The 70866-nt window shown below is 47.3% G+C and overlaps 1 protein-coding gene across 2 annotated transcripts; it reads left to right on the forward strand.

Annotated features, from left to right (window-relative positions):
* The first annotated feature begins 990 nt into the window (after nucleotides 1–990).
* On the forward strand, nucleotides 991–52374 carry LOC102531066 (BOS complex subunit NOMO1). 2 transcript variants are annotated; one of them, XM_031687562.2, is made up of 31 exons: nucleotides 991–1307; nucleotides 5012–5101; nucleotides 6633–6678; nucleotides 9812–9912; nucleotides 10582–10688; nucleotides 12512–12584; nucleotides 14047–14199; nucleotides 14699–14836; nucleotides 15166–15255; nucleotides 17726–17831; nucleotides 18024–18174; nucleotides 22385–22559; nucleotides 24215–24356; nucleotides 25329–25460; nucleotides 26503–26639; nucleotides 28170–28257; nucleotides 30892–30955; nucleotides 31530–31625; nucleotides 34705–34923; nucleotides 35013–35095; nucleotides 35977–36136; nucleotides 36282–36408; nucleotides 37942–38055; nucleotides 38929–39056; nucleotides 39964–40105; nucleotides 43879–43962; nucleotides 45008–45118; nucleotides 46869–46970; nucleotides 48607–48726; nucleotides 51280–51372; nucleotides 51740–52374. In XM_031687562.2, the coding sequence occupies exons 1-31, from the start codon at nucleotides 1143–1145 to the stop codon at nucleotides 51869–51871; spliced, it is 3669 nt and encodes a 1222-aa protein (XP_031543422.2). In that variant the 5' UTR covers nucleotides 991–1142; the 3' UTR covers nucleotides 51872–52374. The 2 variants fall into 2 exon arrangements, with proteins under 2 accessions (XP_031543422.2, XP_072798772.1); XM_072942671.1 differs by lacking the exons at nucleotides 991–1307; nucleotides 5012–5101; nucleotides 6633–6678 and adding an exon at nucleotides 8273–8367 and having other exon boundaries at nucleotides 9733–9912.
* The last annotated feature ends 18492 nt before the right edge of the window (nucleotides 52375–70866 follow it).

Below are 70866 nucleotides of genomic sequence, written 5' to 3' on the forward strand. Positions count from 1 at the left end.
TCTTTTTAATTCAGTTATAAATAATGAACCTCACAAAATAAAACAATTAAATAGTTTCTCTTTATAACTGAACAGTTGAGAGTATCACTGTATTTGGAGTGAGAAGGCAGCGTGAGAAACTGAAATCAGATGCACTCCTTACTGAGATCCTGGAAAATATCATTCATTGTATCATTTCATTGTAGCCAGCATAAAGGTTTTGACCATTGTGTAGTATATAAGTCATTGTGGTTCATAGTTGCACATTGTGTATTGCTTAAGTCTTAGCCACAATGATTCCAGCTGGGAAATCTTCTCTTACCTCACCATTTAGAAACAAAGTATAACGACTATCAAAATAAAGCACTTGATTTTTCTTTTTTTAGGAATAAAGTGTGAGAATTTCAAATATCAGGTTAGAAAAACAGTTTTGTCTATTTTGATGTGGTGACTTGTAGTCATCTACATTATTATTCAATCTTGGGACAAAATATAACATGCTGATATTTTAACGTATTTTCAGACAAATCATACATCATCTCACAGAGCTAATTCAAAGTAAGTCAAATTGTGTGCATCTCTTGCTTACGGGGAAAAACCCCCAAAATTTGTTTCTGTGCAAATATTATTATAGCTGGGATTAAATAAAATTTAAATACCTTTGGAAAAGATTATGCTGGACTTAAATGACTTACGTTTTGCTTAAAAAAAACCCTGATTATTTATCATGGAAAAAAGCACTGATTTACACAAATCTCTAAAAGGGGTTTGAGATTATACATCACTTGTGAAATTTAGGTCAAAAAGATTTCGGGAAAGTTTCTGGACACTTCGGTCAACAGACACTCGTCAGTTTCAGTGCTACTGAATTCCAAAGCGGGATTCACCTACACACGCACCTTGCAACTGTACCTGCCAGACCGCGCGCGGGGTCCTCCAGGCCCCCAGAGGGCGCAAATGGTCCCGTTTTTGTTGCTGAGCATGCGCTGTAGATATCTCGTTTGGGGGAGTGGGCGTGGGGCCGGAGCGCGCATGCGCAGTGGCGGCGGGAGGGGCGGGGCCTGGGCTGTCAGCCGCCCGCAGAGGAGGAAGCCTTGGACAGCGCGCGGTGTAAGGGGCGGGACCGGGAGGCCTGCTGAGGGTCGGGCGGCAGAGGCCGGGCCATGTGGGAGTGCTGGGCCGTGAGGCCGCCGGGGCCGGTGGTGGTGGCCGCCACCGTGGTGCTGCTGCTGAGCGGCGTGGGCCCGGCGCGCGGCTCCGAGGACATCGTGGTGGGCTGCGGAGGCTTCGTCAAGTCGGACGTGGAGATCAACTACTCGCTCATCGAGGTGAGCGCCCGCCCCGCGGCCCGGAGCTCGCTGTGTCACCCCGGGCCAATCGCTCAACCTCTCTGAGCCGCGGTGGCCTCGCCTCTGACGCCAGGCAGTTGCCACCAGTCCCCCATTCCAAGAGTCCTTTCCTCTTTAAAGGCGCCACTTTCCGCGGGCTCTCCACTATCTCCTGCCCAGTCGTGCTGCAGTGAAGGTTCTTATCTTGCGGTCAGCTACAGAGGGGGAACGGGGGCGGGAGCCTGAAAGTACGTGATCAGGGGTGTAAGGGACATTTTTGGTGACGATGATGGTGGTTCATAACTTTTATCAGGCCACGCAAAACTAAGGATCCCCCAAGTCAAGACCTCGGGTTCTTCAAAACCCAACTCTAGATCCGCGGGATCCAGGCCCCAGATCTCTTAAAACCCAGTCTCAGCAGGACCCAGACCCCTGGGGACCCAGACTTCAGATCTCCCAGATCCTCAAAAGCCCTGGAACCCAGACCCCCTGAAACTGATTTCAGAACCAAAAGACCCCAAGTTTTACCCTCACAACACAGAATACCCCCCAATACTGAAGTTCTAATCCACTGCTTCTCCAACCCCCTGGGAAGCTTTTAAAGGGCATGGATTCCCATCCCAGAGATCCTGACCCGGTTTCTCTCTGTTGGCATCTCTGGGCTGGGAAACTGTGTTTTTAACCTCCCTGATTTCCCCCATAGGACTGCTTTTCTTCTGAAAATGGAGAGTTGTCAGCTCCCCTGATTGCCTTACTGGGTAGTTACACTAGAGATTTGTGCAGAAGTCTTATTAAATTGCAGAGCCCTATTCAGTTAGATTATTATTAGCCCAGTGGAATGATGACCCAGAAAGCTTTTGTGAGGAGGAAGGGGGATAGGTGGAGCTAGGGGTAGATGGTCACTTGCAGGACAGATGGGAAGGGATCTGAGGGAGGGCTGGCCTCTATTTGAGGAGGGTATTGAAGGTGAGGCAGGAGAAGGGGATTCGAGAGAGGAAAAAGGAAGAGGCTGGGAGATGCCAAAGAGAAGGGGCTGAGGACTGAGACCCCAGGGGCTGTTGGTCTGAAAGCACATTGAGCTGCTCCAGTGCTGGTAACTGGAGGGCTGTGGTGAAGGGTTGAACTGGTGTGTTCTACAGAGCAGGTCACTGAGGATTGGGGGAGGGGTAGGAAGTAGATTCCACATCCCACTAGCTCTTTGGCCTCGCTCCAAGTCCCACAGTTTTTGTTCCTGTAGAATGGTGTTGGGAGAGAAGCAGCAGAACCCAGCACCATGTATTTTCTAAAGCAGTTCATCAGTTATCACCTTCAAGACCTCTCTATCTTCTCCACCATTTTTGGTCTTAAGAAGTCAGGTATTTAGTGAATCTATGCATTGGCAGTGGCAGGGCTCCTAGGATCTCTGGGTGCCCATACCACCTCCTGGGTTGTGGGCACAGGGCATTTCAGCAGCTGCCTTGAAAGCCTTTTTGCAGCTTGTTTCCTGGGGCTTCAGGAGGAAAGTGAAGGCAGGTCTCCCACCCTGAATACTGATAATGACCTTAACAGTAGAGAGCAGGTTTTGTGATCTAGTATGAAATGTGTTCCTTCCCTCCCACACTGTTGGTGGGAATGTATTTGGTGCAGCCACTATGGAAAACAGTATGGAGATTCCTTAAAAAACTAAAAATAGACTTACTGTATGATCCTGCATTCCCAGTCGTGGGCATAGATCCAAAAAAGATGAATACTCTAATTCAAAAAGATAAGTGCACCCCAGTGTTACTAGCAGCACTATTTACAATAGCTAAGATGTGGAAGCGAACTACATTTCCACCGACAGATGATTGGGTAAAGAAGTTGTGGTATAAATATAAAATGGAATACTGCTCAGCCACAAAAAAGACTAAAATAATGCCATTTGCTGCAATATGAATGGGCCTAGAGATTATCATACTAAGTAAAGTAAGCCTGAAAGAGAAAGAGAAATATCATATGATGTCACTTGTATGTGGAATCTATTAAAAAAAAAAGACACAAATGAACTTATTTACAAAACAGAAACAGACACACAGACATAGGAAACAAACAGGGTTACTGGGGGGAAAGGGGGGTGGCGAGGGATAAATTGGGAGTTCAGGATTTGCAGATACAAAATACTGTATATGAAATTGATGAACAACAAAGTTCTACAGCGTAGCAGAGAACTATATTCAGTATCTTATAATAGCTTATAATGGTAATGAGTGGGAGAAAGAACATATGTATAACTGAATCACTATGCTGTACACCAGAAAGTAACACAACATTGTAAATTGACTATACTTCAACTAAAAAAAAAAAAGTGTTCCTTGAGCCCTAAGACTACCTGTCCAGATGATCTGAAACACTCATGGTTTCTTAATTTCTGATTATGAAATCAAATGTTTCATATATGTGGTGTATGTTGCCATCTTGCATCCTGATCTATGCTTTATGAAAGACATGTAAGTAAGTTATTTCACAGTCATTCTTTTTTTAAAAAAATTTTTTTTGGGGAAAGTAATAAGGTTTGTTTGTTTGTTTATTTATTTATTTATTTATTTATTTATTTTTTAATGGAGGTACTGGGGATTGAACCTAGGACCTCATACATGCTAAGTATGGGCTCTACCCACTGTCCCTCAACCGCCCAGTCATTTCTGGATTGTTTTCCTATGTTCCAGTAAAACTACCTTCACTCTTCTCCAGTTTTGTTCCCTTCTAGGTGTTTTTCCATCATATTTATCCAGTCAGTAACTACTGAGTGAGCCCCTGCACGTGCCTGGTGGGGATAAAGCAGTTCAGTGACAAAAATCCCTACAAAAGAAAAACCATATTGGTTGCTGCTACTTTAATAGTCAGGCGATTTCACATTAAAAACTGCATTCCTGATGTCTCTGGAAAACCAGCTGATCTTTGGGCTGTGGGTTAAGTAGCAATCTGTCTCTCTTTAGAAGAATGCCCGCTGACAGTACTTCCCTTGCCCCTCTGGACAGGGGGGTTTCAGCCCCTGCTTTAAGTGCATGCCTCTGAATTTCTTTGCGGCCTGTGAACAAGCTTGGGTATTTATTGAGTACCTACACTAAATAAGACACTGTCCTAGGCGCCATAAACTGTGATCACTGCGCATGAAAAGCCTGTGGTCTGTACGTAATTTCCCTCTGTTCCTTTCCTAAATGTGCACATTGTGAGTTTGCTGTTTTATACATCTTAGCCAGTATGACCCAGTTCTGTTATTTCCGTATCATAGTTACAGATGATTAACATTAAGAGATTCTGGATGCGTGTTATTCCAAGTACTGGGACTCTTCGGGGTTAGTAATGCAGGTCCCTGACCCTTGCCTGACACCTTCCAGTTTAGACATAGAAGTGAGGCTCAGGGATTGCATTTTAACAAGCACCTAACTGACAGCCGAATTCGAAAATTTCTTTTAGACCCAGAAACAGCATCGAGACAGCCACTAAAATAAGCTGAAAAGCACTGAAAAATGTGACTTCTGGCAGTAGTTTCTAACTTGAAAAATATAGAATCACATTATTTTGGGATTATTTTGTGTCATTTCCCTCTGTCCAAAATGCCCAGTGTTAACAGCTGCACACGTCGGGTCCTCAGCAAATGCCTTGTGATTGGATGCGTTCAGGTGCATTCTGTGTAGCCAGTTCTCAGAGGTGATAACTATGACTTCTCTTTCCTTCCTTTCTAGATAAAGTTGTACACCAAACACGGGACTTTGAAGTACCAGACAGACTGTGCCCCTAACAATGGTTACTTTATGATCCCCTTGTATGATAAGGTAAGAGGAGAGAGTACTTTAGTCTTTTACGATGGGAAGTTGTTACAGTGACCCACGGAGCTGCGCTTGCCAGGAGAACGGCTTTCCCGCGTGAGAAAATACTCATCTGCTTTGTAAATTATAAATGGAATATGACAATTCTGAAGGCCAGATTCCAAGGGAGACAGCTTCTGAACTGGTTGGATTGAGTATAGTGATTCTCAATGTCTCCAGGGACATGTGGCAACGTCTAGAGACATTTTTGGTTGTTACAACTGAGAGGGAGGGAGAATGCTCCAGTTACCTCGTGAGCAGAGACCAGGAATGGAGCTAAACATGATGGGATGCTGTACGGAACAGGCCAAGTGTCTACAGTGCCAAGGCTGAGAAACCCTGATTTAACAGAACCCTCTCCTACAAGCACCTTAAAATATAGTTAAAAAGAATTATACAAACAATATGTGAATTTATGAGCTTTGTGGGAAAAAAAATTAAGGGTTTTAGAAACATCTGGAGCAAATTTTATCTTTTATCCCCCAAATCCCCCTCTGTAGTGATAACCTCTGATAAAAATTTTGGTGTGTATCTTAGCAGACTGCTTTCTCTGTACTTAGAGTTACACAGGTATCCAGGAATACACATGCACACATGTATGTAGATACACAAACATGTATGCACACAGATGGGTATCCATGCACACCTGTACTCCCACACCTCACCCTCCCCACATTTCAAGTTTTTATTTGGAAATATAGATTCATAGAAAGTTGTAAAAATAGTTAATAATGCTACATAGTTTTGCTTTTGTTAAAAAAATACAAGTGGAATCAAACACTGTTCTGCAGTGTGATTCTGCCCCTCCCCCCATGGTGATATCTTGGCACATTTAGACATCAGTAGTAGGTGTGTGGACCTACTACTGTCCTTTTAATGGCTACACAGCGTGTCAAGAGTCACATCAAACTTATTTTACTGCTTCTCTATAGACATAGAGGCTTTTCCCAATTTTTAAAATTGTTATTACTAACAACATAGCAATAAATATTCTTGAACTTAACAACTTTATGCACAATACATAAGATTGCTTTCTAGAGGTAGACTAGTTGGGTCTTGAAATCCGATTTATCTTTTTTGTTTTTTAATTATTGAAACATTCTCAAGGAGCCCTTTACTCAAGAGTGTATGAGTAAAATCGAGTTTTTTAAGAAATGGCTTTAGTTCCTGAAGATGCGTCTGATCCTGGCAACCTCAGGCATATGAGGTGCTAACCGGCGACTGGGTTAATAGTACATTTTCACATCAGACCAAGAGTGGCTGAATATAGTGTCTTCAGAACTCTTTGGTGGCTTAAAAGGGAGCTTCTGGAGTTGAGCTTGCTGCGCCTGAGGGAAATCAAGAGCCCACTACCACTTAACAAGTACAAAGTTGACGCCTGGAATTCCATTTCAGGTGTGGACATTCTATATTATGTGATAGCGCTGAACTAAATTAAACTAGTTGAAGAGTTATCACTTCTCAGTCCTTGACATTGATTTTATTTTTCCCCTCGTAGGGAGATTTCATTCTGAAGATTGAGCCTCCCCTAGGGTGGAGTTTTGGTAAGTTAACAAGTAACAAGTAAGGTATACTCTGTAAAGGAGTAGGTTATGTGCTGAATATTAATTTAAATTAATGAGTGCATAGATTGTTAAAATATTAAGGGTTCATTTCTAGTGTGGAAGAGGGTATTTTTTTTCACCTCCTCCTTATTACTTTAGACTAGGTTGGATTTACCTTAGACTTACCTTAAGGATTTTCTGTCATCTTTTTAAAAATAGGCGTCATTTCTCGAACCTCTCAGAAAACTCTGCTTTTGCAGTTTCATTCACTAAATGCTAGTAGAGCTTAATGAATATGGAGGTCAGGAGTGGGGACTTCGTTCCTGTCCCAGGATGACTTCTGTCTTAGCCCCCTCAGTGTTTCTTGTTTTGTTTTTAAAACTTGTTTTTAGTGAATTAGTAGCAACATTAAACATTGTAAGATTTGACATAAACATCCAGATCTACTTGTCTTAAGAGATCAAAAATCTGGCAGCCTTAGGCCTGACCAGCCCTCTGATAACCTTGGACAAGTTACTTCCGCTGGGTGGGCATCCATCTCCTCACTGGGGGCTCGGGAGAGTGGTGGTGCCAGACTCACAGGCTCTGTGGGGGAGTCATGGGCCGGTGTACTTCTGTGTTCAGAATGGCTGGCACATAACTGGCAATCAATTAGTAAACACTTAGAAGAAGTCCTTCCACACATGCTAACAAAAGCTCCAAACTTTCCAGAGGTGACTGCTTTTTAGCAAAGTTGGAGAGGTGGGAGTGGGGTTGAGATTAGAAGAAAGGGTCTTGGGGGATGGATAAATCAGGAGTTTGTGATTTGCAGATACAAACTACTGTATATAAAATAGATAAACAACAGGGTCCCACTGTGTAGCGCAGGGAACTATATTCAATGTCTTATAATAACCTATAATGTTAAAGAATTTGAAAAAGAGTGTATAAATATATATATATATATGTAACTGAATCACTATGCTATACACCAGAAACTAACACAACAGTGTAAATCAACTGTACATCAATTAAAAAAAAAAAAAGAAGAAGAAGAAAGGGTTCGCTTTGTCACAGCTGACGTTTTTGGAGAGCAGAGCCGTCACAGTTCAGTAGAGGGCTGTGTGTGACCCAGTTCCTACCGGGCCGGCCTGTGAATTAGAGGAGGAAGAACTGAGCCCCTGTTGTCACAGAGGCAGCTACGGCTAGTTTGCTCTGGGAGACTAGTTGTTTCCCAGTTCACAGGCCGGGGCACCTGGCTGGTGCAGCCCCCAAAATGCGGGGGAATCAAACCCAGCTCACAGCCAGAGAGGTCACAGACCAGTGGCTGGTGAGAGTGTTCTGTTTGAATCCTCTTCTCTTCTTGTCAATTCTTTTGATAAGCTTCTTAAGATTAAATTATAGTGTACTTGCAGAAAATTGTACTCACAATAAGGTTATTGCGTGGTGACTTTTCACAAAGTGAACACCTCATGTAACCACTGCCTGGATAACAAGATAGAACCTTGACCCGGGCCCGGAAGTGCCGTATGCCAGGCACTTACTAACTGCCCCACCCCTCCCCACAGGTGACCACCGCCCAACCTCAAATTATAGATTATTGTGTCTGTCTTGAAATTCATATAAATGGAATCATACAAGGTACATTTTGTGCCTGGTTTCTTTCTCTCGACATTGTTCACGGGATTCATCCTCATCTGTGCAGCTCTGGTTAGTTCGTTCGATTGCTGTATGAAAATAAAGCTATTTACCCTCCTACTGTTGGTGGATATTGGGTCGCTTCCCGATTTTGGCCACTAAGAACAGTGCTCCTGTGAACATCCTTTTGGTACATACATACCTTTTGGTACCTAGGCATTTGCGTTTCTGTTAAGTACATACCAGGGGCGAAATTGCTGGGCGATAGAATTTTCATGTGTCCAGCTCTAGTGGATATTGCCAGACAGCTGAAGCAGATGTTGCAGATTTTCGCTCTACCAGCCATGTGTAAGGGTTGGGTCCTCCACATCCTCACCAGCCCTGGCTCTGTCAGTCTCTTCCATCCTAGCCGTCCTGGTGGTGATGTGCTGGCATCTCATTGTGGTTTTGATTTGCATTTCCTGATGTTCCATGAGACCGAACACTTTTTCATGTGTTTACTGGCCATTTGGATGTTCTGTTTTGTGAGGAGCCCGTTCAAGGGTCTGTCCATTTTTCAATGGCATCTTTCCCTGTGTGTGTGTGTGTGTGTGTGTGTATGTGTGTGTGTGTGAAATTCTCTTCATTTTCTTTCATTTTTTCTCTACTTGTCACTCCACATTCTTCCTAATTTTTAAAAAACTCAGCTTTAACCCTTATTGTAATGAACTCTTAAACTTTTTAAATTGAATTAGTTGCTAATATTGAAAACTCCAGATTTCCACACACAATCCAGATTTCCAGTTTTTCTCGAGAGGTTGGAAGCTCTGGCAGCACTGGGCCACACGGCAGCAGTTGGCAGAAGCGGGGTCGCGGCTGCCCATTTTTCCATTTGCCGTTCTCCCCACTTGGCCTGTCTGCTTCCTTCTAACCCCCCAGCTCCTGTGGGCATTGGAGTTTATGGTGCTGGTGTGACAGACGTGGCTGAACTCATGTCCTTGGTCAGGAGACAGATCTGGAGCCAGACTTTTTGGGGTTGAACTTGGGCTCTGTCACTCACAAGCTCTGTGATTTTAGGAGATCCTTTCACTGTTCTGTGCCTCAGCTTACCCCTCAGTCAGCTGCAGACATTGCTACCTACATGTCTCAGGTAGTCATGAGGATTAAATGCACTTAGCTCAGTGCCTGGTCTGTAGTGAGCGCTCAGTAAATACAGCTCTTTGGCGCTCACTGCATTTCCCCTGGGACTCTGAGACACAACTCGCTTGCAAGACTGTTATAAGAGTATATTATACTCTAAACCCGGTTCCCTCTGGAGTAGGGGAGCGGGTGTCCAGGGCATGGGAATGGGAGGGAGACTTTTCCCTGCATAATTCCTGTGCCTTTGGATCTTGGACCACGTGAGTGGCTCAGAAATGAATAAAATGAAGGTTAACCAGTAAAATGTGTTTTACCCAGATGGTTTCATCTTATCCCAGAACTGAGCTCCCTCTCGTGTCCTCTGCCCCGTTCCCTCCCCTTCCGTCTCGTTGCTCAGAGCCGACCACCGTGGAGCTCTACGTGGATGGCGTCAGCGACATCTGCACGAAGGGTGGGGACATCAACTTTGTGTTCACAGGCTTCTCTGTGAATGGAAAGGTTTGGCATTTGTCATGTCTGCTCTGTGGTACAGACCGAGTCTTCTCTTACCTTTAAAAAATAAGACATTTCAAACTGGGGGCTTTGAGCCCACAAGGGACCCACATAAGCTTCAAGAGGGTCTGGAGACTCCATGAAATTGCGTGTAAAATGTAGCGGGTATATTTTGGGGTCGGGTCTAGGTTGCTGGTCACTCCCCTGTCCGGGTATAGATGCCAGGATGGACTTTTAGAGGCTCAGGAGCTCAGGGGGAGTTGTTCCTCCCTGCATCCAGTGCCAGGGTTGAGATGGGCCTGTCTCCTTGCCTTCCCTTTGTTCGTGGCGGGTTTGTTCTTTCCCTCCACCCTGAGAGTGAGGGCGTTTGGCCCCGGCTCTATGTGTGGGCTTCTTGTTAGAGGTGAGGGGCATGGGTATTTATTATTTCTCAGTAGTGTGTAAAATAATTGTGCATCCTTACCTGGTGGTATCTTAGAGTGTCACTTTACTGTTGCCTGTCCCAGCCCCCAAGCCTCCCCGGGAAGGGCACCCATGACCTCTGCCATCTTTTCCAAGGACTTTCGACCCAGAGAAGGTTGTGGGCCCCGAGTGGGGAGCGGGGTGGACAGTGCTGCTGGGAGGAGCATGCTGCTGCTGGGTGGCTCCCAACCTCCTCCTCCTTCTCCCTGGCAGGTTCTCAGCAAAGGGCAGCCCCTGGGGCCCGCAGGAGTTCAGGTGTCTCTGAGAAACACGGGCACCGAAGCCAAGATCCAGTCCACGGTCACACAGCCTGGCGGAAAGTGAGTCATGCATGTGCTGTCCTGCCCGGCAGCTGGAGGGGGGCTGTGATAGGAGACAGCAGGGAGCTGTGGAGTTAGGGAGACCTGGGTTCAAATCCTGATTCAGCCTCTTAACTTAGGACAGGTTCATGCCCCTCAGGGCCTCACGTGCCTCATCTGTAAGTTGGAAGTCATTTGACCCATGACCTCTGATAGGATGATTAAGTATGAGATAAATAACGCACCTGCTGCGGGGCCTGGCACAGGGCAGGCCTTCACGGAGTCGGGACTGGGTCTTGGGTCAGAATCCTAGTTCCCCCATTTACTAGCTGTCTGCCCCGGGGCAAATTACTTAATGCCTCTGTGCCTTAGTTTCCTCATTTATAAATGATGATAATCATGGAACCTACCTCCTAAGGTTACTGAGAAGATTAAATTATAATACTACTGTTTCAAACTGTGTGGCATAGACTGTGTGCTTAATAACTTAGCTCAGTACAGATTAGCTCAATTATGACTTTTAAACATTTTATCACTATTACATCACAATCATTTTGTAGTTGAGACTGATGATTATTTAATTAGCCTTGTTGAGTCAGATTTAAAGCATTTATTTAACGGATTTATATCGTTAAGTTGTAAATGTTAATAGATGTGCCAAAATTAATATCAGAATAGTTCCAGCTCATAATTTTGAAATCATACAAATCACTGCTGACTTCAGTACACAAATCTGACTAAACTGCAGAACAGAAGTCCGTCAGTACATCATCTGATTTTTAAATGATCATTGTTGAAATTATTTTTCAGTTTTGGAAAATACTGATTGATGCCTCTCCATCCCCCACCCTGGTCTGTAGAAGGAACTTGAAACTTTCATTTTCTCTAGTTTCTCAGTCATGGGCTGTTGACCTTGCTGGGAAAAGTGACTTGAACATTCTGAAACTCTTTCATGCGCACTAACTAAACCGACAGCAACTCGCAGAACTCGGATGCTCTGAACATAAAGTAGAGGGTAGATCTTACCGAGACCAAAATTCAGTGGCCGTGTCAACTTTGTTGTAGCGAAGTGATTTCCAAGCCCCATGCAGTTATATTAGGCAATATTTGATGTAGTAAAATGCCACAGAAGAAGAAGCTGAATTAAATTTCTGTAGCTCATGTCACTGGAATTAGCCCTGAAAATCTAAAGGGTTGAATGTGTCAGAATCCTAGGGGTAGCGTTTCCAGCCTCAGTTCAGCCCACTCTGGTCTCGGTTTTGCCCATCACTACTAGAGTGATCTTCATTGGCTTCTGGTTTCATCATAATTGCTTTGTGCAAGAGCAGAGAATGGCTTGATTTGTTTCTGATAACAGATCTAAACTTTCTGGGGTAGGAGTCGAAGCTCACGATCATTTGCTCTCCCCTGACCCTTAAGTGTCATCTTGTGTGAGCGTCTGTCCCAACCTATGGGGTCCGTCCTCTGTTCCCTACCCACCCCTCCTCCCTTCCCACGTCTCCTCGCCTATCCTCGCCTCTCACTCTCAACACACACTTGACTGATCCCTGGTAAATCACAGTGACTAGTTTTTAGGCCAGAAGTCCCTGGGGCTCAGGGAAGCATCGACCTTCCTTCCTATTGGCACGTGGAACACCTGTCCTTGGCACACACAAGTACTCAGTACATGCTGCCTGATGAGGATTTGTACAGCAAATGTTGAATTTCATTTATGCTCATTTAACTGGCTAATGGCAAGTTTGTGATCTTTTAGACATTATTTTCTTGTGCTTCCAATAGTAGTCGTAAAATTAGAAATACTTACGATGTTGGGAGAAAGTGAAGTGGTACTTTGTATTTCTTAGGTTTGCATTTTTTAAAGTTCTTCCCGGAGATTACGAAATCCTTGCAACGCATCCGACCTGGGCGCTGAAAGAGGTGAGCATTGATTTCAGTTCTGTGGATAAGCCGTGCCAATAGTGTACTGGTTTGGGGACAAATGTAGAGGTTTTTAGTTCAAGATATGAAATGAGGTTATGGTTTTTCTAGAAGTAGATGAAAAAACAATGGTGCTGCTGATGAGTTTGGTGGTATTTATCCATGATAGCAGATGTTGCTTATGTCGGTTTCAGTTTTAGGTGACAATATTGTCTTCCTGCTGTGAAATAGGTTTGTTATTAACTGTAGCTATTTTGAGCCAAAATCAACACCAGAAGGACCTGATGAGTCCTTTTTCAGTCTGTAACAACAATCTTAAGTAAGATTCTAGGAACTCTTGTACATGTGCCCAAGGAGAATGTCTAAGAATAGTTATTACAGCTTTGTTTGTAATAGCAGAATGTTGTAAACAACCAAAATATCCATTAAGAGGAGAACGGATTGTGGTTTCATCACACAATTGAATTCTGTTCGTCAGCAATAATGAATATGCTTTTTTAAACTTTTACACTTTTCCACCTTCCAAATTTTCCATCTCCACTCCTTTATGCTCTTCTGTTTTGTACGTTCCAACTTTTTTTTAATGAGCATGCTTTATTTTTTTCCATGTTTAAAGATATGATGGCATATATTTTAACACTCTCTGTTAATGTACAATTCACATAGAGAAGAGTGCACTTAGTCTCCGTGTCCAGCGCAGTGATTTCCCCAAGCTAAACACACCACGCCCCCAGTTAACCAGACACAGAACAGAACCAGCACCCCAGGAGCCCCCTCATGCTCATTCCTAGTCACTACTTCCCCAAAGGGTGACATTATCCTGACCTTTAACAGCAGCTCTACTTAAAAACACAAATTTACATAAGCTCAAATTCCTTTAAGCATACACTTAACAAACAATGCAAACCTTAAAATGTATTCTATTTGTAATGTGTAAGCTATTGTCTCTTCACAGGTACTACAGAAATTCACTTAGTAGGTTTCCTCCTTTTGCGATCTTTTATTATAAGATATTTCAGCCAAACAGAAAGATATAAGGATATACTAAAGAACAAGCTCCAAACAGCTGAAGAATAAGAGAGAAAAAATACAATTCCAGACCCTTGCAGACCCCCACATCCCCTCCTCCCTCTGCAGATCAGTATCATAGTGAATATGGCATTGGCCATTCTCATTTAGTCTGTATGATTTTTCTGCATATGAATATATCTGTAGTGGTGCTATCATAAGTGGTTTAAATTACTGTATAAACAGTATCATATCTCCTCATCTCCATTTTGCCACATTTCCCTTCACTTCATTTTATGCATTAAAGATAGTTGTGATCATCCTACACACGCAATGTTATATGTTGCTTCCCCCCCTCCCCCGCCCAGTTAGTATGTTAGCGTAGGCATGTCCTCATGTTGTTAAACGCTTTGTGAGTGTTTGTTCTTTTGGAGGTTAAAGTCTTCTTTTGCAGGCAAGCACCACTGTGCGAGTCACCAACTCGAATGCCAACGCCGCCGGGCCCCTCATCGTGGCTGGCTACAACGTGTCTGGCTCTGTCCGCAGTGACGGCGAACCCATGAAAGGCGTGAAGTTTCTTCTCTTCTCTTCTCTAGTAAGCAGAGAGGTGAGCAAAGAAGAGTGAACAGGAGAGACTGTGGGCAGTGGGTGGAGGAGATGGGGGATCGCAGACTAAAAATACATGGTTTAAGACGCAGGTCAAGGTTGACTTATAGTCTCAACATTTAAGAACCTTGTGCTTCTCTGTTGACTCACAAGAAACTGAATGTCTACCCTGGGGGGCAGTGGACTTCGGTGGAAAGTGCACCGGCTTTGAAATCAAATAGATCCAGGTTCAGACAAAGCCCAGCTCTGCCTCTGACCATCTGTATGAGCCATTGTCGGCAGAAGGGGGGCAGTCAGGTGGTTTTTTCCAAGGAGATGGTGCCATTTTTAACTTTTCAACTTGAATGTAAAGATTTTTGTTCTTTTTATCTCTGCTATGCCCTAGGTTTCATAAATATATATTTTGTGAAATAAAACCTATACAATTTTTTTTTTATAGTGTGGATGTTTGATGTAAGTGGAGAAGGAAGTCATTTTGGCTTTTTTTTCCCCTGGCGTAGGATGTTCTGGGCTGCAACATCTCCCCAGTGCCCGGGTTCCAGCCGCAGGACGAGAGTCTGGTGTATTTGTGCCACACGGTTTCCAAAGAAGACGGCTCCTTCTCTTTCTATTCCTTGCCAAGCGGGGGCTATACTGTGGTGAGTGAAGCAGACTTCCGTTCTGTTCATGTTTGGGGCTCTGATGGCACAGTAAGAGTCAGTGCTGTTTGGGTATCACAGGACTGAATGGTTGGGCTGCAGTTGCAGGAACATTTTATTTAGCAGTTACTTAAGATGAGATGCTGACCCCTCAGTAACAGCTGCAGAAAGTGCAAGCCTGTCTCTTTTAAATCTGCAGCCGTTATGATTAATAGTGTCTCCTTGCCTGCCCCGAACCCCTCATCACTTGTGGCTGCTGGATCGAGTATTCCTATTGATGGTTGAAACATGTTATTGGCTCCTGGTGATTAACAGACTCTTCCTTCCAGATTCCATTCTATAGAGGGGAGAGGATTACCTTTGACGTTGCTCCTTCCAGACTTGACTTTACGGTGGAACATGACAGCCTGAAAATTGAGGTAAGACCTCCCTGCCTTCTGGAAGGACAGGTGTTAGAGTTCCCATCCCTGGGCACGGGTGTTGCAAAGGTGTCTAAAAAAAAATCAATGTTTTATCTAGAAGTGCCATTGGAAAAAATGGAATCTTCTCCTCTGTCCCAGTTTATTCTGGGATCCTCTAGATTCTTCACCTTGCTCACATAATGTCTTTATCTTAGAGAATTGGAGCCCTAGTTATAGCTACTGCATTCAGTGAAATGTATTTATTGAGTGTCAGTGACATATTTCAGATACTATTCTAGGGATGGGGAAATAGCAGTGACCAAAAGAGGAAGAAATTCTTATTTTTGTGGAATTCATATTCTAATGGCAAAAAGAGACAATGTACATAAATTAGCATGTTAGAAGGTGTTGTGTTCTTTAGAAAAATAGAGGGGATCATACAGTTTCAGGATTAAAATGGATTATGGTCTTATAGGTTGTTCTTGGGAAGTCCTCACGCTGAAGGTGACTTATGAGTAACAACCTCAAGGGGAAGAGGCAGTGAATTGTACTGTGGGAAGAGTATTTAAGACCGGGAACGGCAGGTGCAAAGGTCCTGAGGCAGGAGTGTGCCTAGAAGGTTTAGGGGTCCCCAAAGAGGTTAGGGTGGCTGGAATGGAGGAAGAGAGGAAGGGAAGAAGAAGAGAGTCAGATGATGGGGTAGGTCGTGGAGGTCCTGTAGGCCATTCCAGATGACAGCTGCACCACTGAAAGCTTCTGAACAGAAGAGAGGTTGCCGTATTGAGAAGAGTCTGCAGGGGACAAGGTGGCAGTGAGGGACCAGTAGGAGGCTGTGGCAGGAGACCAGGTGAGAGCTGACAGAGCTTGGACCACGGTGGGATGATCGGTGGGGTGGTAGGTGGCCTTTCCAACTCCCTGGACCCTAAAATAGATGGTAAATGTGTTTTTCATCATATTTCTATCTTTAATTACAGAAATAGAAAATGGTTATTGTAGAAAATTTGCTAGATCAAGCAAATCCCAAAAGAAAACAGCAGCCTTTCCTAAGTGGACCACCCAGTGTTACAGTTATTAAAAAAATTAGATTTTAATCGTTTTCTTTTAATGTTACATTAGAAAGTATAGCATTAAAGTAGCTTAAACCGGTGGGAGCTGGCTTTTAGGTCCCATGCTCAGTGGGGTTCTGACTCTGCCTTTTAAGATTCAGTAGAGCATTTGACTGTTCTGCTGTGCGCTGGAGGTGGGGATGGAAGGGAGAAGGTGAAGCCCTTGGTTGCTTCACAGGGCTTGCAGAGAAGGATGAGGACAGGTGAGCCGGGAAAGACGTCCCCAGATCACAGCCAAATACATGTTTTTAAACAGACTTGAATGGAATTTCAGGGAACAGCCTGTAAGCTGTATGAGGTCAGAACCCGTTGAGTCTTATTCTTTATTGTGTTGCTCATATGTGATTTAGTGTCAGGCACATGTTAGGGGCCTAATAAATGTGATTGTTGAGTGAATATATGATTTAATAAGTGAGTAGACCATGTCTTTATAGGAGGCTCAAGAAGAGCTAGCTGACTAAAAAGGAAGCCATTTTATTTTATTTTTTAAATCTCTCTCAAATGCTGTTGCATGGAAGCGTGTGTCCATCCATCCACTCATTCATTCAGGAGTCTTTTATTGTGTGCTTACTGTGTACCAGGTGACTAAGACAGAAAAGGTCCCTATCTTCATGGAGCTTACATTCTAGTGGGAGGTAGACAAACTATAAGAAATCAAAGGACATACCTGATATTGGAAGTTTTTGGATGGAGCCTATAAAGTAGGTTGGTGTGATGGACAGTGACTGGCTGGGGCGAGAGGCAGGGGCTCCTGAGAGAGGATAGTCAGGGAGGGCTTCTTGGAGGTGGTGACAGTTTGAGCTGAACCTGAAGGAGGAGAAGGAGCTGCTTCCTCTTGGATCTCCTCCAGGTCGGGGAGGAGATCCAGGCTGAGGGAGCAGCTGGCTTAAAGGCCCCATGTGGGGAAAGCATGTAGGAACCCAAGGTCAGGGTGCTGGGACCCAGCAACTGCAGAGAGCCAAGGCCTGGCCCTCACAAGAAGGAGGGCACAGGTGGGTCCACCAAGTGTAGAGGATGTTCAGCAGTGGAGGTTCAGTGGGGGGGTATAGGCGGAGTTAGTGAGACTTGAATTCCCAGTTATGGTGGGAAGACGGGAGAAGGGCACCTGAGACCTCGCAGAGGTGGAATCCACAGGCCTGATTGTTGTTGGCGTGTGGGCAGCAGGATGCAAGGTGATGCTGGGGTCCAAGCTTGGGAGACTGGAGGATGGCGTGGCCCACAGGACCGGGGCGGAGGCAGGAAGGGGCAAGGGCTGGAGGCTCTCGTGTCTGACTCAGTGATTTTTAACTGGGGAAGGGTTAGGGTTAGGTGGCATCGTGGCATCAGGGAGGCTTTTGTGGCCCAAGCATATGGGAACTTTCTTTCTGTTCCTCATCTTCCAGCCTGTGTTCCACGTCATGGGATTCTCTGTCACCGGGAGGGTCTTGAACGGACCTGAAGGAGAGGGCGTTCCAGACGCAGTGGTCACCCTGAACAACCAGATCAAAGGTGGGCTGACACGTCGGGCCCTGGGCTGCCTGCCGGGGCTAAGTTTGGATTACAGAGAGAAATGGAAAGGAAACAAAACCTCAGTGACTCTGTGAAAACAGGCCAGCTTTTTGTCTCAAGTATCCTCACGCAGATGAGGGATTTGCAGTTGTTCTGGGCTTATCTCGTGTTGGCGTGTTTTTTGTTTTACAGTCAAAACAAAAGCTGATGGCTCATTCCGTCTGGAGAACATAACAACTGGGACATACACCATCCACGCGCAGAAAGAGCACCTCTTCTTTGAAACCGTCACCATCAAAATCGCACCCAACACGCCTCAGCTGGCTGACATCATCGCCACAGGGTAAGATGGTCGTGTGTGGGTCTGGAGGGGCTGGGGCTTGCGTTGGCAGCCAGGGGAGAACGAGACTGCCTTCCATCTGGCTGTGCATTTCTGCCAAGGACCCCCATGCAGTCTCAGGCACCTGCTGGGATCCAGGCTGGCTTCTTTAGAAAGATCAGTGCTGAATCTTAAAACTGAAGATACCCGATGGATGCTCAAAGGAAATTGCCATGCTTCAGAGTTAAAGTGTGTTTAAGTTAGAAAAAGATCTTTTGTGTCTGACTTCACATCTGTGGAGCCTTCCTCGGCTTAACAGGAAGGTGGTATAGCTGGTTGAGAAAGTTTGTAAGTTGCTCTGTAAGAGTTTCTGCTGCTTTGTTGTCCTCGTTTACTATGACTTGTCGGGGGACATCCTGGGGTGGGGTTTCTATAGATTTATCATGTAGTGACTCCATCTAATGCAGAGAACCCCGGCCTTGGAGTCAGAGCTTGGATCTCTCGCTGGTATGTCACCTGTGGATGGGGGAGGCTGCCGTCTCTCTCCCAGACAGCACCAGGTTCTTGCTAGACAGAACCTCAACAGGGGCGGGGCAGGATCTGCTTGGAGAGAGGCGTCTCCGAGCAGCACGATGTGGGTGGGAGCGCAGTGCTTGGTGCTGTTGGAGCATAAAGTACTGGGCGGACAAAGAGGGCGGATCTCAGAGAACCTCTTCACACCCCATCAGAAGGCGGGGTCTTTCTCCTCCAAGGAGAAAAGTCAAGGGGCCAGTGAACTGTCGTGTACATGGAGGTAACATGATTAGATTTTTGTCTTCAGTGAGCCACTCTGGTGGTCTGGTGGAGGGAGACCTTGGGAGAGACAAGACAGAGGCTCAGGAGACCCAAAAATAGAGTTGATGAGAGCCTGTCTTATGGGGAAGTCAAGGACACATTGGAAAAGTATCTCGGTTCCCAGCCTGCGGGGCTTTGACTGGGAGAGGAGCCAGTTAAGGACGAGGGTTCAGTTTTGGCTGCAGGGGTCTGTAGGCCCGCTAGGTGGCGCTCTCCAACAGGTTTGAGGATCGGTTGTAAACCTGCAGGTTTGGCAGCAGGCGGCAGCCAGAATCCTGAACATGTAAGAGCAGGTGGAATTAGATCAGTAGACTAGAAGTAGAATGTCAGCCTTCGAGGGGTGACCTCAGGAGAACCTGGGGCGGTGGGTTTTAGGAATGACCTCCCAACGGTCAGGCAGGTCCAGGAGCTGAGCCCTGAAAACATGCTTTATGTACTTGGTCAATGAGGAGGCCGTGGTGACCATTTTCTGTAGGCAGGTGGCAGGGTCCAGGTCAGGGGTTCAGTGTCGAAAGGGAGGTGAGGAAGCAGATCATCCATGGAATTTGGTACTGAGTCTGTCGTGGTGGAGCCTCAGACAGGAATTCCTGGACTTAAATGTTTCCTCCTCCTTTTCATAAACTGAGCAGCTACTCCCGGTAAGGCACTATGATAGATGCCGAGTGTACAAAGTGAACCAAACTAACATTACAAAGGCGGGGCTGTCCTCTTATGGGGGAGACAGACTTGAGACGAGACATTTGTGATTGTAAATTATGGGGTATGCAGGGAAGAGATCAAGGTCTCTGAGGGGACTTCATTTAGAGTGGGAGCCGTGCAAGGCCTTTCTGGGTGGCTGAGACCTCCGGGAGGGCCAGAAGGTAGCTGAGTGAAGGACCTCAAGGGCAGTGGGAGGAGTGTGCTCCAGGTCCTGGAGGGGACAAGGATGCTCTGTGGGGGACAGCCAGCATGGCTGGGGGCGTCCGTGGGGCTGGAGAGCTCCGTGACCTTGTAGCCATCTGGTGGAGAAGGGCTTTTCCCAAATGCAGTGGGAAACCATTGAAGAGTTATCAGCAAGGGAGCCATGAGGATCTGGGCATTTAAGGAATTTTTTTTCTTTTTTTTCTCCTGACTGCTGTGTGAAGAATGGATCTGAGGGAAGCCAAATGAAGGGAGTAGATGGGAGGTGTGACAGTTGTCTGAAGGAGATGTGGTGACTGCTGGGACCTGGGACTAGGGTGCTGATGGGGGAGGGAGCACGGAGGAGAGGTAGGTGGATTTGATTGGTAATACAGAGCTAGAATTCACAGGCCTCATGCTGTCAGAGCCCAGGTTTTTTATTTGAGCATCTGGGTAGATGGAGGAGGTACTAATCACAGAGATGGGGACATGTAGTTTAATTTTATATTGATTTTCTTCTTTAAAGTGGATTGTTTGTGTCAAAGAAAGAAAAACCACATTTGTTGAGCATCTTTGGAAAACTTTTTCATTTTCCTTCTGGCATACATAGCACATGTGCCTTTTAATTCATTGGTATTTCTTACTTTTTCTTTTTTTCCTTTTGGAAAAATTATTTCTTAATTTGTTTGAAAAACAAACTCTGACTGACGTCCAAATGGCAAGGAGAATATAGTTGTCTCACTATGCAGCAAAATTACTAATTTCTCTCTCTCCATAAGTGTAGTAAATCCTGATGAAAGAATTATTGATACCAGTCAGTTTTCAGGCTTCAATGTATTAAAACACTCTCCTACCAGCTTTTTAGTTCTTTTTCTAAACTAAGGCAATATACATTTGAGGTCTAGGGTAACTGACCACTTCTCTTTAGTTGAGAATATGAGCTAAAAGAGATCATATGATTAAAATATTTAAAATTCAGGCAAAGAGGCTCAACTTGGAAGAAATAAGGGACATCCCCCCGATGTATATACAAATCAAGAGACTGTGGAAGGTCCTTGAGAATAACTTCATCGGTATGCGCATCCTGTCCATCTTCTCTGAAAGTGCACAGTAGGGAACCAAAAGGCGTACCTCTGAGTCTAGATCAGGGGCTGGCACACTTTTTCTGTCAAGGGCCAGAGAATAAATATTTCAAACTTCATGGGTCCAAACGGTCTCTGGGAAAACCCAGCACAGTTCGTAAATGAGTGGGCGTGGCTGTGTTCCAGGGGGACTCAGCGCACACTGACGTTTGAATCTTGCATCTTTTTTATATGTCACTGAATAGCCGCCTTTTGATTTTTTTTTCCTTTTAATACTTTAAAAGTGTGAAGATAAAGGTGTGAAAACCATTCTAAGCTCATGGCCCCTCCCACAGCAGGTGGCAGGTGTGACCTGGTCTGCGGGCAATGTCATCTTGCCCCCTGCGGTCCAGCGTGAGCCCCCGTGGCTGGGCTGGTCCCTGCCCTCTAGAGAGAAGCGCCTGTGCTTCCATCACCCCCGGATCTCACACACGGCCTTCCGCCGCTTTGCGATTCCCTCCACGGTCTTTCCTTTGCAGCAGAGAGGGTGTGCCATCACTAGTGCACCCCGTAATTATCCAACATTGAATCCAACATTTCTTCTTCTCCTTCTGTCAGAAATAACAACTGATTTTTATCTAAAGTGATTCCCTTTAAGATTAGAAAATATAACCTTTAGGCAGTTGAAGAAACAATTGTGGCCTCTAGCTGTGGTACCTTATTACACTTTAACACATCAGCTGACTAACAATGAAGACACCGGCCTTTGTTGGTTTTTATCAGTGAATGGATGCGCCTTTCATGTGCTCCTCAAGGTGCGCCTTGTAGCCCTTTACACTCTGCTCATTTGCAGTCTCCCATCTGAGTCATTACCTTAATAGGGCTTTTCAATTATAAGTTCCTTCTGTGGCTCCTAGCTCCTAAGGAGTTCAATTTTAGCTTCGCATTTTTTTTAACTTAATTACCTTTCCTATTCAGATCTCTCAGATTGCTTTTATCCATGCATTATATATAATCTCAGGCGAGGAAGGCGTCTTTGATAACCCTGCCTTGTTTTATCGCCTGGGTAATACCACGGTTTCTTAGGCAACTTACAGCTCTTGCTTTTAAGGACTAGTCCACGTTCTCAGTTCGAGGCTGCTGCATCGTCAGTGATCCAATTGCCTGAAACATTTTTATCATCCGCAGATTGTCTGAGAATCGCTTCTGCAGTGGGGAATGGCCAGCTGTCACCCAGAACACACAAACAGCCCCGCCCTGGGCCCTCGCTCTGCCTTTCCCATTCTTTCCGAAGGTTGCTTTGAAAACTGGGGTCATTTGGGCTACCTTTCCGTCTCTTCATTAGGGTCAAACTCGTCTCAGGGACGAGGGCTGGGAGAGGGATGTGCAGTTCTGGTTGCTAAGCGCCTTTCCTGTGATGGCTGAGTTCTCACGCTGGCATGAACGGTCCCTCGTTGCAGGTTCAGCGTCTGTGGCCAGATATCAATCATCCGCTTCCCTGACACTGTCAAGCAGATGAGTAAATACAAAGTTGTCCTGTCCTCTCAAGACAAGGACAAGTCTTTGGTCGCCGTGGAGACAGATGCTCAGGGATCATTTTGTTTCAAAGCGAAACCAGGGACCTACAAAGTCCAGGTATGACGAGTTTTGTTCTGTTTAAGATATTTGAAAAAAAAAAAGCAAATATTTATAAAGGGTTAAATGGGGTCAGAGAAGGTGCATTTCCATTTCCAGCTTGTTGCTGTGAAATCTTTACCTTTCTGCACGTCACAGTTAGTAGAGCAGACAGCAGCCGGTTTAGAAACGACGCAACAGGCCTTCCTCTTCTCCAGTCCCGATGCTTATGAGCGCTCAGTGTCAGGCTGCCGGTCACGCCTCCACCTTCTCAGGTTCTGGCTGCTGTGGGACATCCTTGGGTCCCCAGAAGAGATCAGAGTGAACTCTTCCTTCACGGCAGCTCAGAAACTTCCACAGTGCAGGGCTTCTGGGCCCTGAAGCCACAGTGGAGTGTCCTTTTTCCTAATTGAAGATACTGGGCAGGCACTACCTGATTTCTCCACCCAGGCAGCTGGAGAAGCTGGAGACTCTGGACTGTCGTGTCACTGCCAGGGTGAAGGCCTGAGCATGGGGTTGGGGGCAACAGGTAAGAGACCAGACAGGAGCAGATGTCGGTCCACTGGCCCCACGCCGAGACCATGTCTCAGTGGCTCTCAGGCTCTCATCTAGCAAGTCAGCCTCTGCTCCTCCCTGGGGAAGAGCAGGGTTAGGGGGCGGGGGTTGCCAGAAGGGTCCTTCTAAGACAGCGCTTTCCTCTAGGGCCGCCTGGATCTGCTCCGGGGAGATGGGGTGGGGGCACAACCTTCTCCCTGCTTCCACAGACAGCATGCTGTGTAGGATGCCAGCTCCTTGTGACGGCCACATGGACAAGCCTTTGGAGGCCCTTTCAGAAGCATAATAAGGGTCTTTTCCAAGGAAGGGCAATTCTGGAGGGTAATCTCTACTAGGGGTGAAGAAGGTGACCACTGCCTCCTCTCCCAGTCTTTCCTGGGAGCCTGAGGAGGGCATGCAGAAGAGGGAAGAAGAAATGGTCCAGTTCCATGTTGGTTATCCATGTCACATCCACAAGTTAATAGCTTATGTCACCAGTGACCTCCCTTCCTGCTAAAATCTGGAACAAGACAAGGATGCCCGCTCTCACTGTTTCTGTTCAATATAGTATTGGAAGGCCTAGCCATAACAGTCAGACAAGAAAAAGAAATCAAAGGGATCCAAATTGGAAAAGAAGAGGTAAAGATGTCACTATATGTGGAAGACATGATACTATATATAGAAAACCCTACAGACTTCACCCAAAAATTACTAGAGCTGATTAAAGAATTCGGCAAGATAGCAGGATACAAGACTAACATACAGAAATCAGTTGCATTTCTTTACACTAACAATGAAATATCAGAAAAGGAAAGTAAAGAAACCAGTGACCTCAAGCCAGGAACAGGTCCTGGGACCTAGTATGGTTTCCACCAGGGTACACATGGTCTGTGACAGCTTCGTGTGCCCCGCTGTGCTTTTGTGTACACGCTGCCACTGCTGAAGGCTGGTGTTTCATGGCTGATTAGAAGCATGTTTTCTTCACACAGGCTGTTTGCAGATTTGTTGTGATTATAAAACTTGGCTTAGGAGTGAACATTTGTCCTTCAAAATCTGTTGAGCCTTAGGCTCAGGTGGTGCCCCAGAGGCCCGGGAGTGGCAGTCCTGATGCAGCCCCTGACCTTTTCCCACGTGTCCCACAGGTGATGGTTCCTGAGGCGGAGACCAGAGCCGGGCTGACGTTGAAACCCCAGACGCTGCTTCTGGCGGTGACTGACAGGCCTGTGATGGATGTGGCCTTTGTGCAGTTTTTGGCATCGGTTTCTGGGAAAGTTTCTTGTTTGGGTAAGATGTCAATAGAAAGCAAGAACAAGAGTTTCAGAGCAGTCGGCGGGCAGAGGTGGGATTTCGGTGAGCTTTTCCTCGTCAAAGGGGAGAGTGGAAGCTGCTCCCGGGGAGTGGTGTCTGAGAGTCCATGTTGTGTACAGTTCTTCCTGAATAATCGCCACCATCACCAGAAACATTTCTTTTGGAGTATTTCTGCTTTGGCTCCCAAAAGAACATGTGGGTTTCTTTTTTTTCCCTCTGACTCTGAAGACGGGATTAGGTCCAGGTTTAGTCCCAGCTCTGCCGCTGACCAGTGTGAGACTAAGCATTAACTTGCCAGCCTCAATTTTTCTCCTGTAAAATGGGACTGTTACTGCCCTCAGAAGGTTTTAATGATGCTTACATACAGTCATGTCATGAGGCAGTGTAGCACAGTGGTTACATTCACAGACTCTGGAACCAGACTACATGGGTTTGAACCTTTGCTGTGTGATATGGGGTAAGTTGCTTAACCACTCTGTGCTTTGAGTCCCTGTTCTGTAACACAGAGATGTTAATAGTACCTGCCTCACAGGGTTGTTGTGAGGATCAAGTAAGTTAATGTATGTATAGCTGTTAGAAGTACCTGGAACACAGCAAGAGCCATATAAATCTAGTAAAATTACTGTGTAAAATTATGATGATGATGCTAAAGGGCCTAGTTCTGTACCTGGTTTGAAGCGGGCATTCAGTCATGTTTCATCACCTTATCTTCCTCTGGCTCCTGTTGGTGCTCCATACATATTACTTCCCCTCGTTTGGTACGGATGACCTGCATGGGGAGAAACTCCTTAGAAGCAAGCAGATGCACATTAGCTTTGAAGGAACGCTCCTGGCGCTGCCCCTCGGGAGCTGAGCGGTGGCAGGCAGCAGGCGGGGGGGGGGGAGGGTTCGAATGGGTGCTGGGGCTCGAGAGGCAGTCGGATGAGGCCCCGTGTCTCTTCTCTGCAGACACCTGCGGTGACCTGCTGGTGACCCTGCAGTCCCTGAGCCGCCAGGGCGAGAAGCGGAGCCTGCAGCTCTCCGGCACCGTCAACTCCATGACTTTCACGTTTGACAACGTGCTGCCTGGAAAATACAAAAGTAAGAGCCAAAGGCGGCCTCTTGTGGCCTCACGCCTCCCGTCTTTCTAAACTTTCTGAAACCCGGCCCTCTAACTGTACCCCAGCTGCACAGCTTTACCCGGTTAACTCTCGTTTGCCCCTCGACCCTGAACGTGCATCGTTCAGCTTTGGGCAGTAACCCCGGAGTCGGGGCTCTGTGAACTGACTGCCACCTCATCAGGACGCCCCACACACTGCGCCTCATGCCATTTCATTTCTTTCTTTCTGACGGAAAAGAGCGTGAAATAATTCCACTCGTGTGTTCTGCCACCTGGCAGCTGGGTGAGCGTGGCAGGTTACTTGATTTCCTGAGAGTCAGTTTCTTCTTCTAGAACAGGCGCAATAGAACCTTCCTGCAGAATGTAGGGCTAATGGGATCCGGGTTGTCAAGCCCCTCGCGTGACGCCTGGGAGGCAGCAGTGCTGGCCAACTCCGGTGCTCTTCCCCCTGCCCTTCTCCAGAAGCTGCCTGTTGCATGTATTTCTGCCCTGTCAGAGTTCAGCTTGGAGCTGCTGGCAGTGAATAGCTTATAAAGTGGGCCCATTTTGCCGGGGAATTATATTTTCTGTTTTGTCAGGTGTTGGCAAACTGCGGCCCGAGGGCAACTGCCTGTTTTTATAAAGTTTTATTGGAACACAGCCACGCCCATTCGTTTATGTGTTGTCTGCAGCTGCTTGTGTGCTGCAGAGGCAGAGTTGATAGTTGAGACCACGAGGCCCATGACGTTGAAAATATTTACTCTCTGGTCCCTTACTGAAAAAGTTTGCCAACCCCTGAATAGCTTACTTGTAGCCTGGTCTTTAGGATCAGCTGAGTTTCTTTCTTGGTGATTTTAATGGCCATTGGTTTCAGTTTTTCTTTAGCAGTTACTTATGCTCAGCACAGCTGAGACACTCGCACATGTGTTGATATGTATGTGTATATGCTCACACACGTAATTCACTGTCACTGTGTTTTCCGGGGTACCTGGGGAGGTGGCGTGCTCTGCACCCATCTGTGTGTCTGCGTTGCATCCTTTCCAGTAAGCATCATGCATGAAGATTGGTGCTGGAAGAACAAGAGTCTGGAGGTGGAAGTTCTGGAGGACGACGTGTCCGCGATTGAGTTCCGGCAGACGGGCTACATGCTGAGATGTTCCCTTTCTCATGCCATCACTCTGGTATGTGTGGCTTGTGAGGAATCTTCTGTTTGGAAGGGCACTCGCCTTTTGGAGAGCAGGCAGGACTAGGGTGCTGAGAGTGTTATCAGCACAGTCAAGTTGGATTTCCTCTTCTGCCCCTCGACCTACCCACCTGCTGTGGAGAGAATCATCAGGAAGCATTTAAAGCCACTTAGTGCAAAGATGCCTTTATTAGGGAGAGGTCCTTGTCCTGGGTCCACATTAAATTCTAGCTTTGACTAGTGATCGGGGGAAGCCGCTGATGTATTGCAAAGCACGTGGGCTCCATAGCCTTGGGCAAGTTCAGTGAATGTTTCTGAGCCTCAGTTTTCTCGTCTAAAATTGAGATCATAATCCTCACTCCCCAGGGCTGTAGTGAGGTTTAAGTAAACCTCTTCCATGTCTGAGGTTTTCCTGGCATGCACTGTTAATGATGAACTGTGCGACTGAGGACAGAGCTATTAGACAGGGTCTTATTCTCTTATGGACACTGCGGCTGGGTTGGCCGTGTACCTGGTGGGTTTCAGGAAGGGGAACACCTGTGTAGGCCCAGTCATGAACTTTATATGATTTTTTGACTTTAAGCAATGGCGGATGTCACTGTCAGGTCCCAGTGGAGGAACGGAGGCAAATGGCAATTAAGTGACTGCTTATGTGAGACACTAGAGGAACTGAAACCGGTGTCTCCAGTGCCAGTTGGATGCTGTAACTGCTCAACTACAGATGTTCAACAGACAGCTTTGTTACAGGAGATGGGTCCATTGGTATCCAGTTGAGAATAAGTAATGGACATTTAGGAAATCATTCCTTCCCTTAATTCCGCTAGTGGGTTTCCATGTCCCCTAGACTAAGATCCATATTCGTTGACGATGGCCAGTAGTCCCTTCATTAACTCGCACCTTACCTCCTCCCACCCTCCACCTTGCTCACTGGGCCCCTGCACACCAGCTGCCTCCAGTTCCACACCAGGCTCGTTCCCTCCTCTGGGCCTCTGCACGTGCTCTTCTCTCTGCCTGGGAGGCTGCGTCTTCTCCAGAACTGAGCGTAGTTGCTCTTTCTCATCATTCAGGTGGCAGCCCCACTGCTACCTGCTCAGGAGGGGCCTGCCCTGAGGCCAAGCTGAAGAAGCCCCTGCAGTGGAAGCCCCTCTCTGTTCTGCTCCCTGTTTATTTCCCTCTAAGCTCTGTTTCTTCCTGGCTGAACTCTGCCGATTTCGTTGTTGACTACATGGATTTTCTCTCTTCCCATGTTAGAATGTAAGCCCTCCCTGGAAACAGGAGCTGTGTCAGCAACCAAGGCCCAGCCGTGGGTCTGCTGCATAGCAGGTGCTCAATAAATGTTAGCTGATTGAATGAAAAAAAGCACATTTTTGTTGGAAGTTTTGGAAGGTTTTTAATTTTCCTGTGGCACCCAGCTGTTCAAATGATTAATGGGCAAAACAGATGACTGGTTCAGAAACACAAATATTATTAATCATCTGGGTGTCTACATCTCCCCTAGTAAGTCATTGTATTGGCTTTGGTCCCTTAGGAATTTTATCAGGATGGAAATGGACCTGAGAACGTGGGGATTTATAACCTCTCCAAAGGAGTCAACCGATTCTGCCTGTCCAAGCCTGGTGAGTCTGGGAGGATTGATGTGCTACGAGTTAGAGAAATGGAAAGGTACCAGAGGGTGGTTTTAAAGGCGGCTTTTCCTACCTCAGTTCAATTTGCATCAAGCTATCAATTTTGGTTGTGGTTAGCATACTCTTGTTTCCTTTTTCTTTCCTCTGGAGGGAGCCGCGTTTTTACCCAAAGAATTAGAGCTGGGGGTTGGCATGGGTTCCCCATCTCTTGGGTTTGAGTTGGGTCCAGACCACTGGGCCCTTTCACTTCTAAAAATATTACACCATCAGCCCATGACCTCTCCTGATGAATGATCTTTTTAGCATAACGATTGGATCATCTCCCATCTTGCTTAAAATCTTTCAGTGGCTTCTCTCTCTGTTAACAACTTTATTGAGATGCAATTTGCAGACCATAAAATTCACCCACTTAAAATGAAAAATACAATGATTTTTAGTAAATATACCACATTGTACAGCCATCATTATAATCTAGTTTAGAACATTTTCATCACCCGAGTAATAACGTTCATGCATGTTTACAGTTAATCTCCATACCTAGCTCCAGGCAGCCACTATTCCATTTTTTGTCTCTATGGGTTTGCCTTTTTTCAGACATTTCATATAATGAGATTATATAGTACTGGTATTTCTTCAGGCTCCTTTTACTTAGTATAGTATTTTTGATGTTCATCCAGGTTGTAGCAGTTATTAATAATTTTTTCCTTTTTATTGGTGAATAGTATTCCACTGCATGGATATGTAACTTAGTATATCCATTCACCAAGTTGATAGGTATTTGACTTGTTTCCAGTTTGAGGCTATTACGAATAACATTGTTATAAACATTTGTGTATAAGTCTTTGTGTGGACATCTGTTGGGTAGATATCTAGAAAGAGAATCATATAATAAATATGTTTAATTTTTAAAGAAACTGCTAAATTATTATCTAAAGAGGCTATATTTGCCATTTGTTATTCCTATCAGCCATGTCCAAGGGTTTCTGTTTTTCCACATCTTTACCGATATTTGTGACTGTCTTTTTTTTAGCCATCCTGGTGGGTGTAAAGTAGTATCTCATTGTAGTTTTATTTTGCATTTTCCTAATGAATAATTCAGTGACTTCTCTTGGTTCTCAAGATAGAATACAGTTGTCCCCACTTAACCATGGTTTCACTTTCCACAGTTTGTTGCCTGTGGTCAACTGTGGTCCAAAAATATTAAATGGGAAATTCCAGAAATAAACAGTTCATAAGTTTTAAATGGCGTGGTTCTGAGTAGTGTGATGAAATCTCTCACCATCCTGCTCCTGTCCAGCCCAGGAACATGAATCATCCCTTTGTCTGGCATATCCATGCTGTGTACGTTACCTACCCATTAGTGTAGATAAAAACAAAACATATGGAGGGTTCGGTACTGTCTGCAGTTTCAGACATCCACTGGGGGTCTTGGAATGTATATTTTGAGGATGTGGGGGACTACTATACAAAACCCTTAGTCAGACCTTGAGCTTCTGTATAATCTAGCTCTATCTGTTACTCTCTGCTCCAGCCACTCTGTCCTGTGTTTTATTAGGATGCCTTTGGCTGCAAGTAACAAAATCTGTACAAAAGAACCATCAACAAGTAGGGGTTAATTTGGCTCAGTAACAGAGTCAGGTGGCACATGGCTTCAGGCATGGGTCCAGCAGCTGGTAGATGTTAGTTTAGGGTTGGTGTCTCTGTGATTCTTTTAGTCCTGTCCCTTGTATGTTCTGCCCCTGTGTTTTCAGGGTGCCTACTGTTGTCCCAGGAAACCGGTTATGTTTAAGGCAGGAAGACGAGGAGAAGGGGCAGGCAAACATTTTTTGTGCCCCACTCTCCACGCAGCTCTGCTGCCTGCCCATCACTTCTTCGTTCAGCTATTACTCCCGCAGGGATGCTGGACCTCCAGTGTCATTAGGATCTCCCCGCTGTGCTCTTGCCATGTGGCTGTCAAACACTTCTCTCTCTCTCTGTAGATGTGAGGCCCCATCTGTTTTGTTCCCACTGTGTCCCCGCACCTGGCACAATACGTGGCCCAAGCAGGTGCTGGTGCTCTGTCAATATTTGTCGAATTAAGAACAAACAAAATGAATGGAGAAACCTCATCATTTTTTTCTATTAGTAACTGTACTGGGGCTTGATCCATGTGACAGAAACAGCAGAGGTGATTTGAACTAATTTCATGTTTCAGTCGGTCACACAGCCAAAGTGTCAGCTAATGCACATTTGGGAGAATTCATTGTTACACTTTGCTCCTTTCTGAAACTGTGCTCTTCTGGCAAATGGCATCATATGCCCTTAATCTGAGTGTTACCCTGCATGAGCTCATGGTGTAAAAAGTGTTTTCTGCAATCATTTCACAATTTTTGGGCCTTCCCCTGCCCCATGCCCCCTTTGAGGAGTATTTATAGGAAGGGACTTCATGAGCGGGCCTTTACGTGGATTGGGTCATCAGGAAGCCATCGTGGGCCACGGAAAAGGCATCTCTGACACCATATTGCACATCTGTGATATGTTGTGAGTCTTCAAGTGAGAGGAACCGCCTTTGGATTTCAAATGTTGGAACTGCTCGGTGTAACTGATGCCCTTCTCTGAAAATGACTTTTGATTTCCTGGCTGCAGGCGTGTACAAGGTGACCCCTCGCTCCTGCCACCGGTTCGAGCAAGCATTCTACACCTATGACACGTAAGCTGGGTGCTGACCACACTGTGGGGCGTGTGTGCCTCCTGTGGAGGAGAGTCAGTGCCATTCTCCTCTTCAGTCATTTCTGAAAACAAAGGAATTTTTTATGTCTTTTCTGGAAGTGGCAAGTTTAGGCACTGAAGAGAATTTCTAGATAAGGACTTGAAGGCACTTGGGTCAATTACAGAGGAAACGAAGATAGGATCTCTTTCCCGAGAATTTTGTAAACCCAGGAGGGAAGGCTGTGGTTCTGAAGTGGTTTGAATATCATGTGTGTTGAGTCCTCCAGCCCTTGCTGATGGGAATTCCTCAAGCTCAAGTCTAACCCTTTTTCAATTTTGACAAATGCTGGTGGGTTTTACTGGAAATTGGAGGTGTGAAGGTTTGGAGTGGAGAATCAGTTTACCCTCTAAGGCACTTGTGTGTATTCCAAGTGTTATTTCGTGCCGCACTAACAGCAATTTCAGGTAGTGTATTTCAAGGTCAGGAAGGTCGCCCATAAAGGGCGTTGCTTGTGATCCTTTGAGGACCATGAAGTAATGCTGCAGTGTTTTCTCTCCACTTCTCTGATTTATAGGTCTTCACCCAGTATCTTGACGTTGACAGCCATTCGCCACCACGTCCTTGGAACTATCACCACTGACAAGATGATGGATGTCACCGTGACCATCAAGTAAGGCTAGTGTTCCACGGTGGGACGTGGTGGGAGGGTGATGGCCCCGGGCCGGGGGACTCCTGTCATACATGCTCTGAAAACCGTTTTTGATTTGTTATCTTTGGGTGTGTACACAACTGGCCCTCCCTCTTACACTTATATGACACAGCCGTAAATTCACAACAGCCTTGATCCTTTCCTTTTATGATTCAGGAGTTAACTGTGGATGAGGAAGAGCCTTCTGATGGCTTGTTTCAGTGTCTTAAATTTCTGTTTGGCCTCTTTACACTTCCTGTCTTTGCTAAGGAAAAAAAAAATCTCTGGTTTGTTCACTGTATTTCAAGTATTTTAGCAAATTCTAAAGAATTGCCTATTTTTCTTCAGATCCTTTCTCAGGATCTTTACATGAGATCCTGCCACCTTGTATGAGAAGGGTCACAAGTGAGTATGTGAAAGGCAGTCACTCACGGAAGGTTGGGTTCATGTGAATGCCACCTTTGCGAGGAATTTTTACATTGTGGTGGGTGCACCTGACACTCTAATTTTCTCAAGAAATGAAAGAAAGCATTTTGACAACATGATAGTCTTTGTCAAAGAGAATGAAAATCTGAGTAACTTTCTCCCAGCCTGCCTTACTTGAAGTTGCCTTTCCAGCTATGTCTCCATCTTTCTGTCCACCTCCTTGTCACCCGTCCACCCATGCAGAATATATTTATGGAGATTCCTCAGTGTTTAGGGCTCTGGGAGTAGGCGACAGCCCCTGCCCTCGTGGGACTTACAGTCTCATAGGGGAGACGGACAGTAAGTAGTCCAAGAGTCACACGCAAAGCTGTAAAATTACAACTGCGATAAGTGCGTTGAATCTGACTTTGTTGGGGTTTGGGGTCCATGCAGGAGAGACAGGCTGCTGGCGGCCAGCCCATGTTATGGGTCTTAGCTTTGTCCCATGGACACTCTGACATATTTTAAGTAGAGGGACCACTTTTTTGTTTGTTTGTTTCAAAAAGGTCCTCCTGGCTGCTGAGTGGAGAACAGGCAGAAGGGGTCCAACAGTGGAAGTTGATTGAGGGAGGGGGCAGAGGCTCGTTCAGGGATCCAGGTGGGAGATGATGGGGCTTCAGCTGGGCTGGTGGCAGTGGGGATGGAGAGATGTGGATGGATTGGACAGTGTCGAGGAGACTGAATTGATGGGATGTGGAGACAGGCTGACCCCATGGGGTCAGGGAGGGAGAGGTGTCAGGGACAGCCCTGGGTTATTGACCGAATTGATGGGGTACATATTCACCAGGGGACGGGGTTTCTACGAGAAGGACTGGTTCAGTTTCTCCTGTTTCTTTGCCTGGTGCTGGAGCAATAATGTCTTTTTCTATTTTCCTGCTTGGAATGTGTGAATTACTGGTATGACTAGAAATTCATATCTTTACCAGTAGTGATGCCATATTACGTTGTTTTTGGTCTTTATTAAGTTTATTTTTGTAACTGCAGAAGGGTTTTGTTTTGTTTGCTTGAGCTGAGGTTACATGAAACGCATCTTCAGCTGGACACGACTGGTGGGATCTGTAAAGGGGATCTTGGATTCCCCAGATCAAAACTGGACTCCTGGTGGTCTGTCGCCCTCCACAGACCAAGTCTATAGTCTCCCCTGTTTCAGAAACAGCAGCTCCATCTTTCTAGTTTGTCCCTGACTCTTCTTTCTCTTGCATCCCACACCCAACAAGTCCATCTGCAAGTCCTCAGCTGTACCATCCTCGGTATCCATGGGGAGTTAGTTCCAGGACCGCTGTTACCCACATCCCAGGATGCTCAAGCCCCTTATAAGACAGAGTAGTATCTGCGTGTAACCTATGCACATCTTTCCGTATACTTTAAATCATCTCTAGATTACTTTCAACGGCTAATACAATGTAAATGCTATGTAAATGGCTGTGAATACAATGTCATTGTTATGTAGCTAGTTTCTGGCATGTGGCAAATTCAAGTTTTACTTCTTGGGATTTTCTGAAATTTTTTTCCCCCAAATATTTTCTATCTGCCGTTGTTTGAATCCTTGGATGTGGAACCCTCAGAAATGGAGGGCCAACTGTACATCCATCACCTGGCCCTTTCTTAACACTTAGCCTCTGTATGTTGGTTCGACCCACTGTTGTCTGGACCAGGTTGTTGCTACAGCTTCTTGTCTGGCCTCCCTTTTCTGGCTGTTGCTTCATAACAGTGTGTTGTTCATGCAGAAGTCAGAGTACTCTTTAACAGTAGAGATGCTCTCATTCCTCTGTTTAAAATTCGACTGGCTTTCCACCCCTCTAGGGTCCACACCAAGGTTTGCAAAGCCCTAGTCTGACACCTGATCTGACTCTTTCTGGGTCCCTCTGCCCAGGCCACCCTGGTCTCCTTGCTCTCTCACAAGCACGCCAAGGGAGCTGCCTCCAAGGCTCCAAGACTTTGCACTTGCTGCCCCCTTGCTGAGGCCCTCCTCACCAGAGCCACGTGGCTCCCTCTCTCCCTTCCTTCGAGTCATCTCGGTGTCACCTTATCAGAAAGGCGCTGGCTGAGCCCCTAATGAAAGATAGCCCCTGACTCCCAGCTCTCCATCTTTCCATGCTGCTTTATTTGTCTCTATTGTACTTATCATCTGATGTCATTTTTCTCTTTATTCTCTGCCTCGTCCACAGGGCATCCGGGTGTGGATCCCACGGGGTTAGGGAATGCTGTCTGTCCTGTTCACAGTGTCCCCAGAGCCTGGTTCTCTAGCAGGGTATCTTCTCAATAAAGATTGAAAGAAAGACAGAGATGGTGGTATGGAAAGAATCCCATGTCCTACGGGAAATCTCACAAGCTTCCTTCAAGGCACAAAGTCAGTGGTATTTCATGCCAGCCCAGATCTACCAGATACCTCCACCACGGCAAAGAAGTTCAGGTTTTGTTTTTTTTTTTAAACTATTAGTTTATTCAAAACAGGAGAAGACTGTGCCACTGTTGGTGGCATTGTGAGGTGCTCGGTTTTTTAACTGATGGTCTCTGCTCGCAGAAATGTCCGATTCCCCGCAGCTGCAGGGATGAGGGGGCCTCACCTCCCGGGCTGCTCCCCCCTTTCTCCCAGGTCTTCCATTGACAGTGAGCCCGCCCTGGTCCTCGGCCCCCTGAAGTCCGTGCAGGAGCTGCGGAGGGAGCAGCAGCTGGCGGGGATCGAGAGCCGCAGGCAGGAGAGGGAGAAGAACGGCGGGGAGGACGGCGGCGGGGGAAGGACCAAGCCCCCCGCGCAGGAGATGGTGGACGAGCTCCAGGGCCCCTTCTCCTACGACTTCTCTTACTGGGCACGGTGAGCACTCTTGGGCTTTCCCTGCAGTGTCCTCTGTCCCGATACCCTTCCTGATGGGGAGCCCCACTGACGTATCTTAATGACTTTAGGTCCGGAGAGAAAATCACTGTCACACCCTCGTCTAAAGAGCTGCTCTTTTATCCTCCTTCCATGGAAGCCACCGTCAGTGGAGGTAAATGTCAACTCAGCCGATGACACACCTTTGCAGCAGGTCCTTTCCCTGCATTTAAAACTGTGGGCTGTGCTGTTGTTACAGTGAAACCGTCTTTGCGAGGCACCTTCAGTCCCTTTGGCACATAGTTGTTGCTGTTTGATGAGTCAGTGAATGAGTGATTGAACGGGCTAATGAATGAAAGGTCTAAATCAGTAAAAGTAACTTTCACTATGAGAACTGGGGTGTCTTTTTGGAAAAGGACTTGGTTTTCCTTGCTGTTTTCCAGTTGACACCAGGAGGTGGCAAAACCATCGGTTGCCAACATGTCTGAAATGTCTTCGTGTGTCTGAGCTGTTCCTGATGTTTGCTTTTCGGTCGGGGTGATGGGAGGGTCTTTCTGAGCCGGATAACCAGAAGTGATTGCCACTGGAATGTTTAGGCTACCGGTAGCTTTTTCTGGCATTGTGGGTTCACTAAACCCTCAGCGTTTGCAGGTTCGGAAAGAGAGTGTTGAAGAGTGCGGGTGTCTGGCGGGCAGTCTGTCTGGGGCCGTCTTCCGTGCTGGGTCCTCTGAGGTCCAGCCGCACAGGTTGCCACCTGAGGTGTCGGCTTGTCTCCTCCCCTGTGGCCTGTGAGAGCCGAGGGAGAGGAAAGGGGAAACCCAGCCTTTGTTTGCCGTGCCTGCTAACGTTCCTGGCAGCTGAACAAGGTCTTTTCATTGGTGGAGAGACGCTTGGGCCATTGCAAGTATCGAGGATTCTGGTTATATTCAGCCGCCTCCTCGCGCTAATTCCAGTTTCTCAGTGTTCGGCCCTTCTTTAATGGGAAGTCCCAACCAGAAGGCTCCCTCCCCTCTGCCTCTAAGCCCTGTTCTTCTGTTTCTCTCTCCCCCTTCTTAGAAAGCTGCCCAGGGAAGCTGATTGAGATCCAGGGGAAAGCAGGCTTATTTCTAGAAGGTCAGATCCACCCAGAGCTGGAAGGAGTTGAGATTGTCATCAGTGAAAAGGGGGCAAGTTCACCCCTGATCACAGTATTTACCGATGACAAAGGTGCCTATAGGTAAGTCTGTGACTAAGAAACATTTGCTTGGGACCAATTGGGGAGCCTCGGAGAGACACTGGGGAGCCAGGTTTCCTTGGGGCGGGTGATGCTTCCTGCAGGATCTGAAGCCAAGCCATCTCCAGCATTTCTTTCTTTTATCCAGTGTTGGGCCCCTGCACAGTGACCTGGAATATACCGTGTCCTCACAGAAGGAGGGCTACGTTTTGACTGCAGTGGAAGGTACCATAGGAGACTTTAAGGCTTATGCCTTGGCAGGCGTGAGCTTTGAGGTAACACCGTATGTTTTTTAAAAAGCAGCTCTATGAGGCATAATAGACACACAGTAAACTGCACATAAAGTGTATAATTTGACAGTTTCGACATGAAAACACCACCACAATCCAAGTAGTGGACACGTTCATCACCCTCCAAAATTTCCTCATACCCTTGGTAATCCCTCCTCCCTGCCCCTCCCACCCGTCTAATCTGCCGTCTGTCACTGTAGGTCAGTTCGCATTTTCTAGAGTTTTATATAAATGGAATCATTCAGATCGTCCTCTTTTTCTGGCTTCTCTCACGTGGTGTCATTTGGAGAGCTGTTGCCTTTAGCTTGTGTGCATACCTTTTGGCAAGTATTTTAAGCTTTCATCTTCAACTCTGTTCTCTGTCGAAGGACGCAGAGTGTTCTTACAGTGGTATTTGATGTCTTTCTTTCTTCCCTCAGTCCTTCTTGGGAAGAAGCATGCTGTAGGATGTACAGCATGAGTCTGGAGATCCTTGAGAATGAGTATTTTCAACCTAGAGGCCTGAGGAAAAGAAAGACAGATCACAGTCCATAATAAATGAAAATTCTATATTGCAGAATACATTTTAAACCAAATTTAAAAATAGTCAAACTGGGACGTGGGAAGAAATATCTATACCATAAATAATATCCCCAGTTTACAAGGAACTCCTAAAATTGATGAGAAAAAGATGGCCCAACAGAAAAAAGATAAACAAAGGATATGAAAGGCAATTCACAGAAGTCATACAAGTCACTAACAGACATACAGGAAATGCTCAGCTTCACTAGTGACTGGGGAAATGCAGAGGAAGTTACCATCGAAACGCTGGGTTAGATTTGCCATAATCAAGACGCTATTCCTTTTTTGGCGAGCGTGTGTTTTCCCACGCATAGGTAAATTACAGAGCTGGAATGGTTACAGCCACCCTGGAGTGCAGTTTGGGAGTTTCTTTCTGAATTTCAAGTGCACACATCCAACAATTCCACTCCTAGGAACTGACTGTTCGGAAAAAGAGAAACACTTAAGCTCACAAAGAGACACATGCTCGGGGACATTCAGATCGTCTCTTTTTCTCCATCACAAAACTCCTGTGTGATGTGGTTTGCCGACCTCTGCTGTAGAGTGAGACACAGCTGTTCCAAAACAGTGAGGCTGATCTGTGGGGACCGATAGGGGAGGGAAACCGGGGAAACGGCTGAGGGAGGAGAAAGCAAGTTACAGCTGCAGAATGGTACAGCTCTGTGGGCGCTTCTGTCTTGCCTCCTAGCCTCGCCCCAACCCCACCACATCACTCACCAAGTCTGCCAGCAGTAGCCATGATGTTGATGACATTTCTGTGGGCATAGAGTAGTCTGAGGCTACACACCAAACTGTTAGCATTGGTTACCCTGGAGATGAAAAACAGACCTTTTGTTCTCCCTTCCAGTGAATAACAATAGAAGAAAAACAGCCCATTAAGAATTACCTCTTGTGAAATATTCCCTTCATGGGTAATAGGAGTTAACCTTGCTCTGGGGTTCCTTTGTTGCCCCCCAGATAAAAGCTGAAGATGACCAGCCCCTCCCTGGGGTCCTCTTATCCCTCAGCGGTGGTGTGTTTCGTTCGAACCTCCTGACTCAGGACAATGGCATTCTGACCTTCTCAAACCTGGTAAGGTGTCCTGTAGTTTACTGCCTGCCTGTCTTCCCCAAGAGAGCCCGGGACACCTCGTGACTTGTGTGCTGCTTGACAACGTGAGAACAGAAAACCAGCGTGGAGTGTTTTATGTTTCTTGGGGGACCAGACGTAATTAGAGGATTGCTCTCACCAGAACTTAATGCTGCTGATTCATGTTCCCTCCTGCACACATGTCTTGTTTTCTGGTTACCCACTTGTCACTGAGACAATGTAATTAATTACCCCGGCCACAGTGGCTCCTGGCTTGGGCGTCCCCTTGTTTCACCACAGGATTGTGTATAATAATGCCGAGTCTTGTTCGGCGGTGAGCTCGTGTTTCTCCTGCAAAGCACGCTCCCCGTGGTGGGAGGATAGCACCCATTTTTCCACTGGAGATCTAGATGAGGCCCTGAATGGTGGGGACTCAGGAGTGGCTACATCTCCTTGGCTACTTCGTCAGCCCTGGGAATAAAGTGACTGTTGCAGGGATGTCGTAAACAGGTAGTGAGGTGTATGCTGTGCAGTGATGCACACACACCTTCAAATCTTCCTTCTCCTACTTATTTCTTGTGTCATCTCAAGCAACTTAACTTGACCTCTCTGCGCCTCAGTTACTTCATTCGTAAAATTTAAAACTGTGTCTAGCCCGAAGAGTTACTGTAGGCACACGATAATGACGGCTATATTAGAACTGTAGTTGCTGTCACCTTAACTATTTATTATAGCATTAGAGTTACCATTTCTGTCTGTTCTGGAAGCCCTGGTGCTCTTGGGGTCTGATTCTGGTCCATCACGACTTTAGCTGCCCCCTTTTAAGCCACATTGAGATCTGCAGCCGAGGCTCAGTTTGCGGTGGTCTCTCGGCAGAGCCCCGGCCAGTATTACTTCAAGCCTATGATGAAGGAGTTCCGCTTCGAGCCATCCTCACAAATGATCGAGGTGCAGGAGGGACAGAACTTGAAGATCACCATCACCGGCTACCGCACAGCCTACAGGTGAGCAGCCCCGCCCGCTCCCCTCTGTCCCCGGCCCCGGTTCACCTAGAAACCTACCCTGGTCTTCAGCGTGACTATTTGGAAGACAAGGGAAGTAAGAGACGAGGTCCACAGATTTTTAACTGCTGCTCTTTTGTTCAAACATCTCAAACTGTTGATCGAGTCACCAGGTTCCTATTTTGCAGTCAGCCTGTGAGAGCTTATTTAGTTCCTAAAAATTTCTATTTTTTAAAAAATGTTTGAAACGTGAGTTAAATTTTTGAAAGGAAGAAATGCATTCACTTGAGTACAACTTGAAAATGTTGAAAGAGTATATATACAATGTGAAGTTTCCTTCCTTTCCTTGTCTCCCAGCTGCCTAGGTTTCCCAGTGTTTCTGAATACTTCCAGAGATGATTTATACAAATACTAGTATCATTTATACACACAGATACATGGACACGTATATTTATACACGTTTACAAAAGCACTTGAGGCAAAGATTGATTAATCAGAAGGAGCAAGTTTAGAAAAATGGACCATTTTCAGTTGAATATGAAAGTGGAATGAAAGGGGAAGCGATTTATTTTCATTTTATTGGATGCTTCGTTATTTAAAATAAAGGGTAACAAAAATATAATAAAGTGGAATAAAATAAAAGCTTAGCCTTTTTAAATTACAATTTTCTGGAGCATCCCTTAAAATTTCTACAAGAAGAGAAATTGATGACAGCCTTCTGGCAGGAAGGCTCGATTTGCAAGTGCCATGGCCAGAACGGAACTGTCTGGGTCATTCGGGGCACCGTTCTCCACTGAGCTGTCTTGCACTGTAAATCGCTGGTAAGTGCAGGACACTTCCCCTGAACTCTTTTGTGTGCTTCAGAAAACCACGAGAACGTCATGTTCTGTTTCTTGTCTTATCCCTCCAGTTGCTATGGTACAGTTTCTTCCTTAAATGGAGAACCAGAACAGGGTGTTGCCGTGGAAGCAGTGGGACAGAACGACTGCAGTATTTATGGAGAAGACACCGTAACAGATGAAGAAGGGAAGTTCAGGTTACGTGGATTGCTGGTGAGACTTTGGACCTGTTTCACTAGAGGATTTTTTCCTACTGATTCAGGGGTGTCTTGTGGTGCCCCCAAGACTGCTAGGAATGGGCTGGGCAAGAGGCTTAGGGGGATGTAGGGCTCTGGAACTCTTCCCAATCCCTGTCTTAGCTGACCTGCTTACCTTTTATCTAGCTGACATACTGCATTGGGGTTTTGTGGCAAAATAAAGGTGGAAAGCCATGGGTTTGACATACCTTTTGCCTAGCAGAAGGTTGTGGCTTAGGCCAGGGCTCTCAAATGCAATACCTGTAGAGCCAGAAGAACACTGTAAAAGGCTGGAGGAGTCTGGGTGCACAGTAGGGAGTGGTGTGGACTGTGCTGCGGTGGAGATGATATAGCCCACATGAGGGGGCAGCTACTACTCAGCTCCAGCTCTTCGTAGCCATGTAGGAAGATGGACTCTGGTTTGCCAGACTGAGTTCATAAAAGAAATGAGAAATTCAAACTTTCATGTGAAAACTCTGGGTTTTTAGATGTTTATATCTAGTTACAAAGGAAAAAAAAGAAACCCACAACTTCTTCGTGTGGGCCAGATAACCAACTGATCTGTCCTTTTGGTTTCTCGCTTGCAGCATCTGGTTCAGAATTATGATGCTTTTTTCCCTTGGTTTTGATTTGTGCACCCGTTCATTCATCTGCTCGTTCAGCAGACACTAAGTAGAAGTCAACGAGAGGGAGTGTGGGTGGACTGGCGCCCACTGCACTGGGCCACTTGGACCCGGGGTCTGGTCCCAGCTCTTTCAGATTCACAAACTGGCTGTTCTTAGTTGACCCCAGAGATAGTCATACACATCTTGGCAGAGGACTACTGTTTGCCCGAGTCATGTGAGCTAAGAGGCACATCCACTTGCCAGTTTACTTGGGCACTATCTTGGGGCCATGCTGTCCTTTCCCAGAGATAAGAATGCTCATGTCCAGTGTCGGGCATGCCCACTCTCAGACATTGGGGTTCCTGGAAGTCAGGTCAGAAGGTTGCTCGGTGAACATGCAGCAGTCAAGCCGAGGGGGGAAGGTGGACTTAGGGGTGTCCTGGGGGCCGTGCTGAGGACTGGAGTACGTGTATTCTGGTGGCTCAGCTGGATGCACACTGACCCAGTGGGTGCCCTGTCCCCTCTGCCCACTGGTTTCCCTCTGCGGTGTCTTCTCATCAGATTGCACGAGATGACAGTTATCCCGCCACCACAGGAGTCTGGGCGGCGTTACCCCACACTCCCTCCTAGCTCTCCTCAGCCCCGTGGGAAGCCCTGCCCCTGTGGAGGTGCTGCCACCCCGACGTGCTCCGTGGGGCCCCGGGACTGCCCTCTGCCATCCCCCAGGCCTGCTTTCCTTCCATGTAGCAGTGGTTCCGGCAGCCGGGGCCCCGGGAGAGGCAGTGAGTCCCTAAAAGCAGCTTCTCCATCTCACGCGTTCAGTGCATTTTCATCTTTTGGTGGCTGCACAGATGCCTTTCTGCATGGGTTTGAATCCTGCCTCTGCCTTTTCTTAGCCGTGTAAGGTCAGGCAAGCGTGTCATCCTTTTTGTGTCCGTCTCATCATCTGTAAAATGAGGATGAGAACAATGTCTTCCTTATGGGCTGGGCTGGCTGTGGGTATTAAGTGAGTTATTACACGTGAAATACACGGAGCGGCGCCTGCTGCACTGACTCAGTAAATGGTTAAAAAGCAGGAACAGACAGCACCGCCCCCTGTGGTGCTCCTCACCAGAACCCCCGCTTCTTCGGGCTCTGTGTGCAGCCTTTCTCGTTGTACGTCAGCAGCATGAGGAGGGCCCGGAGGCGCCTGTGCACTTCAGTCTGCCTCGTGCTAGGGTGAGCTCACCTCACTCTTACGAGTGCAAGCATGCAGATTCAGATTGCCTTCTTGGTTCCCCCAGGGTCTTGCTGGTCCAGACGTGTTTTTCTAAACTCACCAACTTAACACATTTTATTTAATTAAACTGAATATAGTTTCCTTCCCCACTGCAGTAGATTTCCATTTTCACCAATGCTCCCCGGCACCCTCCTCCTGGTAACAGGTGTTAAGTCATTAGCACTTTCAGTGTTGTGGCAGCCCACACCTTCCACGGGCCAGGCCTCGGGTTCTGGAGGAAGAGCCTTGAATGCTTCTCATCAAGGGTTTGGACTGGGGTTTGCCAGTCTCCCAGAGGATACCGGGCTGGAGATCCCTTGTTGAAGATTTCCTAAGGATTTCGACCCCCATCAGAATTCATTTCCCCAGGTGATCTTTCCGGGCAGTGTAGCTGTCAAGGCATTTGGGGTGAGACGCTTCACCCCTACGTGCTGCCCCCAGAGGCTGAAGGTGCTTCCTTGAGTCAGCCAGCCAGGAGCAAGGAGTCGGGCGGGTTGCGATGGGAGCGGCCACCCCATGGGCTCTGCCCAGCCTGAGGACAGGAGCCCGGGGGGGCAGTGCCCGCCCTTCCCAGCTTCAGCTGTGCCGCCTCTGCGTTTCTTCCCAAATAGCTACACACGTCTTTCCTTTCTGAGGCACAAACAGCTATTTTGAACCAAACCCAGTGCTGTCTGTCCTAACTGAGCTATAAAGTGGCTTAATACGTCTATTGGTGATCATAAACTTGAATGTTCTGTCTTTTTAAAGAATAACTGCTTTATTGTCTTTGTAAAGGTACCATGTGCTCATTATAAAATAGTTCAAGCAACATATCGAAAAGGACAATTTTGAAAGGGGGAGAAAAGTCACCCTTAAGCTACCACTTGGAAGGGCCCCTGGTTAACCTAAAGCGATCACCGTTCCGATGCTGCTCTGCCTGCACAAAAGAAGGCTGCAGCGCACTGTTTAGGAGAGCAGAGCCGTGTTGCTCACACCGACTTGCAAATAAATGATGACAGTCTCAGGGTTGCCCCTCTTGGATGCACACAGTCACCTTTGACCTCAGCCCCATGCTCTAGATCCTAAGGTGTCATCGGGTCCCGTATGCTGTTGGTGATCAGAAATTGGTTGATTTCAGTGTTTTAAACCTTGCTAATATAAGTGATCTGTCACCCTTTGGGGACCTGATGCAGATCTCTTTTTAAAATAAGCATGTAAGAAAAAAATAGTTCAGAAGTTTACAAACAGTGGGCTCATTTCTGCTAGTAAAGCCTTGCTCCAAGCTGAATTTTATTTGATTTCCAGCCTTCCGAAAAACTTCCCTTTGAACTCATATCTCTCTCTATCAGAGTTGCCACTAGCCAGCCCATACAGTAGTGTGAAAAACAAACCAAAAACTTCATTTTTTCAAGACACTTCACTTCCCTCTATTGGGGAAAATTGTCAGAATGTGCTGGCTTTCTTAGAACAAAATACTGCCTTCTGCCAGAAAATTATCTGAGTAAATAGTGTACATCCTTCATGTGTACAATGTCAACAAAAAAGTTTTTTCTGAATAGTGACTTTTTTGGTAAACATGGCCTACGCCTATAAATTGGAGGAATAGAATAAAAAACATACAAAGAAGAAAAATGTTTTTTAAAAAAGAAAAAACAAATAAGAAGCCACATTTCATTTTCCTTGGGTAGAAGAAACTGAATGGGGTTTGAAGGAGTTGCAGAACTTCAGGGAAAAGTTTCTACATTGGGTGCTTTTTAAAGGAACTCTTAAGAAGGTTAACAGGTGCAGACTGGGCACTGAGGTGGGATGGGAAGGCCCCTGTCCGATGTGGGCCTCCAGGCAGAGCAGGCTCGGGTCAGGTCTCTTTCGAACCCTTTCCCAAGATGTGACTCCTGCGTTTGTTTGCAGCCGGGATGTGTATACCACGTTCAGCTCAAGGCAGAAGGCAACGACCACATCGAGCGGGCCCTCCCCCACCACCGGGTGATTGCGGTAAGGCACGGAATTCTCAAGCGGAATCGGGGCATGATTGCTTCCCTGATCAAAAAATCCCTTAGCACTCCTCTGGCTGCCTGCCTTTCATCTGCTGTGGGGGGGGACTTTAAATCCTAATTAAGGGTCCTCTTAGAATAGTGTCATCTTCACAAGCAGCATCTTATGTGGGTTTTTAATGAACAGCATTGCTGTCAGGCATCCAGAGAAGAAATCTAAAGTGTTGTTTCCCCACTTCCCCTGCAAGCTCTGATCATTATTCTGCAAGTTAAGGATCCTAAGGCCTAATAAGCAGCATTTCAAATCAAGGGAGGGTGATAAAGAGAACATGGGCTTAATTGGTGGCAGGGCCTCCCGCTTTATGATATTCAGATGACCTTGTTTTTCCCACCAAGGACAGAGACTCTTGACCTTCAAGATCATGGCTTAACTAATTGATCCCTGAAGAGGCAGCCCTCCAGGTCCCGGAAGTGGCTCTGGAGTCATTTGAAGTGGACTTTTTCCCTATGGAATAGGTCTCATTGCTAGACTAGTAAGAGGGCTTGGGTGGGACAAGAAGGTTGCCTCTTGGGGGCTTTGCTGGGTGGCATTAGGCACGAGATTATGAGGGTTTGGTGTCGCAGGCACTCATGTGGACGGTGGCCCGGCGATGTGAAAAGGTGACAGACGGGTCACATGCCCACCCAGAGGGGCAGTGGGGCTTGGCTCCTCCCATCGCTGCCAGGCGGGAGCATCTTTCCCTTTTTCCAAGAGAGGCTGGGAGATCTGGCCTTTTTTACATGAGGTTCCTTTTTTAAAAATGTTGACAAGTAATTAAAACTTAGAAAAACAATACCGTGCTTGTCAAATAAAATGTGCCTGTGGGCAGGTGCGGCCCATCTCCTGTCAGTGTGTGGCTGCAGACTGAGGCTGGCTTGAACGGCAAGCTTCACCCACTTCATATGAAGTGAAGCGCACTAGGAAATAGCTCCCAGGACATCACACAGCGAGAGCAGAGGTCCGGCTTCCTGCTTTCTCAACCCTAGCCTTCCTTGTCTCCGCCTAGGTCGGGAATAACGACATCGATGATGTGAACATCATAGTTTTCCGGCAGATAAATCAATTTGACTTAAGTGGAAATGTGATCACCTCCTCCGAGTATCTTCCCACATTATGGGTAAGGCCAGCCTTTTCAGGTTCAAGTGCTCTGTTCTTTCTGGCTTTGAAACGGGAGGGAGCGGGACACCTGGGCCTGCCTAGCACTTGCTGAGGGTTGAGGTTGAGATTTAAGAATCTTTAATCCCAGCGTGTATCTGGGAGGACGGTTGCTGATCTCTGGAGAGAAAAGATGTGGTGTGGTTTCACATGACTATTTTGCCAGCAGTGTGTGTCTTTGGAAGCATCATAGTAGAAGCCTAATGGACAATCAATACGATCTGGAGTCTAAAACGGAAAGACAATTTTAGGGCAAAGCGCCTCATAACTTTGAAGGTAGAAGGTAGGAGTGGTGAGCAGTGGACTCAGAGTCAGACAGTCCGGGCTGGCTCCTGTCCCCACAGTTACTCACCTGGCCGCCTTGGGCATCACTTCATTCCCGTGGGCCTTGGTTTCCTGCTCTGTAAAACCAGGGAGTTGGACTCAGTGGCCTCTTAAGGGCTCTTTGAGCTCTGACAGGATCTCTGTGTCTACAGTGAATAACAAACTGTCCACCATGCCCTGTGATCCCTTGAAAGGTGTTAATGAACTGCCATAGGGGTGTATTTTTCGGAGGCACTTGTAATTTACATATAGTGAAGTATTTGATTGGGTGAGAAGGTGCACTTAACTGACCTCAGCCACCCTTTGGGGGCTGCAGGCACATTACCTGTGGGGCCAGGTGGGTGATGTCCGATAATAAAGAGGGCTGGGCAGGGGTGGGAAGACTGGGGAATGGGAGGGGAGGGGGCGTGGGTTCTGATTCTTGCTGCCTTGGGATTCTGGCCCAGGGTTGGCATCACTTCCCAGTTTTCCATAAAACTGAAAGTTAGAGTTATGTGAAATTACCTGATTTTTAAATATAGGCGGTGAATTCAGATTGACTTAGAACACCATACAGGGCAGAAGAGCGTATACGTGGTCTTGGATGTGACCCACAGGCTTCTGGTCTATGACTTTTGTTTTAGGATAACTCCTTCTGACTTGTGTGTTATGTAGAAGAGTGTCTGTGTGAGCCCTGAGGAGGGTGGCTCTGGCCTCCTCCTGTGGTGGGGGCAGCGTGGAGCCCCCACAGCCAGGGGTGTACCTCCCTCTTCTCGTGCCCCATTGCATGTGGTAGTGGGACCAGGCAGCCAACTTGGGCTGGAGAGAAAGGCCAGCCACAAAGCACTGAGCTGCTGCTGGAAGCAGCCAGAGAATGAAATGCAAGATGGGAGTGCGTTTCCAGGTTAAGGGAAACCTCTGGGGTTAAGGCTGCAGCATGTAGGGTGGCCACGCCAGGTGGGCCAGGCCCTCAGTGACATTGGCTGGGTCCTAGGCTCCACTGCGTGATAATGGTGCGACCTTAGGTGATGCAGTCTCACAGGGATGATAACAATGCCCTTTTCGTAGCCGGGACTGGTGACAATGAATGTAAAGTGCCCGTGGTGGGCCTGGCGTGTTACAGATATGTTCGAAGCTGTTCTTTTTTTAACGTTATTACTATTTTGAGCATTAATGTAAATTGTCAGAATCTACTTTAAAATCTTAACATTTCCACCCGTGTCACGTAACTGGCATCTCAGATGCCTTAGAAATGGCCTGTCAGGGAAGAGGACGATTGCTTCTTTAAAAACCCGTGTTTCCAAAGACCCTCTCTCCCCAAGAGATAAGCTGTCCCGAGGATGTCTGAAATGAAATGTTTATCGAGGTTCAGTTTCAAAAGCACGTCCTGCTTTGTTTCTGCTCTCCAGGTAAAGCTTTACAAAAGTGACAACCTCGACAACCCGATCCAGACGGTGTCCCTGGGCCAGTCCCTCTTCTTCCACTTCCCGCCGCTGCTCAGAGACGGCCAGGTGACGCCCGCTCCACGCTGCTGTCAGTCTGTGTCGTAGCAATTGCACTTTTCACAGTTCTTTTGCCTTCCACCCTCTTACCGCCTGCAGACACGGTGGACGCCGTGCTCTGAGTCGAAGGCAGTGGGGCTCTCCAGGGATTATTTTTTCAGAATTGGCTCTTTTTCTGTTTACAAAAATAATGCCCATTCAGGGCAGGAGATTTGGGAAAGAAGGGAAATCAGACATAATCCCATCATCCAGAAATAAGCACCGGTATCCTTTTGGTCTTTTTCTAATGCATGTGCATGTATGTGTTTATACACATACATGCACATGCACTTTTATTTATTTTGATCATGCAGAACTAGGACTATTTGGTACCTTGTTTTCTAATCTGTGCTTTCCAATGAAGACTATGCCACAAATATTTTCCCCACCATTAAATCTTCTATAGCATGATTATTTAATGTTTGCACAGTTGTCTATAACATAGGAAATATCATAACCTATTTAACTAAGGCCTGGGTGTTGGACATCGTTCCCTGATTATAGAATGTTTGCTGTCAGTTCTAATCAGGCAGAGCAAACTCTTGTGGTTGGTGGGGTGAGTGCACACTTTGCAAAGAATTTGGTTCCTGTCTGGGGGACCTGCCCTGGGAGGGCGAGCAGTGAACCTGTGTGTGTCATCCCCACCTACTGCAGGGATGGTACTCCATGGCCTTTCTCGGCATGAAATGGCTGTACAGCAATGAAGCAGGTTGTAATGGAGTTTTGGGCTTCCTCTCTGCTTCTCCAGATGCCCTTTGTTCTTTATTTTTCTTTAATATTTTATTTACTTTGGGGGGAAGGTAATTAGGTTTATTTTATTACTTACTTATTTTAATGGAGGTACCGGGGAATTGAACCCAGGACCTCGTGAATACTAAGCACGCACTCTACCACTGAGCTATATCCTCCCCTCTCGGATGCCCTTTGAAATCAAGCCACGTTAGGCAGCACAGCGCTGTGGAAACCGACTCCACCTGGGCTCACAGCCGGCTTGGAACTTCACCAGCTGAGTGACCCGGGCAAGTCACCCTTAACCTCTTCAGGCCTCGCTCTCCCCATCTGTGAAATGGAGTCCCGCTCTTCAGTGGTTGAGAGCAGAGTGGGCATCTGCCTAACATGCTCACGGTGCCTGGCCCTGGTCTGGGCTCATCCTGCAGGCCTGTGACTATCACTGGAACTGTTCCAGAGACGCTGCATTCTTAGAACTTGCCAGCTAATGAGCCACTTAAGTATCATCCCTTGAAAGTCAACCTTATTTCGGATTAAAAAGTCTTCCTCATTTTGATCCTCATCGGGATTGGCTCATAATAACTGTGTATTTCATAAAGTCATGGCCTCCAAGGACCGCAGCTGGAGGTGGGATGTGCTTGTAAAGACATGCTGCAGGCTCCCAGGGCTTATTCAGAAGGTGGGGATGCACGGCTGTCACTGCTGGATGAGCCCGCTGACACTATCGCTCTAAAGTTAGCAGCCTTGGTGTGGAGGTGTAAACTGCAGTTTATGTTTAGAAATATAAAGTCCTTTACATCACAGTCATACGTTAGGATTTAGTTTTCATTTGCTTTGCCCCAACTGTTCTGTATAAATACTTCTTCCTTGTGCACAGAATTACGTGGTGCTTCTGGACTCCACGCTGCCCAGGTCCCAGTACGACTACGTCCTGCCGCAAGTGTCCTTCACGGCAGTGGGCTACCATAAGCACATCACCTTGATTTTTAATCCCACGGTAAGGAGAAGGCGGGTGCAGGTGTGAAGAATGGTTCCACGTGCATCTGTTCCCAGATGCCATCCGTTTACCACCGAGTGCTTTTCAGACCCCATTTCGTGTGGGAAGTTGGTGGGGATTATCATCCTCAAATCAGGGAGGAGAAGACTGGGGGCTCGTGTGTGGCAGAGCCAGGACTTGAACACGGCGCTCCCGCTGCTTTCTGACTCATGCTTGGTGACTTGGCAAATAGGATCTTAACCTGCATCAGAGGTTCCTCCTCTGACCCCGGGAGGAAGCACGTACCTGGTTCCCCTCAGCAGCGACTCGGTCAGAAGGTGCCAGAGAGACGGGTACATAGGGGACCGTTTGTCTCTGTGTGGAGGCACGTGGTGACCCCAGGGGAGGGTGAGGGCCTCTGGTGGGGCACTGAAGACTGCAGCCTACGACTATGACACCCGTGAGGGCTCCACCAGGACAATCCCTGAGTCCAGGGAGCCGCGTGGGCAGCCTGGGCAGCACAGAGGGGCCACTCGGTGGGGGCTGAGCAGCCAGGCCTAGTAGCTGGTGGCAGGAGTGTGGCCCCACTTGTGAGAACGAGAGAAATGATGCCCAGGAGAGCAGGGCCACGTGACAAGGGCAGGGAGGGCCATTCAGTGCAGGGCCTCTGCCGGGTTTCACGACAGACCTTCCAGGGAAGATGCTGCTCTGCCGTCTTTACGGAGGCTCAGAGAGGCTGAGTGACTTAGCTGGGGTTGGTCAGCAGAGCCGCGTGGCCGTCGGCTGGGCGGCTCAGCGCCGCAGGCTTACTCAGGCCTCCGTGGGCGCGTCGCTTCGTCCTGTGTTCGGTGTCAGAGCCGACAGCCCCGTTCCTGACGTCCCACCTGGTATTTCATGCCCTGCTGAGCACCCCACACACCTCGTCTCGCTGGATTTTCACAGCGTTCCCCTGCAGCAGGTGCTGTCCATATTAGCGCCATTTTATAGTTGAATCTTAGAACTGAGTCTTATTAAAGTGACTGCCCGAGGTCACCCGGAAAGACCCGGACCCGGCCTGGACCGCTGTCCTCACAGCTGGTTCTCATCCTCGCCCTCCCACTGCCCACTAAATTCAGCCTTTCATGAAGGATTTGCTTTGATGGAAAACGGCTTGGGATCTGAGACAGAAGTAGGCAGTTGGAGATGGAAATCTGTTCCCGCTCTTATTCTTCTCTTAATTAGGGGACCGTCTCTTTCTGCCTCAACCAGCTCAGGTAAAAAGGCCCCCCTAGTCATTCTCCAGCCTCCGTGTTCTCAGATCTTTTGGTCTTAGGGCCCCTTCATGCTGTTAAAAATTGTGGCAAAATCTCCAAGAGCTTTGGTTTATATAGGCTATATATATATTTATCATATTAGAAATTAAAACTGAGAAATGCTGAAAACACAGGAATCCACAAGCCACACATTCCATTACCTGTCAGAGTCATGCCATCATCACATTTGATGCCTCTGGGAAAGTCCATGGTACACTTTGAAGAGTATGGAAAGGCACACAGAGTATCTTTTATTATTATGAGAATATTTTGGACGTTGCAAATCTCCTGAAAGGGAGGCCCCTGGGCTCTACCTGGAGAACCAGTGTTTTTTTGTTTGTTTTTTCTTAACTTGTTTTCTCATCATCTGAAAGTTCTCCTTTATTTGTTTCAGTTGTTGAGGTGGAGTGAGCTGGTTGGGATATAGGTCCGTTTGCTGTTACAGACACAGCGTTGCAGGGGCCTTAGCTTCAGGAGCGAGCAGTGCAGGGACTGTATGGAAGCTCCACGGTGTCGGGGCCCCTGCTCCTTCTTCCTTGTGGCTCTGCTGTCCTCCAGCATGTCACCCTTCTCCGAAATGGTGCGCTTAGTCGGAGGCTGTCTGGCCAGCAAGGAGGGAGGGCACACCACTTCTCTCCTAGGGTGCAGCCTGAGTGTTGCACCTGTCACTTCTGTTCATGTACCACTGGCCAGAGTTGAGTTCCAGGGCCCACCTGGCTGCAAGGGAGGCTGGGCAATGTGGCCTGTATTCCGACTGGCCCTGGTGAGAGTTGGGCCTTCCATGGGAAGAAGTGGTGAATGGCCAATGGGATCCAAGCACTGCCTCACCTCCTCACTGGGAGTGACCTCTGGGACTAGCTTGCTCCTCAGTATGGCCCTGAGCCTGGAACAGTGGGTTCTTGATGCCTCCTTGTGGGAAAGAGTCCGTGTGCAGCTGGGACTCAACAAACTGAGACCTGTCGACTTTCCAGCCACAGGAGTTCCCTGCTGCCCACAGCCGTCTGTCTTCTCAGTGTAGATAGTGAAGGTCTGGGGGTGAGGCACTCCTCGCTATCAGAATCAGTTCATTCCCGAGCTTCAGAGAGCGAGTGATGAGAGTCTACAGCACAGGATTCACTTGACATTTATCCACGTCGCTCGGTTCCTGGGTAGCGAGAGTCTGGATCGCGTGGGTGCTTGGGTGGCCCTGGGGAGCCGGCTCAGAAGCGGGCTGTGGCGTGGCCGCGGGTGGTGCACCGGTTGGGGGGCTTGTCCGGGGCTGAGGGTGCCTCGGTGTTTGCAGAGGAAGCTGCCCGAGCAGGACATCGCGCAGGGATCTTACATCGCCCTGCCGCTGACGCTGCTCGTCCTGCTGGCCGGCTACAACCACAACAAGGTAGGCAGTCCCGAGAGCTCACGGGAAACAGACGTGTCAGGGAGGGGGTCCCTCACAGCGGGGACATGGCAGCCGAAGAAGTTACAGCACTTGAGGTCAAGTCCAGTCCCTAAGGCCTCCTTTCAAGGCTGTAAACCTCTTGCGACAGGTCTCCTAGTCCTTAAACCTGGGATATTTCGGGGGCCCTGGTGACCCTCTCTGGTGCAGAGCCCTGCCCTGGTCTGAACTGAGATCTCCCGTTAGCACAGAGCGGGCGGTGACAGTGCCTGGGGGAGGAGGTGCACTGATGGGGGGGACTCAGATGTCCCACTGCACGGAAGTCTCCTCCTCCTGGCGTCCCCCTCTCTCACACTCTCTCTCTTTCCAGCTCATTCCCTTGCTGCAGCAGCTGACAAGTCGACTGCAGGGAGTCCGAGCCCTCGGCCAGGCGGCCTCTGACACTAGCGGCCCGGAAGACGCAAAGAGACAAGCCAAGAAACAGAAGACAAGGCGGACGTGAGAGAAGAGGCCACATAAATCTCCCTGGGGACGGGCCGTGACCCAGGGGCCACCACCCGCCCCTGGCGTGAAAGACGCATGTGACTCACCCCAGCACGCGCCGTTGGCCCCGGGCTCCTCCGTTGGGTCTGCGAAGCCGCGCGTCCCCGCCCTCCTCTCGTCCGGCCCCTGGTGCAATGCCGTGAATGGATCCTCCTGTCACTCTGCTGAACACAATTTGTTTTCTGAGTTGAAGATAATTTATTAATATTATTTTTGTCAAAGAAATATTTAAGCTGTGCTGGTGGTGTGAGAATGTAACCCCTCATTTCAGCGTTCATGTGTAAGAAGAGCTCCAGCAAACGTGGGGTTTGGCACGTGATCAGGCACCCGTTGGACTTACCTTTCCCTTCACTTCCCTTTGCATCTGAGGCCCCTGCTAGAAACCGCACAGCCTGTATGTACCACTAGGAGGGTATGTTAGGAGGTAAAAATCAATAAAACTGCCCATTTGTTTGTGTCGTGGCTCATCTCAGGTGTCGTCCTTAGATGACACTGGCGTCATGCTGGGGACACAAACTGAGCTGCCTGGAGGGGCACGTAGGTCCTGAGTGAGGGGCTGGACAAGAAAATGCTCAGCAAAGGTGAGATGATTCACAGCAGCTGTCTTCTGGGCTCAGTGGTAGGAAAGTCGGAGGTGGGGGTGGTGGCGAAGTGAACAGCCCCACCGTGTCCGGAGGAGCCCGATTCTTTTGGCTCTGGCTCCCCAGTGCTCTGCGGGAACGTGCATCCACTCTTCTAGAGAAGCCAGGAAGACAAAAGTTTTCTGTGAACTCCTCCAAGTTTTAAAGGTTAGTGACAAATTCAGTTTGTAACTTTTGGCCAAACAAAGTGCAAACGTAGGATGTGTGAAGCTTGAAGGCTGCCAGTTTGCATAAAGGATCCACAGGAATTCACCGCATTTGAACAGCATTAATTTAATTCTTATAGAAAGTAATTAAGTTAATTAAGTTATTTTGGAATCAAGGACATCCATCCATCCATCCATTTATTTATTGAGTCCCCCGTCTGACAGGCAGCAGGGATACGAAGACAAGGAGAGAAGACGATGCTATAGACAGAGCTGGACGAGGATGGGGCCCCCTCGCCCTTGTTCCTTATCGTGTGCCCAGCGCTTGGTGTGCAGTGGGCATTCTGGAAGGAAGGAATGAGCGAATGCACACATGCCCACATGCATGAACACGGAGGTAGGCACTTGGTGCCTGCCCTCGGAGTGCAGGACCCATCCATCACTGCGGGGCGGAGGAGGCTGAGGAGTACAGAGCAGAGGTCTGATCCCACCTGAGGGCTTAGGGAAGCTTCCCAGACATGATGTTTCAGCCAAGTCTGGGAGGACACAGGATGGAGAAAGACAAAATAAGGCAGAGGGTCTTGTTGGGAGCCATGACCTGGGTGGAAGGGCAGCTCGAGGATTCCCGGGCCCCTGGCAGCCACTGGGAGGAGCGGCTGTGTTTCCAGCCGGTGGCTTTGGGCTGTTGGCCGTTTCACGGGTTTTACTTTTTCCCCATGAAGGGAAGTAAACTCTTGGAGACCTGGGACAGATGAGATACATAATCCATTTCTTGGAGTGTTTTCTAACGCCCGTTCCAGTGGGCACCCAAAAACATCCCTTTTAAATGTTAATGGGGCTTTTTATTGACACAGTGTAAAGGTTAAGAGCTCGTGAAAGATAAACTAAATGTCAGAATGTTTCATCCAGTTCCGGACGCTGCCATTAAGTGGCAGTCTTCCCCCATCGCTGCTCCAGGTCACCTTTGTGTTGGTGGGACTTCTCAGGGGCTCTGTGCTTGCAAAAAGGCTGCTGTCTTTCTCGGTCTATTTGCAAGTTGGGCCTGTCCTGTTGTCTGTAATTGTCTCCATTTTCCAGCAATCTTGGGACAGCTCCTCTGATTCCCTTTGAGGAGTAAGTACTCATGTTAGAGGATTTTGCATGGGGCAAAAGTTATGTGAGACAGACTTTTTCCCCCATGTTTTCCATTAAAAATATCTGAAATGGTGGATTCCCGAAGAACTCTGTTGCTTGCACATTTTTGCTTATTAAAGTGGCCCCAACCTCCATGAGGTCCTACAAAGACCGACAGGGAAGTGCCTTTCTAAGATGCTGGCGTCACCTCAGTCTTTTCCGGATTTCCTTGCTTTGAGTGTCATCAACCAACCAGCAAGGATGGTTGGAGTTGGGAGTGGGAGGGGCCGAAGGGGGCAGGAGTCCTGTGTGTGTGTGTGTGTGTGTGTGTGTGTGTGTGTGTGTGTGTGTTGGGGAGGGGCTGCGGCTGCGAGAGAAGGTGGAGGGAAGAGGCAGTCCATGTGCTCAACTCTCAATGGTCTGTAAGGAAAGAAGATTCAGGAAGTCAGGGAAAAGTGAATGATTACCTCCCTGAATTAAGAGCTCTGGCAGAAAGGCTAGCCTTCCTCAAGCGGTTGCTGTGTGCCAGGCGCCGTGCTGAGTCTTTTCAAGCATGAACTGTTTCGTCCTCGTGACGTTATGACACGGGTGTATTTTCAACCCCATTTGACAGAGGAGGAGTTGAAAACTCAGACTTAAAGATCTCACAGCCACTAAGTAGCAGAGCTAGGATTGGAAGCCCGGTGTGAGCGTTCTTAACCATTGTGCTCTACTGCCTCCTGCTGTACAAAATGAGACAAAGCATTTATGTGCCAGGTTGTCTGGGGATAATTCAGGGGTTTTGAAAGTGAATCTCGTGTGCAAGAGATGTGGGAGTAAACTGTGATAAATCTAGTAAAGGGACAGTGACGTGTGGCCACATGTGCAATGGAAGATTGGGTTGTAGGCACGTAGATGATGGAGGGTCTTTTAATTGTCCCATCAGTGTTGTCTGTGGAACCAAAGAGTTATGTGACTAAATGCTTAAATCTGATTCCTTAAACACAAATCCAAATCTAGTGGGCAAGGTTCCCCTTTCTTCAAAAGCTGGAGCAGTCTGAAGACAGGGGGTTGGGAAGGACTTTGGGGACAAAGTTTGCGTGGATGCATTCTGGTTTTTCTAGGCTGAGTGTTCATCGTCTGCATTTCCAGTCCTTCACACACAGTGGGTGCCTGGGATAGGAAGCCAGCCTCAAGATGGCCCCCAATGATCCCCTTTGTATGTGGTCCCCCTTTACACTGAATCAAGGCTGGCCCCATGTGACCAATGGAGTGTGGTAGAAGATGATGTGTGTGCCTTCTCAGGATGGGTCATAAAAGGCATTGCACTTCCCACTTTGGCTCTGGGGGGAGCCAGCTGCCTCATGTGAGGATACTCCAGCAGTCCCCTGGAGAGTTGTGGCCCCTGGCCAATATCCATTCCAGCTCGCCAGCTGTGTGCTTGAGGAACTCTGGAACTGGATCCTCTGGTCAAGCCTTCAGATGACTGCAGCCCTAGCTGATACCTGACTGCTGCCACTTCTGAGACTCCCCCAGATGACACTGCCCAGCTGAGCTCTTCCCAGATGCCTGACTCACAGAATCTGTGAACATGATATATGATTGTATTAGGCCTCTAAGTTTTGGGGTAACTTGTTATGCAACATTAGGTAACTGGAGCAGTACTCAGTAAAGGTATATCATGAATGGATAGTGACTGAGAGCCTCCCAGTAAATCATTGCATTTCTACTTTGCATGACTCAAGGCTTTTTTGGTTTCAAGTAACAGGAACCCAACTCCAACTAGCTTAAGCAAAATGGGGCATTTCACTGACCACATAGTTGAGAAACCCAAGAGTGTCTGGCTCTCTGTATGGCTGGATCCGGCATGTGTGTCGCCTCCCCTCTCTGCTTCCCTTTGTGTGTTGACCTTGCTCTTCTCCTCGTCAAGGCTCTATGTCAGCTCTCAGGGGTCGGCTCACTCAGTGAAAGACCCCTTTTCTGGAAACAGACAGTGAAACTAGGCCCAGGGCTGTCTGTTCAGTCACTGCTCTGCCCAAGGCAGGGGCAGGGGCAGACGTGGGGCAGACTCCACTGCAAGTGGAGTTTGGGAAGACTGGCTTTTGACTTCTGCCAATTTGTTCTGCTTCCGTGGAAAACGGTCACGCAGCAGCATTGGGCCTTCGTCATCCCAATGTGCAGGTCCAACAGAAAGAGAATGTCCGTCTCACAGACCCTGTGTCCATCTGGGGGAGGTGCAGGAGTGACAGGCAATCTGTGGACTCACTGGGGCCTGGCCAGCCCTGAGTCACACCCCCATCCGTGCCATGTGCAGTCCTGCAGCGGGGATGCTGTGTTCCCCAGAGTAATGAGGGGTCCCAGGTGGGCAAAACCAATGGAAGTCAGCTCCACTTCCTTCAGAACTTTGTAACATGGCCCGGTCAACATCACCCAAGACTTTTGGCTTTATTTTTTCATTAGCAAATAACTGACCTTATCACAACATGCTTAGAGGAGGAGAGAAACTCATCATCCTGTGGGCCGACTGTGTGCTGGGGCCCTGGAACTGGGTAGAGAGGGGGAAGGTATGAGGTGACTCCCTCCCTCCCGCTTCTCAGTGGGAGCGTTCATGCTTCATGGTCCAGCTGTGGGATCGCAGATGAGTCCCGGCCACTTTCTCTACAGCCCTTCTGCTGTCCCAGCCACCTGGGGTTCAGAGTCCGCCCACTTACATACCCTATCGGATGCGTGACTATTTCACTGTTCCACTGTGTGGATGAAACAGTAGCCCATCTTGCATTTGCTTTTTGGAATTTAAAGATTCTGTGAAATAGATGAACGCCTTGGAACAAGTCGCCCCCAAGTCTGTGCAGAATGCACGTCTCCGGGGACTGACAGCTGCCCCTCCCTGTCTGGTCTCTGTGGGGGAGGGGCTGGCAAGAGGAGGGAAGCTGATAGCTGCTGCATTTTTATCCAGTAACTGCTCCTGGAGCCGAGAGGGAGCGGTGGCTAGCAGCCACAGAGAGATCACACTCGAGGTGGCGTCTCCTGCTGCCTCGTGGGCTAGGTGGGCAGGAACACGGAGAAACACCTTGCTGCCTACTGACAGTGCTTCTCCCCTTGCTCAGCTGTAAGAACCTCGCCTAAGTGATGACTCAGACTCAGGTAATGATGGCGAAGAACTGGTCACGTCTGAAGGTGAGGTCTAAGGCTCAGACTGGTCGAGGGCAGGGCTCAGCAAACTCTGGCTCCCAGGCCAGATCTGGGCTGCCACTGTGTTTGTAAACAAAATGTTATGGGAACACAGCCATGCCCATTCATTTACAGACTATTCGTGGTTATTTTCATCCTACAACATTGGAGGTGAGTAGTTGCGGCGAAGACTGCATGACCCACAAAGCTTAAGATATTTACTCTCTGCCCCTTTATGAGAAAGGTCTGCTGACCTCTCGTCTAGTGGGCACTTTGTAAAAGTTTGGTGTTGGGGTGTGTCATTAATTCGTTCAACAAGCACTGATGGAGCACCCAGGCTGAGCCAGGCACTGCTCTGTGGACTGGGGGTTTAGTGGTGAGAACATGCGGCCAGGCCTCGACTCTCCTGAAGTGAAATGCAGATGGAGGAGAGGGTCAGCGAAGGAATGAGTGACATTTCTTGGATAAGGATGCGGCAGAAAAAAAGAGAGAACTGTAGAGAGTGATGTGGTAGTGGGTGATTGGTGTCAGGGAAGGCCACTGCGGAGGTGAAGAAGACAAGGGGCCAGTTGGGTGCAAATCTGGAGGAAGGGGGAGGGGACAATAATCACAGAGGCCCCGAGGAGGAAATGAGCTTCCCAGGTCTGAGGAACAGCCAGGAGGCCAAGCCCTTCAGAGGATGGGGGTGGGGACTGCCAAAGAGACCGAGAGGAAGTGGCCAGTGAGGCGGGGGAGCCCAGGAGAAGGTGGTGGGTGAATAGTTAATGCTCCACCGATTCACTAATGGGTGAGTGAATGAATGACTGAGTGGTCATTAGTGATAATGTTGATCCTGATGCATCCACATGACTCATATGGAGACCAGGTCACCAGATCACATTTGTCTTCCATTTAGGATGAATCATATGAAACTGCCATTTTTATAGGTCAAAAATGGTTGAATAACCAACCACTCTTCATGGGTACTGAAACTGAACAAGTAAATAGGTAGTGGATGTGGGGGCCGGGTTTCTCACTGTGGGAGTTGAAGGATGCAGATAAACAAGGGAGAGAAGACTAGGATGATCCATGCGGTGACGGATTAGAGCTGGAGACATCAGGATGAACTCACGTTTCACAGAGACACAGATGGTTGCATGTAGAAATATTTATACACACGTGCACAGACACAGCCTAGTGACACCCAGATGCTTCCCTGCTCTGCCAGCTGAACGGGGCTAGAAGCAGTGACAGCTTAGTAGCACCGAACACCCAGTGCCTGTATCTCCATCCTGTGATAACACTCCTCTCCAGTAACAGGAACCTGAGCTCCGTGGAGAAATGTCTGCCTCTAGGACTAGGGTAGGAAATATAGACGATCAGCTGGGAGCATCATAGAGTGTCAGAAAGTAAGGAAGTAGTAAAGGAAACAAAACAAAACACACCACCACCTTGATGGGAGTATCTCAGAGGGACACAGGAGCCAGCTGAAAGAGGTCCCGTGGTCAAAGCTGGAACAATTGAGCAACGAGATAAAGTAGGACTGGATTACACCCCAAAGTACAGAGTAAATACCCATGGTTCCATGCTGACATAAATCAGTGATTGAATAAATGGCCCAGAAAATGGACACTAAGTAGAAACTAAAGAAATCTGAATAAATATGGACTTTAGTTAATAATAATGCATCCATATGTGGGCCTATGGGAACTCTGTACTATCTTTACCATTTTTTCCAAAAATATTCAAAAATAAAAAGTTTATTTTCAACCACTGCTTAAAACATTTATTTTTTAAGCAGTGGTTGAATGCAGCAGCGTCATATGCGCAACTGAGTAGTTTTTCCTGGTTTAGTCTGTGGGCACAAATTCGTATTGTGCCATCTAACCTCTGTTGCTTGACCTTCAAAATAGCCAATGACTGACCCCAAGAGACAAAGAGCCCGAGTTAGGGAGATATCCTGTGATCCAGAAATGGCCCAGCATCTAAACTGCACGCATTGGTTAGGATAGGCAGTGGGTGGCAAACTATAGCCTGTGGGTCAAATCCAGCAGTCTGCTGATTTTTGTCAATTAAGTTTTACTGGAACATAGCTCCACCCATTTGTTTATGTATTATCTATGGCTACTATTGAGTAACAATGGCAGAGTGAATAGTTACAACAGAGATCATATGATCCACAAAATATTTACTCTCTGGCCCTTTAAGGAAAAAGTGTGCTGACCCCAGGTTGGGGACACAGTACTGACATCCCCTTCCCCTTAGCAGGAAGGACAAGGAATCCCTGTCTCAGGACAAGCTGGTCTTTTAACAACAGAGCACACAGCTCACTTCCTTGGGACTGAAATGGATCATTAATATTGAATGTTTACAACCTACTTGCTCCAGATGATTCCATTTAATTTCTACTGTCTCTCGAAACGGGGCTCTCACGTGCAGGGGTCAGGGCTGTGTGTCTTCCTTGGCTTTCTGAGGCTTCAGAGCATATTGATTCTATGAAATGTACATTTCTCTGAAAAGAGCATCTCCTGACATGACAGGCGATCACACGTCGTTTGTTTCCTGTCCCTTTCATTCCCCTCTGAACATGATAAAATCGTGATCCCAGCGTCCCCGAGGGACCCTCGTGTCTCTTGGAAGCAGGGCTTCTCTTACTTGCCTTCTATTTTAATCTCTTTCAAGCCAGTGAGGTGGAGTGGGAAATGTTTACTGGCTTTGGAGGCAGACAGGTCTGAGTGCGAGTCCTGCCCCTGTTGTTATTTATTGGACTTGAGACTTCGGGTGAGCTGCCTAACTTCCCCCAGCCTGAGGCTGTTTCACAGCAACATAGGGGGAAATGGGGGCACTACCGGGTGGTTCTCAGGATTCAGAAAAGTGATGCTCACAGGGCACCGGCTGCAGGGCTTCCTTCGTGGTGTAATCCCTTCTCAGAGGTGGGGTTGACATTCAGCTGGGACCTACTGGTGTGGCCTGTTTTACAGCCTGCCGTCGGGGTCAGTCAGTGTGGTTCTGGTTGGTGAGTGCCGTGTCAGATGCTCAATATTCTGAACAGCATCCCTGAGTAGAGATGAATTCTCCTCTTCCTTTCAGAGCTCCAGACAATTACACTGGTCTACACTGGTGCAGACCCTGTTGGCGTCCTACCAGATCCCATTCACTTGGCCAGTGCCCTGTTTCCCAGCTGCGGTGAGTGCTGACTGCTAAGAGCTCACAGCTGTCCCTTCTCTGGAGAACTGCCCTCTCCAGATAGGGGCCACCTCACCCAGGAGGGGATGCCTTGCCCCAGTGAGTAACTGACACAGTAGTAGGGATGGCTGGCCCCTGTCTGACGGTGGTGCAGTCTGTGCTCCAGAGCCCCGCCATGGGATTGGGCTAGGGGAAGATGTAACAAATCCCATTCTTGCTCAGCTCTTTCCCCTCTGTCTCCTGGGGCCCTCACTTTCTTTCTCTTGAAAGCTCTCCCTTAAAGGCTCACATCACATTGGCTCTGCTTCTAGGAAACCTGGCCCAAGGCCGTCAGTACCCAGCTGTTACAGATCTAGATCTTTCTGCAATTGCTGGAATAGTGGTCAATCTTCAGGGGCCCAGGGAGGAAGGGTCTGAGGGGCCTTGGTTTGGTGGGGTCTGCAGGCAGGCAGGTAGGGACCTGGTGGGGGATGTGACTCAAGAGTTTTTTCAGATACCTTTATCCCAACACTGGTAAAAAAAACTATGGGATCAGACCTGTAGGGTTTACCCCATGCCACACTGTGCCCCTGTTGTCTGCTGTGTTATCAGCAGGTGTTGAGTTTGGGAGGAGTGTGTGTGTGTGTCTATATGTGGGTGTGGGTATGTGTATGTGAGATGTGTGAATGCCACTCTCTGGGTGTGTATGCATTTATATATGGGGTCCTGTGTGTGTGTGAGCTGAGGTTGTGAGCCCCACTTCTGGCTCAGTGACCCCACCTGAGCTTGTCTTGTCTGCCTGTTGCTCTGGGCCCCTCAGGTAGTGGCTAGCTGGCAAACAAGGAGGACACTGAGATGCCTTGCTCACTGGGACTCTGGACCATCCCCACCATATTGGGTCTTTGGCCTCATGGGCATGACTTGGCCTCTGTTGGCTTTGAGGGCCTGCCAGAGACGCCATCTGGTCTGGGAAATGTTCTCAGCCTGGGCACAGCCTACTGACCACTGCATGCTGGCGTGTGACTTCTCTGTCCAGGGAGACAGCCTAGCCTGTCTTGGGTAAGGCTGCTTTGGGGTCAACCTGGTTTCTGGACCTGGTTCTACCACTAAGGTGCAGAGGACACTGGGTCAGTGACTGCCCACTGACTCCATCCTAAGCTTGCCTAAGGGAGAGTTCATCTCTCCCTGGGTTTGCCTAGGCTGGGTGATGAGTTGGAAGAAAGACACTAATGTTTAGAGTAGTGTATTAGTCAGTGCTCTGGTTTTTGAGGGTTGGAAACCCGGCTTGTGCTAGCTTAGGCAAATATCTTCAGACTCCAAGGAAGAGCAGGATGGACTGGGCTCCTGGAACACTTGGAACCATTGCCTGGGCCCCGTCTTCATCTCAGGCACAGAACTTTGGACTTCACAGTATTTTTCTCACTTGATACTCAAAACAGACTGATGAGGAAACTGAGGTTCAGATCAGTGAAGCAACCTCCCAAAGTCACCCAGATCGTAAATGGTGTCACTGACCCCAAAGCCTGAGCTCTTAGCCACCAGGCAGGTATCAGCATATTTGTTAGGGTTGGCTAAACTGTTATAACAAATACCCAATCTGAATGGCACACACGCAACGGAAGTTCTTTTCTGACTCGTGTTACTGTTAACAGTGGTCCCAGGTAGATGGGGAGGGGCTGGTTTATGTTATGCACAATTGTTTGGAGCACAGGCTCAGAGTCTCTGCCATCTCTAGAATGTGGCTTCCAAGGTCCCTTTAGAGACATAGCATGGTGGAGCACGAGCTGTAGGATTTTATGGGCCAGGAAGTGGCACATCACCGACTTGAACTCAGTCCTATGGCCCTACCTAGGTGCAAGGGCTGCTGGGAAATCTGGTTAGCTGTGTGTCCTGGAGGAAGGGAAGGACCACAACCGATGGGCAGACTGCAGCCTCCACCACACAGAGCAAGTATTTCTATTACTTCTTGCTTTCTTCCAGTCCTCGTTGGTAAGTAGTTTTTTTCACTTGAGCCAGAATCTATATTCCAGTTTTTATCTGATTTCTTTCACTTATCATAATCCTTTTTCTGTGTGGCTCCACTGAGTTCTCATGACAATGATGATTACAGGCTGTGTACTCCGATTGCTGGACAGTTAAGCTGTTCCAGGTGTTTTCAGATAACAAAAACAGTAAACACCTTAATGCAAAAAAAAAAAGAAACCCTTTGCTACTGTTGAATCATTTCTTTAAATTTTTAGGAGTGGGGACACCAAGTGTAATGAGAAAGCATTTTTATGGTTTCTGTGCTTATTTCCATTGCTTGTCACCTTCACAATGATGCTTGTTGTCTTACCAGCATTGGGTGCTATAGCTTTTTCTATTTAAGCTGTAAACTGGTTCATTATGATGGCCTTTTTCAGGTCTCAATCCTTTTGAGGAGGAAGTGTTTGTGTGTGTGTATGTGTATCTGGCCTAAGTCATCACCCCTTCTACATTTTTAGCCCCTTATTTTGTCTTTAGGGGTGACAAAATCGTTTATTTCCCTCAACAAAAACTTGGAGAGTACCTGTTATGTGCCAGACAGTAGTCTAGGTGCTAGGCATACAGGGAATCAAAAAAAAAAAGACAAAGTTTTATAATGGGATCTAATCAAACTTAAAAGCTTTTGCATAGCAAAGGAAACCATCAACAAAATGAAAAGACAACCTCCCAAATGGGAGAAAATATTTGCAAACAATGGGACTGACAGCGGTATATCTAAAATATATGAACAGCTCATACAACTCAATAACAGCAAAACAAACAACCCAATCAAAAAATGGGCAGGAGAACTAAATAGACATTTCTCCAAACAAAACATACAGATGGCCAACAGGCACATGAAAAGATAATTATCAGAGAAATACAAATCAAAACCACAATGAGGTATCACTTCACACTGGTCAGAATGGCTATCATCAGAAAGTCTACAAATAGTAAATGCTGGAGAGGGTGTGGAGAAAAAGGAACCCTCCTACATTGCTGGTGGGAATGTCATTTGGTGCAGCCACTATGGAGGACAGTATGGAGGGTCCTTAAAAAACTAAAAATAGAGTTACCAGATGATCAGTCAATCCCACTCCTAGGCATATATCTGAAAAAGACAAAAACTCTAATTTGAAAAGATATATGCACCCCATTGTGCACAGCAACACTACTTACAATAGCCAAGACATGGCAGCAACTTAAATGTCCATTGACAGATGACTGGATAAAGAAGATGTGGTATATATACATATAATGGAATACTATTCAGCCACAAAAAAGAACAAACTAATGCCATTTGCAGCAACATGAATGGACCTAGAGAATCATACTAAGTCAGTCAGACAGAGGAAGACAAATATTATATGATATCACTTATATGTGGAATCTAAAAAAAATACAAATGAATCTATTTACAAAACAGAAACAGATTCACAGACATAGAAAACAAACATATGGTTACCAAATGGGGAGAGAGGGAGGGGAGGGATAAATTAGGAGTATGGGATTAACAAACACACACCACTGTATATAAAATAGATAAATAACAAGGAGTTACTGTATAGCATAAGGAACTATATTCAGTATCTTGTAACAACCTATAATGGAAAATAAAAGTATATGTATAACTGAATCACTGCTGTACACCTGAAACAAACACAATATTGTAAATCAACTATTCTTCAACTAAAAAAAGACAAAGTCCTCACTCTCAAGGAACTTTATATTTTAGTGGGAAGACAGACATTGGTCAAGTAACACATGAATAAATGCAGTGATTTTAGTTAGTGACCAGTGCAAAGAGGAAAATTGTGCTGGGTGATGGGATGGTGCCTGGGCGATTATTCTAGACTAGGGAGGGGGGATTCAAGGAAGGCCTTTCTGAGAAGGTGGCATGCAATCCTAGGTGATAAGAAGAGCCAGCTATTTGAAGAGCAGAGGGAAGAACATTCCAGAATGAGGGGACAGTTACATGCAGAGGCCCCAGGGAAGGCGTAACAGTGGGGAGTGGTGTCAAGAAGTAGCAAACAGGACAGTTTGGCAGGAGAGAGAGCTGTAAGAGACAAGAGCAGTGATGTCCACAGGCAAGATCATAAATGACTTCGCCATGTGGGATACAGAATTGAGATGTTTTCTGATGGAGAACCCGGAAGCCACTGGAGGGCTGTTAGCAAGGGAGGAGAATGATCTGACTGCCATTACAAAAAGATGACTGATTACCACAGGGAGAAAGGACTGCAGGGCAGGGACTGGAGAACTTTTCCCTCAAAAGGCCAGAGAGCAAATACTCTGGGCCTCGTTCACCATGTATGGTCTCTATGGCAACAATTACTATTATTACATGGGAAGACAGCCGATACCTCATGTATGGACGTGACTTTGTTCCAATAAAACTTTATTTACAAAAACAGGTGGCTGGACAGATTTGACCCAAAGCCCACAGTTTACTGATCTCTGCTGCAAGGGATTAAGAGTCCAGACAGGGAGACTGGCTAAAGAGGTCACTGGATTAATCCAGAGGAGACATGATGGTGGCTTGGACCAAGGTGGCACCAGTGGAAGTGCAAGGAACAGACAGGTGTGGGATGTGCTTAGGAGGTCAAATCGACATGAACTGCTCTGACTGGGGAAGTACTGAATATCTTTTCACCACAGTCTTTGGGGGTTAGATCTGAGTGGAGCCTGCTAGTCACATGCTTGGAATGTGGTCACTCCACCCCAGAACACCAAGTAAATTGTCCAAGTCATGTGGCTAAGGGGCTGCGAGGCCAGATTTGACCTTAGTCATTTGACCCAGTCACAGCCATGATGCCACGTCATCTCCCCTCCTGGCTCTGGTGAGGACTCTGATCATCCTCTGCATCTGACTGATGCTCCGGGTTCTCCAGGACACCAGCTGGGGTGTGTGTGCATGGAGGCTTTGCAGGAATGCTCCCAGGATGGGACACTTACAACCTCTCCAAGTCTCTCCTTCTTTCTTGAGACAGCTCCGGGTGCTAAACTGCATAGATTAACAGTTACCAGTGTGAATTTGGGGGCTAGGCAGGCCTGAGCCCCACCACTTACTGGCCGTGCAACCTTGGGCATGTCACTTTTATCTCTCAGCCTCAGTTTCCTCAGCTGTAAACCAGAGTTGTCAGAGAGCCCCCTGAGGTTGTTGGGAGGACTGGGTGAGCATCCAGCCTTGGAACTGGCTCACACAATGGCAGGTGCCTCTCTCTCTCTTTTTTTAATTGAAGTATAGTCAGCTTGCAATGTTGTGTCAATTTCTGGCGTACAGCATAGCAGGTGGTTCTTGATGCTAAAAAATCTTCTACCGACGTTCCCATCAAAGATGTTGATCCTTCATGCTCACCGCTCCATCTCTGCTATCTTAAATTAAAGGGCCATTCTGAGGCTTTTGAACATCCCTGTTCTGATCCACTAGGTGGTTTTTTTTTTAATTGAAGTATAGTTGATTTACAATGTTGTGTTAATTTCTGATGCATAGTAAAGTGACTCAGTCACACATATATGTATATATTCTTTTCATATTCTTTTTCATTGTAGTTTATTAGAATATATTGAATATAGTTTCCTGTGCTATATAGTAACTCCTTGTTGTTCACCTATTTTATATATAGTAGTTTGTATCTGTTAATCCTGAACTCATACTTTATCTCTCCCCACCCCTTTCCCCGTTGGTACCCATACGTTTGTTTTCTGTCTGTGAGCCTGTTTCTGTTTTGTAAATAAGTTCATTCGTGTCATTTTTTTAGATTCCACATATAAGTGATATCATATGATACTTGTCTTTCTCTGTCTGACTTACTTCATGTAGTATAATAATCTCTAGTTCCATCCATGTTACTGCAAATGGCATTATTTCATTTTTTTGGATGAATACTATTCCATCATATATTTATACCACATCTTCTTTATCTAGTCATCTGCCGATGGACATTTTGGTTGCTGCCGTGTTTTGGCTATTGTAAACACTGCTGCTAGGAACATTGGGAGGCATGTATCTTTTTGAATTAGAGTTGCTGTGTTTTCTGGATATATGCCCAGGAGTGGGATTGCTGGATCATGTGGTAGTTCTATTTTTAGTTTTTTAAGGCACCTCCATACTGTTTTTCCCTGTGGCTGCACCAATTTACAATCCTAGGTGTTGGCTTTTATTGCTAACTCGGTTCAAGCTTTATTTCTTAGTTTTCGGTGGGAGTGGAGAAGTCTTTCTCCCTCATTGAGGGTTCGAGCTCTTCCATAGCGGAGCCTGGGCTTGTGCTCAGTGAACCCCGCATGCGCGGCCCACACACATGGCCGGGTACGTGGGCTGGATGAATAAAGTGCAGGCTCGGCTGTTGCAGTCCTTGGGAGCTCCGTGACCACTGTGTTCTTGCTCACGCCAGTGCTTTGTCTGGTGCTGGGACATAGTAGGTGCTAAATAAATGTAAAGCTGACCCCTTTGAACTACACTCACATTTACACTTAGAAGAGTCTGGTCTGCTCGGGAAATTTTTTGAATCCAATGCTGCTTAAGGATGGCTTGGGAACCAGCAGCCAGGACTGGCTGTATAATGTGTGGGGCTCAGTATAAAAGAAAGGTGAGGGATTTCTTGCTAAAAAATTAAGACCCTAAATGTGATGACAGCAGAGCATTAAGCCAAGCCTGGAGCCCTGTGCAGTGCACAGCGGGTACACCCTTGAAGCTGGCCCTGCTGGCTGCATCAGCACCGCCTGGGAGGTTGAGAGGGATGAGGCTCTCAGGCCCTGCCTCAGACCTACTGAGTGGGAGTGTCTGGGGGTGGAAGCTTCCTGGTGATTCTCACGCACAGGAAAGTTGGAGTTCTGCCTTAATCTCTGGGGGAAGTCCCGGAGCCCTGTCGGAGACAGAAGCCTGCATGAGCTGCTTCATTGGTCTCACCCAGCCCAGCATTTATCATGTCATAGTCTCCCTCTTGGTGAGTGGCTTTGACAAAAGGGGCCATTGCTTAAGCTGGTCAGGGACCAGGTATTTCATCTGCTCCAAGTGTCCGATCCAGTGGCTGGCTCATTCTTCAAGTGCCTTCCTCTGGTGCTGGGTCCATCCATTGCCTTGGACGTGGTGAAATGACTTTTCCTCAACAGGCGGTTTGAATCCCATCTGGGCCTGGCAGTATGGGACTCTTCAGTCTGATCCTTTGCTAGAGAAGGGGTGAGCTCCCCATCATGACAGCTGTGCAAGTAGAGGTTGGATGATTACTGGGTAGGGATGCTATTAGAAAGAGCCCAGCATTCCATGTGGGTGGGACTGGATGATTCAGAAGGCCCCCTCCATGTGAACAAATAGCCCCGCTCCTCTCCTTTTAGCAGCAGCATCTCTTTTTCTCTTCACCCCATGCCTGTTCACCACAATCTATGCACGGTCCCAGGCTGAGAAAGAATAAGGAGGAGTAATACCCACTGTGGTAGAATGTAATGGCTCTGGATTTTAGAGTCAGACCCTGCTGCGTTGAATGATCCCAGGTGTCCTCTATATTGCTGAGTGGCCTGGGCATGCGCAGCAGACACTCTCGCTGCCTTGCCCACATCCCTCTGGCTCAGTGGTGTGCTAGCACCAGCTCACAAGAGCCAGCTGTTAAATTTTCAGGAATTTTGCAAGTCAGTTGATATCACATTGGTAGCTTGAAATCGATCATCTTTACACCATATTTACACCATAGAAATCAGCAAATATTACAAATCAGGGCTTTATTTTTTTTCCTTTTTCATCTGGAGAGCTAGTTGTTAAATATTTACCACCACATCACTGCTCTGGCCTTACTACATCAGTAAGTGTTCGCCAGCTTCCGTCTGTTGGTGTATCTGTCTCTCCCTGACTGAGGGCTTTCTCCAAAGCTGGGGAATGCTACTCTGTCCTTGCAGAGGGCAGGCTGGAGGTGTCCGGGAATTAATGCTCCTGAGGGCATCCCTCCACCAATGACTGACAGGAGTGTAGGTACCCCAGCTCCCTTGTGTCTTGGCCGGGATGGCTCTGTGGTGTGCATTTCACATGGACTCATGGTACTTGCCCACTGGGTTATGCTCCAGTGGCCACAGCTGGAGCTGTCTTGAGAATACATTCTCGGCTGCCTTCTCTTCCTTATCTCATTTCCCTACAGGTATTTTTTGCACCTCCCAAACCCAACCACTTGTATTGAATCCTTGCCTCATGTCTGCTTCTGGGGGACCCCAAATTATAACTGCCTATAACTTCACCTCTCCAGGCCTCAGTCCCCCAACTAAAAGTGGACTATTAATAGCTGACTCACAGGCAGCTGTGAGGGTTAACTCAGCACAGTGGATGTATGAAGCTGGCCCCGAGCAGAAGTTGGTCTACTTTGAAGCGCCTGGGATGTGCTCAGGAAGCATGAATGACAGTGCATAGTCCACAGCAAGCACTCAGCAAGTGGTCCAGCAGCATCCCCTATGGCTAATCCTATTAGTTGCCTCTCTTTCAGTTATAAGTGACCGAAGCCCACCTCAAGCACACTTAAGCAAAACTGGGGTTCACAGATTAGAAAGAATTGCTGCATGGGCCAGGGACTTAGTGGCACCAAGATGCTTCATATGTCCATCTGTCACCTCTGCTGGTGTTAGTGTCTCTTGGTGACTTGGCCTCATTTTGTCCTACCACAGAAAAGCTCCTCTTAGGTGGCAGGGAACTTGGAGTGAGTGAGGAAGAACCTTTGTGGCACTAAGCTAAAGATACTCGGAGATTTATTCAATACATCCATTTATTCAGCACATCCATCCCATCCTGACTAATACAGAACTTTCCCCACGTTACTTATAATTCTCTCAACTGCTTTACAAAGTAGGGATTTGTATCTCCACTTATAGGTGGAAAACTGAGGTTCAGAGAGGTTGAAAAGTTTTCCCAAGATCCCCCAGTGGGTAAGGGGCAAATCCAAGATTCAAACCCAGTTCTGACCAGTTGTAGAGCCTGCTTTCTTGCTCAACCAACCTGGGGGGTCTTAAGATGTAAATCAGGATTGAGGAGGTAGGGCGGGGGGGGGCGCAGGGGGGCCAGGGGAGGAAGGCTGCAGAACTGATAAGTAGAATGACGTGGAAGTGGATGTCAGTCCAGCCCACCTCCTGCCAGAATGGCCACTGTAAAATGTAACAGATTACACAGTGAGTCTGGCACTTGGGATATTTTCAGATGAGCTATTCTGGAGCATTTGCTTAACACTCTGAATGTGTCTTCAAAGACCCCCTTCATATTTCATGCAGGCAGGCAGAGCAGGATGATAATACATGCTAATGCCCCTTCAAGGGAGTCCAGGAAGACTGCTCTCTTTAGTCCCTCATTAAAGCTGCATGTGCACTTCTGAGGGAATGACGGTCAGCATCTGGACCAGACGTCAGAAGAGCCATAGTTGGGTGGCCCCTCAATCCTTGGCCAACTGGCTTTTTCCCAGTGAGGCTTCTGGGTAAACTTCCCTTACTCTCAGGATAAAATAAATAAATGCCCCCAGCATGCCTCCTTTCTCATGAGAATGACTTTCCTCTTCTTTCCCATCCCTGCCATTCTGACCCTAGAGTGGGGTCCTGCCTCCACGTGCCATTGACTGATTTGACACCAATGCTCCCTGGCCACAGATGATTGGCACAGAGGTTGGCAGATGACCCAAGCTGGGTCAGTTGGGGCCCTTCCCTGGGATTTTGAATTTGGAAGGGTAAGAATGTCAGTCTGTCCTCCTCTCTGGTCGAGGCTGTGAGACATGATGCCAGGGGCTGTAGGGAGCCTCGTCTCCTGCCAGCAGGAGGGAACCTCATCAGCTGTGACAAGGAAAGACTGGCAGAGGCAGAGATGAGGAGTGAGCACTACTGAAATGCAAGTCCTTAGTTGCAGTTACACTCTTATACTCAGCTCTTCCGGTTACTCTTCCTTTGATTATAGTCTAAAAGTGACGGGTACAGCCTCTGGAGCCAGACCATCCAGGTTCAAATCCTGGCTCATGGCCCAGGGGTGTGACAGCAGTTTCTGCCTTCTGTAAAATGGGATGAATGAGGACACCTACCTTATAGGGTGGTTGTGAGGAATACGAGATACAGGCAAAGTGCTTGGAGTAGCACTTGGGAGGTATTAAGTGCTGCATAAATGTCTTTTCTCCCCCTTTTCCCTCTTCCCCTCTCCTCCTCCCCATAATAATAATAATAGCAACAATAATGTTACTATATCTACTACTATTACTAGTAAAATTGGATATAATAATATTTCCCCCAGATTTATTGAGATATAATTGACATATAACATTGTGTAAGTTCAAAGTGTAAAATAAGATAATTCAGTATTCTTACATATCACAAAATGATTACCACCATATTACTAGCTAACACCTCTATCACATCACATAATTACCATTTCTTTTTTGAGGTGAGAACATTTAAGATCTACACTCCTAGCAACTTTCCAGTGTATAACACAGGATTGTTAACCATAATCACCATGCTGTGCATTAGATTCCTGAGAACATGTTCATCTTACAACTAAAAGTTTACACTGTTTGGCCAACATCTCCCCATTTCCCCAATCCCCAGCTCCTGTTAAGCACAATAATATTATTATATCTAATAATAGTATTATTATACCTAACAATAATATGCTATTATGTCTAACAATAACCTAATAATGTACTACTTCTTTTATTACATCTAATCTTTAATAAAAATAATATTATATCTAATAATAATAGTAATAATTAAAGATTCTTCAGTATCTTACCAGTAGGTCGGGCTTCTAACAC

Source organism: Vicugna pacos, chromosome 18, assembly GCF_048564905.1.
Source record: "Vicugna pacos chromosome 18, VicPac4, whole genome shotgun sequence".
Classification (NCBI taxonomy): domain Eukaryota; kingdom Metazoa; phylum Chordata; class Mammalia; order Artiodactyla; family Camelidae; genus Vicugna; species Vicugna pacos.

Excerpts from the sequence above, each read along its gene's own strand:
- LOC102531066 (XM_031687562.2), top strand. The coding sequence starts at position 1,143 with ATGTGGGAGTGCTGGGCCGTGAGGCCGCCGGGGCCGGTGGTGGTGGCC. Across the intron at positions 28,258-30,891 it reads ATTCTGCCTGTCCAAGCCTG|GCGTGTACAAGGTGACCCCT; the intron begins GTGAGTCTGGGA and ends TCCTGGCTGCAG. Across the intron at positions 36,409-37,941 it reads TGGCAGGCGTGAGCTTTGAG|ATAAAAGCTGAAGATGACCA; the intron begins GTAACACCGTAT and ends GTTGCCCCCCAG.